We start from the raw sequence: 68,668 nt of genomic DNA, 5'->3' as shown, positions 1-68,668 counted from the left end.
TCCCACAGACCCCCCCTCTCCCCCACAGACCCTCCTCCCTCCCCCACAGACCCCCCCTCTCCCCGACAGACACCCCCTCTCTCCCCCACAGACCCCCCCTCTCTCCCCCACAGACCCCCCTCCTCCCCCCCCCCCTCCCCCTGGGATTAACGACACTTTCTGCCGATGAAGGTTCCTGATTGGAACAGTAAACGAATCCAGGTTTGGAAGCTACTCCCATTGGGCGAAGACCATTTAAGAATCAGTCCCGGCCGGAAGCCGGCCGAAGGTGAGAAACAAACTTCTGAATCGTTCGATCGGCAAACCCTGGAGATACGGAACCCGCAGGGAGTGCCCCATTGCCCACATACTCACTGATTTAACCATGGCGCGGCTCCTGGCCCCAGTGCCAGCTGGCAATGGTAAAGCGGGTGATGAGGGTGTTAGCAGGCGCTGGCCACCTCTTCCCCTGACAGGCTAGCAGAGCAAAACTGTCTCCCCGCCCCCAAACAGCCTGCCGTTTATACCCCAGGTCCCCTCCCTCCCTGAAAGCAGGCACGAGCGCCCAGGGGGTGGGTGTCTCAGGGCATGACGATACCTGACGCCAGCTCCCCCTGCGCGATGCCACTCACAGATACTGCTTATCGGCACGGGCAAACACAACGACAACACACCCACCTTCACCCACACACCACAAGGTCATCAGGAACCCTTTCACTGCCAGGCAGGGAGGGCCCAACACAATAACAGATACCCCGGGAGTGAGTTACAGACTGGAATGTAATCGAGGGGTTCGGGGTGTTTATATATAGAATAACAGATCCCCGGGAGTGAGATACAGGCTGGAATCTAATCGAGGGGTTCGGGGGGTTTATATATAGAATAACAGATACCCGGGAGTGAGTTACAGGCTGGAATCTAATCGAGGGGTTCGGGGGGTTTATATATAGAATAACAGATCCCCGGGAGTGAGATACAGGCTGGAATCTAATCGAGGGGTTCGGGGGGTTTATATATAGAATAACAGATACCCGGGAGTGAGTTACAGGCTGGAATCTAATCGAGGGGTTCGGGGGGTTTATATATAGAATAACAGATACCCGGGAGTGAGTTACAGGCTGGAATCTAATCGAGGGGTTCGGGGGGTTTATATATAGAATAACAGAGACCCGGGAGTGAGTTACAGACTGGAATCTAATCGAGGGGTTCGGGGGGTTTATATATAGAATAACAGATACCCGGGAGTGAGTTACAGACTGGAATCTAATCGAGGGGTTCGGGGGGTTTATATATAGAATAACAGATACCCAGGAGTGAGTTACAGGCTGGAATCTAATCGAGGGGTTCGGTGGGTTTATATATAGAATAACAGATACCCGGGAGTGAGTTACAGACTGGAATCTAATCGAGGGGTTCGGGGGGTTTATATATAGAATAACACATACCCGGGAGTGAGTTACAGGCTGGAATCTAATCGAGGGGTTCGGGGGGTTTATATATAGAATAACAGATACCCGGGAGTGAGTTACAGACTGGAATCTAATCGAGGGGTTCGGGGGGTTTATATATAGAATAACAGATCCCCGGGAGTGAGTTACAGACTGGAATCTAATCGAGGGGTTCGGGGGGTTTATATACAGAATAACAGATACCCGGGAGTGAGTTACAGGCTGGAATATAATCGAGGGGTTCGGGGGGGTTTATATATAGAATAACAGATACCCGGGAGTGAGTTACAGGCTGGAATCTAATCGAGGGGTTCGGGGGGTTTATATATAGAATAACAGATACCCGGGAGTGAGTTACAGGCTGGAATCTAATCGAGGGGTTTGGGGGGTTTATATATAGAATAACAGATACCCGGGAGTGAGTTACAGACTGGAATCTAATCGAGGGGTTCGGGGGGTTTATATATAGAATAACAGATACCCGGGAGTGAGTTACAGACTGGAATCTAATCGAGGGGTTCGGGGGGTTTATATATAGAATAACAGATCCCCGGGAGTGAGTTACAGACTGGAATCTAATCGAGGGGTTCAGGGGGTTTATATATAGAATAACAGATACCCGGGAGTGAGTTACAGGCTGGAATCTAATCGAGGGATTCGGAGGGTTTATATATAGAATAACAGATGCCCGGGAGTGAGTTACAGGCTGGAATCTAATCGAGGGGTTCGGGGGGTTTATATATAGAATAACAGATACCCGGGAGTGAGTTACAGACTGGAATCTAATTGAGGGGTTCGGGTGGTTTATATATAGAATAACAGATACCTGGGAGTGAGTTACAGGCTGGAATCTAGGCCTGGACGAAATGTATCCCAGGCTACTGTGTGAGGCAAAGGAGGAGATTGCGGGGGCTCTAACACATATATTCAGAACCTCTCTGGCCACTGGGGATGTGCCAGAGGACTGGAGAACCGCTAATGTAATACCATTATTCAAGAAGGGGAGTAGGGAAAAACCGGGGATCTGCAGGCCAGTGAGCCTAACATCAGTGGTAGGAAAATTATTGGAAAAAATTCTGAAGGACAAAATTAGTCTCCACTTGGAGAAGCAAGGATTAATCAGAGATAGTCAACATGGCTTTGTCAAGGGAAGATCATGTCTGACTAATTTGATTGAATTTTTTGAGGGGGTGACTAGGCGTGTGGATGAGGGTAACGCAGTGGATGTGGTATACATGGATTTCAGTAAGGCCTTCGATAAAGTCCCGCACAGGAGACTGGTCAAGAAGGTACGAGCCCATGGAATCCAGGGTGCCTTGGCACTTTGGATACAAAACTGGCTTAGTGGCAGAAGGCAGAGGGTGATGGTCGAAGGTTGTTTTTGTGACTGGAAGCCTGTGGCCAGTGGGGTACCACAGGGATCGGTGCTGGGTCCCTTGCTGTTTGTGGTCTACATTAACGACTTGGATATGAATGTAAAAGGTATGATCAGTAAGTTCGCTGATGATACAAAGATTGGTAGGGTGGTAAATAGCGAGGAGGATAGCCTCAGTCTGCAGGACGATATAGATGGGTTGGTCAGATGGGCGGAACAGTGGCAAATGGAATTTAACCCGGAAAAGTGCGAGGTGATGCACTTTGGAGGGACTAACAAGGCAAGGGAATACACAATGAATGGGAGGACCCGAGGCAAGACAGAGGGTCAGAGGGATCTTGGTGTGCAAGTTCACAGATCCCTGAAGGCGGCGGAACAGGTAGATAAGGTGGTAAAGAAGGCATATGGGATACTTGCCTTTATTAGCCGAGGCATAGAATATAAGAGCAAGGAGGTTATGATGGAGCTGTATAAAACACTGGTTAGGCCACAGCTGGAGTACTGTGTGCAGTTCTGGTCGCCACACTACAGGAAGGATGTGATCGCTTTGGAGAGGGTGCAGAGGAGATTCACCAGGATGTTACCAGGGCTGGAGCGCTTCAGCTATGAAGAGAGACTGGGAAGATTGGGTTTGTTTTCCTTGGAGCAGAGGAGGCTGAGGGGGGACATGATTGAGGTGTACAAAATTATGAGGGGCACAGATAGGATGGATACTAAGGAGCTTTTTCCCTTCGTTGAGGGTTCTATAACAAGGGGACATAGATTCAAGGTAAAAGGCGGGAGGTTTAGAGGGGATTTGAGAAAGAACTTTTTCACCCAGAGGGTGGTTGGAGTCTGGAACTCACTGCCTGAGAGGGTTGTGGAGGCAGGAACCCTCACAACATTCAGGAAGCATTTGGATGAGCACTTGAAATGCCATAGCATACAAGGCTACGGACCAAATGCTGGAATATGGGATTAGAGTAGACAGGGCTGATGGCCGGCGCGGACACGATGGGCCGAAGGGCCTCTATCCGTGCTGTATAACTCTATGACTCTATGACTCTAATCGAGGAGTTCGGGGGGTTTATATATAGAATAACAGATACCCGGGAGTGAGTTACAGGCTGGAATCTAATCGAGGGGTTCGGGGGGTTTATATATAGAATAACAGATACCCGGGAGTGAGTTACAGGCTGGAATCTAATCGAGGGGTTCGGGGGGTTTATATATAGAATAACAGATACCCGGGAGTGAGTTACAGGCTGGAATCTAATCGAGGGGTTCGGGGGGGTTTATATATCGAATAACAGATACCCGGGAGTGAGTTACAGACTGGAATCTAATCGAGGGGTTCGGGGGGTTTATATATAGAATAACAGATACCCGGGAGTGAGTTACAGACTGGAATCTAATCGAGGGGTTCGGGGGGTTTATATATAGAATAACAGATACCCGGGAGTGAGTTACAGACTGGAATCTAATCGAGGGGTTCGGGGGGGTTTATATATAGAATAACAGATACCCGGGAGTGAGTTACAGGCTGGAATCTAATCGAGGGGTTCGGGGGGTTTATATATAGAATAACAGATACCCGGGAGTGAGTTACAGACTGGAATCTAATCGAGGGGTTCGGGGGGTTTATATATAGAATAACAGATACCCGGGAGTGAGTTACAGACTGGAATCTAATCGAGGGGTTCGGGGGGTTTATATATTGAATAACAGATACCCGGGAGTGAGTTACAGACTGGAATCTAATCGAGGGGTTCGGGGGGTTTATATATAGAATAACAGATACCCGGGAGTGAGATACAGGCTGGAATCTAATCGAGGGGTTCGGGGGGTTTATATATAGAATAACAGATACCCGGGAGTGAATTACAGGCTGGAATCTAATCGAGGGGTTCGGGGGGTTTATATATAGAATAACAGATACCCGGGAGTGAGTTACAGACTGGAATCTAATCGAGGGGTTCGGGGGGTTTATATAACCCTCAGGTCGTGGAAGTTTCTCTAATCTCGTGTTAATTATTGAGAGCTCAGACTCCCTGAGGGGCCGTTTCTCCCCAAGGGCGATGTGTTAATCAGCTCTTTTTATCTCTCCTCGGAATGTGTTTTTGAGTCGGACGTCCAGTTGACGAAAGCATTCGGAATAAAGACACAGGGTTAATGAAATTTATAATCAGTGAATAAACATTCTGGCAGCATGAGGAACATTCCAGCTCAGAGTTGCAAAGATTGTTAAAACTCTCCATCCCCGGACTCTGCTCTGATCGTTTATCTCACATGGCTGGACGGTACATTTGGTCTCAGCAGCCCCAGAATTAGAGAGGGGGAAATCAGCCAGGGTTCCTGCTCCTGATCACTGTCCAGTGACCCCCGGGTTAGAGAGAGGGGGAAATCAGCCAGGGTTCCTGCTCCCGATCACTGTCCAGTGACCCCTGGGTTAGAGAGAGGGGAAATCAGCCAGGGTTCCTGCTCCCGATCACTGTCCAGTGACCCCTGGGTTAGAGAGAGGGGAAATCAGCCAGGGTTCCTGCTCCTGATCACTGTCCAGTGACCCCTGGGTTAGAGAGAGGGGGAAATCAGCCAGGGTTCCTGCTCCTGATCACTGTCCAGTGACCCCTGGGTTAGAGAGAGGGGGAAATCAGCCAGGATTCCTGCTCCTGATCACTGTCCAGTGACCCCTGGGTTAGAGGCCGTCACTGAGTCACAAAATGACCGAGAGACACCCAGTCAGGTGGACAATAACAACCTGCATTTATGGAGCGCCTTTAACAGACGAACATACGAATTACGAGCGGGAATAGGCCATTCGGCCCCTCGAGCCTGCTCTGCCATTTGATAAGATCATGGCTGATCTGATTGTGACCTCAACCCTACTTTCCTGTCTACCTACTATAGCCTTTGACTCCCTCGTTAATCAGGAATCTATCTAACTCAGCCTTAAAAATATTCACTGACCCTGCCTCCACCACTCTCTGGGGAAGGGAGTCCCACAGACTCACGACCCTCTGAGAGAAAAAATTTCTCCTCATCTCCGTCTTAAATGGGAGACCCCTTATTTTTAAACTGTGGCCCTGAGTTCTAGTCTCTCCCACAAGGGGAAACATCCTCTCAGCATCTACCCCTTCAAGTCCCCTCAGGATCTTATATGTTTCAATAAGATCACCTCTCATTCTTCTAAACTCCAGTGTACACAGGCCCAACTTGTCCAACCTTTCCTCATAAGATAATCCCCTCATCCCAGGAATCAGTCGAGTGAACCTTCTCTGAACCGCCTCCAAAGCAATTATGTCCTTTCTTAAATAAGGAGACCAAAACTGCACACAGTATTCGAGATGTGGTCTCACCAATGCCCTGTACAACTGGAGCAAAACATCTCGACTTTTATATTCCATTCCCCTTGCAATAAATGACAACATTCCATTTGCCTTCCTAATCACTTGCTGTACCTGCAGACTAACTTTTTGTGATTCATGTACTGGGACACCCAGATCCCTCTGTACCTCAGAGTTCTGCAATCCCTCTCCATTTAAATAATAAACTGCTTTTCTAGTCCTCCTGCCAAAGTGGACAAGTTCACATTTTCCCACATTATAATCCATCTGCCAAATTTTTGCCCATTCACTTAACCTGTCTATATCCCTTTACAGAAATGTAGTGAAACGTCCCCAAGGCGCTTCACAGGAGCGTAAATCAGACTGAAATTTGACACCGAGCCACCTAAGGAGATATTAGGACAGGTGACCAAAAGCTTGGTCAAAGAGGGAGGTTTTAAGGAGAGTCTTAAAGGAGGAGAGAGAGAGGCGGAGAGGTTTAGGGAGGGAATTCCAGAGCTTAGGGCCCAGGCAGCTGAAGGCACGGCCGCCAATGGTGGAGCGATGGGAATCGGGGGATGGACAACAGGCCAGAGTTGGAGGAGCGCAGAGATCCTGTGCTGAAGACTCTATTAAACTCTATTGCATCAGATAACGACTGCTCGGGAAAACCCATATTAAGCATTAAACCCGGTTTAGGAGGGAAACCCGTCACTAAGGAACCGTTAATATCTCCCTCTGTTCACTTCAAAGCAAAATCCCTTCAACCAAGGCTTAAGCTTGGTTAAAGAGGGAAACTCCGCAGGCAAAATGGACACCAGTCGTCAAGGTCTCGACTGTCCCATCTAAACATCCCGCTGCTTGTCAGGGACCTTGTGACCAACAGCTCTCGTACACCAATCCTGAACCTTTCAAGTCTTGCACTGTTTTGCCATCTCGCTGTGTCCTTTGGTTTCTCTGTATGATCTTATTTGTAAATAAACCCAAGCACTTAACCTGCACACCTTGGTCCGTCCTCATGTGTTAATTTTGAAGGGAATGCAGCACCCGTACCGCAAGTCGGGCGATTCACGCGATTACGGCTTGCCCGCTGAACCTGGCCTCGCTGACCCCCCCCGGAATATAAACGCACTGGTCAGTTCATCGGGAGACTCGCCCACTTGCAAATGAGCTCGAGACCAAGTGTCTGCGACGGACAGGAGGGGACACGACCGCGGCCCCTCGCTCCCTCCTCTCTCCACCCACCACGGTCAAGAAAAAACTCTCCCGTTTATATACAGCCCCTTTCACCACCTCAGGACGTCCCAAAGGGCTTTACAGCCAACGAGGTACTTTTTTTTTTGAAGTGTGGTCACTGTTGTAATGTAGGAAACGCGGCAGACAATTTGCGCACAGCAAGATCCCACAAACAGCAATGTGATAAATGACCAGATCATCTGTTTTTTTTAGTGATGTTGTTTGAGGGATAAATATCGGCCCCGGGACACCGGGGAGAACTCCCCCCGCTCTTACATCGAATTTACAGCACAGAAACAGGCCATTCGGCCCAACTGGTCTATCCCGGTGTTTATGCTCCACACGAGCCTCCTCCCTCCCTACTCCATCTCACCCTATCACCATATCCTTCTATTCCTTTCTCCCTCATGTGTTTATCCAGCTTCCCCTTAAATCCATCTACACTATTCACCTCAACCACTCCTTGTGGGAGCGAGTTCCACATTCTCACCACTCTCTGGGTAAAGAAGTTTCTCCTGAATTCCCTATTGGATTTATTAGTGACTATCTTATATTTATGGCCCCTAGTTCTGGTCTCCCCCACAAGTGGAAACATCTTCTCTACGTCTACCCTATCAAACCCCTTTCATAATTTTAAAGACCTCCATCAGGTCACCCCTCAGTCTTCTCTTTTCTTCGAAATAGTGGCCGTGGGATCTTTTACATCCCACCTGAGAGGGCAGACGGGGCCTCGGTTTTACGTCTCATCCGAAAGATGTCACCTCCGACAGTGCAGCGCTCCCTCAGTACTGACCCCCCGACAGCGCAGCACTCCCTCAGTACTGACCCTCCGACAGTGCGGCGCTCCCTCAGTACTGACCCTCCGACAGTGCAGCGCTCCCTCAGCACTGACCCTCCGACAGTGCAGCGCTCCCTCAGTACTGACCCTCCGACAGTGCAGCGCTCCCTCAGTACTGACCCTCCGACAGCGCAGCGCTCCCTCAGTACTGGCACTGGGAGTGTCAGCCTGAATTACGGGGCTCGAGTCTCTGGAGTGGGGGCTCGAACCCCCGTCCTTCTGACTCAGGAGTGTGTGAGAGAGAGAGAGAGAGAGCCACTGAACGACAACTGACACTCAGACACAGCAGCCAGGAACTGAGCAATTTTGAACCCCCACCTCTTGTTATGTCTGTGGAGGTCACTTGGGAGGAGGGGGGAACGAGGAATGAGAGGGCCGTGTAGCTGTCATGTGAATCGGCAAGGTGTGCGGGGCGATAGATAAGAGAAGCTTTTACCGCTCGAGGGACTGTTTGCTCTCCGATTGCTCTTGGTTTAATTCAACAATCAGGAACGTGAAGGAGATCTGATCAGATATTGGTCGTTATTTTATCGTGTAAGTTCCAATTTGCATTTGAGGGGGCAAATAATGTCAGCGGGGACTGGCAGAATCTGGGGTTTCAAGGTGACAGCAAAGTGTTTTAAGATGGAGTGATAACCGGGCTGTAGATAATTAAAGAGAAACAACCTCAGCCTTTACACAGAACCACACAAACTCTTTAACCCTCTCACCTCCCGATTAAGAGTCTCTCCTGAGGAGTGCTCTCTTACTGAGCTACTGGTCCACGGACACCAGTCTCCCTCCGCCAGCAATTCTCCGTGTGTGAGTCTAGTTAGCAGGTGTCTCTCTCTCTCTCCCTCTCTCGCCTCTGAGTCAGAAGGTCGTGGGTTCGAGCCCCCGCTCCAGAGATTTGAGCCCCATAATCCAGGCCGACACTCCCCCAGTGCCCAGTACTGAGGGAGTGCCGCACTGTCGGAGGGTCAGTACTGAGGGAGCGCCGCACTGTCGGAGGGTCAGTACTGAGGGAGCGCCGCACTGTCGGAGGGTCAGTACTGAGGGAGCGCTGCACTGTCGGAGGGTCAGTACTGAGGGAGCGCCGCACTGTCGGAGGGTCAGTACTGAGGGAGCGCCGCACTGTCGGAGGGTCAGTACTGAGGGAGCGCCGCACTGTCGGAGGTGCCGTCTTTCGAATGAGACATCAAACCGAGGCCCCGTCTGCCCCTCTCAGGTGGATGTAAAAGATCCCACAGCCACTATTTTGAAGAAGAGCAGGGGGAGTTCTCCCCGGTGTCCTGGGGCCAATATTTATCCCTCAACCAACATCACTAAAAAAAAACAGACGATCTGGTCATTTATCACTGTTTGTGGGATCTTGCTGTGCGGCCGCGTTTCCTACATTACAACAGTGATCACACTTCAAAGATACTTCATTGGCTGTAAAGCGCTTTGGGACGTCCTGAGGTGGTGAAAGGGTCGGTATAAATGCAAGATCTTTCTTTCTTTAGATAAAAGACTTTTAATCAGGTCTCAGTGGGGAGATGCCCCCGCCCAACGTGGTCCTGAGCCTTACAGACCAGGGAGGACCAAGGTACCGAACTCGGTCTGGGTTTGGGTTCACTGACCTCAGCCCTTGGCCTCGGAAACCCAGGGTTGGGTAGGGGAGAAACCAGCCCGGATCCCTGCTCCCGATCGCTATCCAGGGAACGCCACCAGAAAACGTGTTGGTCTTTGGATGTCGGGTAAGGGCGGGATAGGGCTGGTCTGCGATGCCCTCCACAGTCGAATACCCTGCCAACCCTCGGGGGCGGGGGGGGGAAGGAGTGAGGCATCGGAGGGCGGATGGGGACAGTGGAACCCGTTATCCAGTGAGAGTCAGTGACTTCTGCAGGAGAGGGGGGAAAACTTAGAAATTCATTGCATCTTCTGCAGGGCGCTGTCCCTCCTCCAGGGCGGCAGGTGGCGCTGTTTCTCCTCCAGGGCGGCGGGTGGCGCTGTCCCTCCTCCAGGGCGGCAGGTGGCGCTGTTTCTCCTCCAGGGCGGCGGGTGGCGCTGTCCCTCCTCCAGGGCGGCAGGTGGCGCTGTTTCTCCTCCAGGACGGTGGGTGGCGCTGTTTTCACCTCCAGGGCGGCAGGTGGCGCTGTTTCTCCTCCAGGGCGGCAGGTGGCGCTGTTTTCTCCTCCAGGGCGGCAGGTGGCGCTGTTTCTCCTCCAGGGCGGCGGGTGGCGCTGTTTTCACCTCCAGGGCGGCAGGTGGCGCTGTTTCACCTCCAGGGCGGCAGGTGGCGCTGTTTTCTCCTCCAGGGCGGCGGGTGGCGCTGTTTCACCTCCAGGGCGGCGGGTGGCGCTGTTTCACCTCCAGGGCGGCGGGTGGCGCTGTCTCTCCTCCAGGGCGGCAGGTGGCGCTGTTTTCTCCTCCAGGGCGGCGGGTGGCGCTGTTTCTCCTCCAGTGCGGCGGGTGGCGCTGTCCCTCTATATCACCAGCGGCCCCTCTTGCCCCTCGCGGCTGCATTGTTGTCGACGGTAGGGGGGGGGGACCGGGCGAGCGAAGCGACGATGGCGGCGACGACGGCGGGGCCGCGGAAAATGGGCGAGGAGAAGCTGAAGGAGATGGAGGCGGAGATGGCGCTGTGAGTGGGAGGGAGGGAGAGTGAGTGTGTGTGTGAGTGATCCGGGGAGGGGGGTGGCGGTTGTGGAGACGGACCGGGACCGGCCTAGGCCCCAAGCCCCGGTCTCAGGCCCGGCCCTCAGCCGCCGAGCGGCTGCTCTCCCCGCCCCTGCAGTACCGCCGGCGACCAGCGGGATCCAGGGCGCTGTCGGCGGCGGCTGGGAACCCTGGAGCCCGCAGCGCCGCCAGCGGCCGCCGTGTGCAACTACACCCTGGGGCACAGTGACCATTGGGATGTGGGAGAGGATCAGGAACAGGAGGCCATTCGGCCCCTCCAGTCTGTACTGCCATTCGATCAGATCATGGCTGATCTTCGACCTCAACTCCACTTTCCCGCCCGATCCCCATATCCCTTGATTCCCCAAGAGTCCAAAAATCTATCGACCTCAGTCTTGAATATACTCAACAACTGAGCATCCACAGCCCTCTGGGGTGGAGAATTCCAAAGATTCACAACCCTCTGAGTGAAGAAATTCCTCCTCATCTCAGTCTTGAATGGCCGACCCCTTATCCTGAGACTATGACCCCTAGTTCTAGACTCTCCAGCCGGGGGAAACAATCTCTCAGCATCTACCCTGTCAAGCCCTCTCAGAATCTTATATGTTTCAATGAGATCACCTCTCATTCTTCTAAACTCCAGAGAGTATCGGCCCATTCTACTCAATCTCTCCTCATAGGACAACCCTCTCATCCCAGGAATCAGTCTAGTGAACCTTCGTTGCACCGCCTCTAAGGCAAGAATATCCTTCCTTAGGTAAGGAGACCAAAACTGTACACAGTACTCCAGGTGAGGTCTCACCAAAGCCCTGTACAATTGTAGTAAGACTTCCTTACTCTTGTACTCCAACCCCCTTGCAATAAAGGCCAACATACCATTTGCCTTCCTCATTGCTTGCTGTACCTGCGTGCTAACTTTCTATGTTTCTTGTACAAGGACACGCAAATCCCTCTGAACACCAACATTTAATAGTTTCTCATCATTTAAAAAATATTCTGTTTTTCTAGTCTTCCTACCAAAGTGAATAACCTCACATTTCCCCACATTATACTCCATCTGCCCCCTTCTTGCCCACTCACTTAACCTGTCTATATCCCTCTGCAGACTCTTTGTGTCCTTACTTTCCCACCTAGCTTTATATCGTCAGCAAACTTGGATACATTACACTCGGTCCCTTCATCTAAGTCATTAATATAGATTGTAAATAGCTGAGGCCCAAGCACTGATCCTTGCGGCACCCCACTGGTTACAGCCTGCCAACCTGAAAATGGGAGAGTGCAATAGCACAGCAAGATCCCACAAATGAGCGGTTTAGTTTTTTTTTGTTGCAGGGAGGAATGTTGGCCTGGGCGGAGGGAAGGGGAAGTAGAAAGGAACCCCACTGCCACTTGCTCTCTGGTGTAGACACACGGCAGCAGACAATTTTGCGCACAGCAAGATCCCACTGCCTGAAAGGGCGGTGGAAGCAGATTCAATAATAACTTTCAAAAAAGGGAATTGGATAAATACTTGAAGGGGAAAATTTTTGCAGGGCCGTGGGGAAAAGTTGGGGTGGGAGGTGAAATGGGGACAAATTGGATAGCTCTTTCAAAGAGCCAGTACAGGCACGATGGGAGGAATGGCCTCCTGTACCATTCAGTGATCCCGAACGCGGCCTGAAGTGGGAATAAATTCAAAACTGATCTTGCGGTAACAATATTTCAGTGGGAATCTGCAGAAGAGTGGGAGCAGTTAGCCTTTCCCTTGTGATCAAATCCCTCCACGGCCTCCCCGCCCCTCCTCCCTATCTCTGTGACCTCCTCCAGCCCCTACGACCCTCCGAGATCTCTGCGCTCCTCCAATTCTGGCCTCTTGCCCATCCCCCGATTCCCATCGCTCCACCATTGGCGGCCGTGCCTTCAGCTGCCTGGGCCCTGAGCTCTGGAATTCCCTCCCTAAACCTCTCCGCCTCTCTCTCTCCTCCTTTAAGACGCTCCTTAAAACCTACCTCTTTGACCAAGCTTTTGGTCACCTGTCCTAATATCTCCTGATGTGGCTCGGTGTTAAGTATTGTCTGATTTACGCTCCTGTGAAGCGCCTTGGGACGTTTTAAGGCGCTGGATAAATGCTTAAATAAACAGACGCTTCACACACTCCCAGTTTGTGTAACGCCCGTCGATCTCTTTCACAGGTTCGAGCAGGAGGTGCTCGGGGCTCCCGTCTCGGCTCCAGCCGTCACCGCGGCAACCGAATCCCCGCCGGTGGCAATAAAACCAGTGCCCATCTCCCGTCCGATCATCGGGACCAACACCTATCGGCAGGTGAAGTGCGGGAGTGAAGGGAAGGGGGGGGTGGTTAAATTGTGTGGTGAGATACGGGGCGTCAGTCTGGAGTCTGCGATTGGTGCAGGAGCAACATTAGGGAGGGTAACAATAGCGTTGTATTCCTCTCCCCCTCCCCCTGCCAATTCCCCTCTAGTGTCGCCAGCTGTTCGACTGTGCAGGGCATCACAGCCATGCCCGATCCTGTCCTCGCCCGACAGGAACAGGAGGAGGCCATTCAGCCCCCTCGAGCCTGTTACACAGGAACAGGAGGAGGCCATTCAGCCCCCTCGAGCCTGTTACACAGGAACTGGAGAAGGCCATTCAGCCCCTCGAGCCTGTCACATAGCCATGATCTGTTGCCCCATTCAGTTAGATCATGGCTGATCTGTACCTCAACTCCATTTACCCGCCTTTGCTCCGTATCCCTCGATACCCTTATGCGACAAAAATCTATCGCTCTCGGTCCTGAAAACACCAATTGACCCCCATCCTCGACTGCCTTTCAGGGGAGAGAGTTCCAGATTCCCACTCCCCTTTGTGTGAGGAAGTGCTTCCCGACATCACCCCTGAACGGCCTGGCTCTGATTTTAAGGTTCTGCCCCCTTGTTCTGGACTCCTCCCACCAGAGGAAATAGTTTCTCTCTATCGACCCTATCGACAGACGCACTGTCCAAAGGGAGTCTCTGGGCAATGATCAGGGGCAGGAACCCTGGCTACTTTCTTCCCCCTCCCTAACCCAGGGGCGCTAAGGCCGATCAAAACCCCCACTCCCACCACACCGGGTGAGATCAGTAACTCAGCAATGACTGGCGGTGGGACCTGCCTTGTTTTAGTGACTCAAACCCACACCAGGGCTCTTCACCTCCCAACGTTAAGGAACCCAAGGCCCCAATTGGAACATAAGAGCGAAAGAAATAGGAGCAGGAGTCGGCCATTCGGCCCCTCGAGCCTGCTCCGCCATTCAATAAGATCGTGGCTGATCTTCGACCTCAACTCCACTTTCCTGCCCGATCCCCATATCCCTTGATTCCCCTAGAGTCCAAAAATACACACGAACATATGAATTAAGAGCAGGAGTAGGCCAGTCGGCCAATTTGATAAGATCATGGCTGACCTGATTGTGACCTCAACCCTACTTTCCTGTCTACCTACTATAACCTTTGACTCCCTTGTTAATCAGGAATCTATCGCTCTCAGTCTTGAATATACTCAACGACTGAGCATCCACAGCCCTCTGGGGTAGAGAATTCCAAAGATTCACAACCCTCTGAGTGGAGAAATTCCTCCTCATCTCAGTCCTAAATGGCCGACCCCTTATCCTGAGACTATGCCCCCAAGTTCTAGACTCTCCAGCCAGGGGAAACAGCCTCTCAGCATCTACCCTGTCAGAATCTTATATGTTTCAATGAGATCACCTCTCATTCTTCTAAACTCCATAAGACCATAAGAGATAGGAGCAGGAGTAGGCCATTCGGCCCCTCGAGCCTGCTCCGCCATTCAATGAGATCATGGCTGATCTGATTTTTACCTCAACTCCACTTTCCCGGCCTTTCCCCATATCGTTTGACTCCCTCGCTGATCAAAAATTTGTCTAACTCAGCCTTGAATGTATTCAATGACTCAGCCTTCACAGCTTTTTGGGGGAAAGAATTCCAAAGATTCACGACCCTCTGGGAGAAGAAATTCCTCCTCATTTCTGTTTTAAACGGGCGACCCCTTATTCTGAGACTATGCCCCCTAGTTTTAGATTCCCCCATGAGGGGTAACATCCTCTGAGCATCTACCCTATCGAGTCCCCTCAGAATCTTGTATGTTTCAATAAGATCTCCTCTCATTCTTCTAAACTCCAATGAGTACAGACCCAACCTGTTCAATCTTTCCTCATAAGACAACCCTTCCATACCCAGAATCAACCTAGTGAACCTTCTCTGAACTGCCTCCAATGCAAGTATGTCCTTCCTTAAATAAGGGCACCAGAACTGTACGCAGTACTCCAGGTGTGGTCTCACCAGCACCCTGTACAGTTGTAGGATGACTTCCCTGCTTTTATACTCCATCCCCCTAGAAATAAGGGCCAATATTCCGTTTGCCTTCCGGATTACCTGCTGCACCTGTATGTTGACTTTTTGTGTTTCATGTACGAGGATATCCAGATCCCTCTGTACTGCAGCATTTTGTAGTATTTCTCCATTCAAATAATATTTTGCTTTTTTATTTTTCCTCCCAAAGTGGACGACTTCACATTTTCCCACATTATATTCCATCTGCCAAATTTTTGCCCATTCGCTTAACCTGTCAATATCCCTTTGCAGACACTTTGTGTCCTCATTGCAACTTGCTTCTCCACCTATCTTTGTATCAGCAGCAAATTTGGCCACAAGACACTCTGTTCCTTCATCCAAGTCATTGATATATATTGTAAATAGTTGAGGCCCCAGCACTGATCCCTGCGGCACCCCACTAGTTACAGATTGCCATTTCGAAAATGACCCTTTTATCCCGACTCTTTGTTTTTTGTTAGTTAGCCAATCCTCTATCCATGCCAGTATATTACCCCCAACACCATGAGCTCTTATCTTGTGCAGTAATCTTTTATGTGGCACCTTATCGAATGCCTTTTGGAAATCCAAAAATACTGCATCCATTGGTTCCCCTTTATCCATCTGCCCGTTACTTCCTCAAAGAACTCTAATAAATTTGTCAGACATGATTTCCCCTTCATAAAACCATGTTGACTCTCCTTGATTGTATTATGAGTCTCCAAATGTCCTGCTACTACTTCCTTAATAATGGATTCTAGCATTTTCCCAATGACAGATGTTAGGCTAACTGGTCTACAGTTACCTGCTTTCTGTCTCACTCCCTTCTTGAATAGGGGTGTTACATTTGCGGTTTTCCAATCCGCTGGGACCTTTCCAGAATCGAGTGAATTCTGGAAGATTACAACCAATGCATCCACTATCTCTGTAGCCACTTCCTTTAAGACCCTCGGATGCAAGCCATCAGGTCCAGGGGACTTGTCAGCCTTTAGACCCATTAGTTTACCTAGTACTTTTTCTCTAGTGATAGTGATTGTTTTTAGTTCCTCCCTCCCCTTTGCCCCTTGATTTTCTACTATTATTGGTATGTTATCAGTGTCTTCTACTGTGAAGACAGATACAAAATATCTGTTCAATTCCTCTGCCATTTCCTTGTTTTCCATTATTATTTCCCCAGTCTCATCCTCTAAGGGACCAATGTTTACTTTAGCTACCCTCTTCCTTTTTATATACTTGTAGAAGCTTTTACTGTCAGTTTTTATATTTCTTGCTAGTTTACTCTCATAATTTATTTTCTCCCTCTTTATTATTCTTTTAGTCATCCTTTGCTGGTTTTTAAAGTTTTCCCAATCTTCGGGCTTACCAGTAATCTTTGCCATGTTGTATGCTTTTTCTTTTAACCTGATACCATCCTTGACTTCCTTAGTTAGCCATGGTTGGTTCACCCTTTTTGTGGAGTCTTTCCTCCTCACAGTGATATATTTTTGTTGCGAGTCATAAAATATCTTTTTAAATGTTTGCCAGTGTTTATCCACCATCACACCATCTAATCTGTTTACCCAGTCCACTTTAGCCAATTCCACCCTCATTCCTTTATAATTGCCCTTATTTAAGTTTAATACAGTAGTTTCAGACCCAAGATCCTCGCTCTCAAACTGGATGTGAAATTCTATCATGTTATGATCACTGCTTCCCAAGGGACCCTTTACTTTGAGATCATTAATTAATCCTGTTTCGTTACCCATTACCAGATCCAAAATGGCCTGTTCCCTGGTTGGTTCCCCGACGTATTGGTCTAAGAAACAGTCCCTAATACACTCGATGAACTCCTCCTCAGGGCTATTTTTGCCAATTTGATTTGTCCAATCTATGTGAAAGTTAAAATCGCCCATGATTATTGCATTACCTTTTTTACAAGCCCTCCTTATTTCCTGATTAATATTTTGCCCTACAGTGTAGCTACTGTTAGGGGGCCGAAATACTACTCCCACCAGTGATTTCTTTCCCTTGCTATTTCTTACCTCCACCCAAATTGATTCGACATTTTGATCTTCTGAGCCGAGATCATTTCTCACTATTATACCAATTTCATCCTTTATTAACAGAGCTACCCCACCACCTTTACCTTTTTTCCTGTCCTTCCGAAATGTTAAATAACCCTGAATATTTAGCTCCCAACCTTGGTCACCTTGCAACCACGTCTCTGTAATGGCCACGAGATCAGACCCATTTGTTTCTATTTGTGCCGTCAATTCATCTATCTTATTACGAATGCTGCGCGCATTCAGATAAAGAACCTTTAATTTTGTCTTTTTCCCATTCTTTCCTACCCCGGCCCCAGAGATACTCCAGAGAGTTTAGGCCCATTCTACTCAATCTGTCTTCATAGGACAACCCTCTCATCCCAGGAATCAATCTAGTGAGCCTTCGTACTCCAGGTGTGGTCTCACCAGAACCTTATAAAATAGCAGCAAGGCTTCCTTACTCTTGCACTCATCAGGACTTTTCCCGGTATCCTGGGCCTTAAACGCACTGGTACCAAGGAACAGATAGCTGGTGACCATTGGCGGCCGTGCCTTCAGTTGCCTGGGCCCTGAGCTCTGGAATTCCCTCCCTAAACCTCTCCGCCTCTCTCTCTCCTCCTTCAAGACGCTCCTTAAAACCTACCTCTTCGACCGAGCTTTTGGTCACCTGTCCGAATATCTCCTCATGTGGCTCGGTGTCAAGCTTTGTCTGATTTACGCTCCTGGGACATTTTAATACGTGAAAGGTGCTGTACAAATGGGAGTTGTTTTATTGACGTGTGGTGGGAGTGGGGAGGGAGTTGGAATCTTGCTGTGCGCCGAATGGCTGCCGCGTTTACCCACGTAGCGACAGTCACTGCCCCTTTTTTAAGCCGTCGGTGGGACGTGAGCTGTTGTGATGCTGAGAGAGAGAGAGGAGGGTGGATGCGAGAAACACTGTTCCGATTCTCTGGGACTGCGCCCCTTAATGCCGCGATGGATTATAACCGCGTGCTTCTCTCCTGCCCGCAGATCCAGCAGAGCCTGGAGGCACGTGCCGCAGCCACTGTGATGCCGCCAGTCGTAGGGCCTCCGTCGCCTTTCGTCGGACCAGGTTTGTCCTCCCAACTCTTGGCCATCCTCCGCTCCACCATCGGCGGCCGTGCCTTCAGCTGCCTGGGCCCTAAGCTCTGGAATTCCCTCCCTAAACCTCTCCGCCTCTCTCTCTCCTCCTTTAAGATGCTCCTTAAAATCTCCCTCTTTGACCGAGCCTTTGGTCACCTGTCCTAATATCTCCTTATGTGGCTCGGTGTCAAATTCTGTCTGATTTACGCTCCTGTGAAGCTCCTCGGGACGTTTTACTACCTTAAAGGCGCTGTAGAAATGGGAGTTGTTGTTGGTAGTTGATGCTGACTTCCGGGTGGATCAGACAGCGGAGATTTATTGACCCCTCCCCCCCACTATCCGGGGCAGGGAGGGGCAGGGAGGGGTGCGGAGGGGCAGGGAGGGGTGCGGAGACACTGGTCGTGTTTGCAAAGTTCTTTTGGGGGAGAAACACGGACGGGAATTTTTCACGGTTTAATGAAAAAAAGACAGGACGAATATTTCTGTCGCACCGACACATCCTCAGGACGTCCCAAAGCGCTTCGCAGACAATGAAGTACTTTTTTTTGAAGTGTGCTCACTGTTGTAATGTAGGAAACGCGGCAGCCGATTTGCGCACAGGAAGATCCCACAAACAGTGATGTGATAAATGACCAGATCATTTTTAGTGATGTCGGTTGAGGGATAAATATCGGCCCCAGGACACCGGGGAGAACTCCCCCCTGCTCTTCTTCAAAATAGTGGCCGTGGGATCTTTTACATTCACCTGAGAGGGGCACACGGGGACCTCGGTTTAACATGTCATCCGAAAGACGGCACCTCCGACAGTGCAGCGCTCCCTCAGTGCTGACCCTCCGACAGTGCGGCGCTCCCTCAGTACTGACCCTCCGACAGTGCGGCGCTCCCTCAGTGCTGACCCTCCGACAGTGCGGCGCTCCCTCAGTGCTGACCCTCCGACAGTGCGGCGCTCCCTCAGTGCTGACCCTCCGACAGTGCGGCGCTCCCTCAGTGCTGACCCTCCGACAGTGCGGCGCTCCCTCAGTGCTGACCCTCCGACAGTGCGGCGCTCCCTCAGTGCTGACCCTCCGACAGTGCGGCGCTCCCTCAGTGCTGACCCTCCGACAGTGCGGCGCGCCCTCAGTGCTGACCCTCCGACAGTGCGGCGCGCCCTCAGTGCTGACCCTCCGACAGTGCGGCGCTCCCTCAGTGCTGACCCTCCGACCGTGCGGCGCTCCCTCAGTGCTGACCCTCCGACAGTGCGGCGCTCCCTCAGTGCTGACCCTCCGACAGTGCGGCGCTCCCTCAGTACTGCCCCTCCGACAGTGCGGCGCTCCCTCAGTACTGCCCCTCCGACAGTGCGGCGCTCCCTCAGTACTGCCCCTCCGACAGTGCGGCGCTCCCTCAGTACTGCCCCTCCGACAGTGCGGCGCTCCCTCAGTACTGCCCCTCCGACAGTGCGGCGCTCCCTCAGTACTGCCCCTCCGACAGTGCGGCGCTCCCTCAGTACAGACCCTCCGACAGTGCGGCGCTCCCTCAGTGCTGACACTGGGGAGTGTCGGCCTGGATTATGGGGCTCGAGTCTCTGGAGTGGGGGCTCGAACCCACACCTTCTGACTCAGAGGCGAGAGGAAGAGAGAGACCCACTGAGCCAGGGCTGACAGTTGTTGCAGAGAGGAAGGGTGTGTGTTATATCTTCTATCGAGAGATCTAATCTTCATGCGAGTGTCACAGTCACAGGGCACAATGTGCCAAGGCAGCAATAGTGTCCCGCTCTGCTTTTAAATCACTTCCTTTCTCTCTCTCTCCACAGCAATGGCTCCCCCCAGACAAGCTCCCATTGTCCGGCCGGTGTTCGTTCCGCATGTATTGCAGAGACCGGGTGGGTAAACATTTCCCTGCGTCAATTCTCCGTGGTCATTGGAACCAGCATGTTATCAGGACAACAAATCGTCCTTCAGTGTGTGACGGTCTTAATACATCCCCTACAACTGCCAATCCCAGTGACAGACCTGTCCCCACCCGTACTGTACCCCAGTGTTATACAGTGACAGACCTGTCCCCACCAGTACTGTACCCCAGTGTTATACAGTGACAGGCCTGTCCCCACCATTATTGTACTCCAGTGTTATACATTCCCGGGTATCTGTTATATAAACCCCCCGAGCCCCTCAATTAGATTCCAGTCTGTAACTCACTCCCGGGTATCTGTTATTCTATATATAAACCCCCCGAACCCCTCGATTAGATTCCAGTCTGTAACTCACTCCCGGGTATCTGTTATTCTATATATAAACCCCCCGAACCCCTCGATTAGATTCCAGTCTGTAACTCACTCCCGGGTATCTGTTATTCTATATATAAACCCCCCCGAACCCCTCGATTAGATTCCAGTCTGTAACTCACTCCCGGGTATCTGTTATTCTATATATAAACCCCCCGAACCCCTCGATTAGATTCCAGCCTGTAACTCACTCCCGGGTATCTGTTATTCTATATATAAACCCCCCGAACCCCTCGATTAGATTCCAGTCTGTAACTCACTCCCGGGTATCTGTTATTCTATATATAAACCCCCCGAACCCCTCGATTAGATTCCAGTCTGTAACTCACTCCCTGGTATCTGTTATTCTATATATAAACCCTCCCGAACCCCTCGATTAGATTCCAGCCTGTAACTCACTCCCGGATATCTGTTATTCTATATATAAACCCCCCGAACCCCTCGATTAGATTCCAGCCTGTGACTCACTCCCGGGTATCTGTTATTCTATATATAAACCCCCCTGATAGAATGAAGTGATTGTGACGTTGCCTTGTGTGTGGGAGTGACGCCTCTTCTTGTCCCCTCTCTAGGTGGTCCCAGGATCCCTCCGATGAGACCCCCTCCTCCCCCGCCGTTGATGGGCCCTCCCATGCGCACCCCTCCACCACTGATGATGGGACACCCGATGGCCCCTCCACCTCCGATGGGACCGATGCATCCTGTGCGCTACTCCAATGTGAGTGTGTGGTCCTCGGCCGGACCCCGAGGAGGGGAGTCCAGGCCGGTGGGAGCCCCCTGTAGAAAGTAACAAGTATCGCAACAAACTGCACCTGTTGCAGTCTTCAGTTTTAGCACCAGTGTCCCCCCTGGACCCCGGGGAGTCTGGCGACCCCTGGGACCCCGGGGAGTCTGGCGACCCCGGGGAGTCTGGCGACCCCTGGGACCCCGGGGAGTCTGGCGACCCCTGGGACCCCGGGGAGTCTGGCGACCCCTGGGACCCCGGGGAGTCTGGCGACCCCTGGGACCCCGGGGAGTCTGGCGACCCCTGGGACCCCGGGGAGTCTGGCGACCCCTGGGACCCCGGGGAGTCTGGCGACCCCTGGGACCCCGGGGAGTCTGGCGACCCCTGGGGAGTCTGGCGACCCCTGGGACCCCGGGGAGTCTGGCCCCTCGTCCATTCAGCGTGTGCATCACACTCGTAGTTCAGGTGTGCTGCAGGGAGAGTTACTCGGGAGCCACAGGTAGGGTCGAGTCCGTATTGCCAGCAAAGAGTAGCTGAAAAGATCAGGCTGTTTTTTTTAAAAACAGGGTTCCTTGACTTATAAACAGGCCTAGAGTACAAAAGCAAGGAAGTTATACTAAACCCTTTATAAATCACCGGTTAGGCCTCAGCTGGAGTATTGTCTCCAATTCTGGGCACCGCACTTTAGGAAGGATGTCAAGGCCTTGGAGAGGGTGCGGAGGAGATTTACCAGAATGGGACCAGGGATGAGGGACTTCAGTTATGTGGAGAGACTGGAGAAGCTGGGATTGTTCTCCTCAGAGCAGAGAAGGTTAAGGGGAGATTTAATCGAGGGGTTCAAAATCATGAAGGGGTTTTGATAGAGTAAATAAGGAGAAACTGTTTCCAGTGGCAGGAGGGTCGGTAACCAGAGGACACGGATTTAAGGTAATTGGCAAAAGAACCAGAGGGGGAGATGAGGAGAATGTTTTTTTACGCAGCGAGTTGTTCTGATCTGGAATGCGCTGCCTGAAAGGACGGTGGAAGCAGATTCAATAATAACTTTCAAAAGGGGAATTGGATAAATACTTGAAGGGGAGAAATTTGCAGGGCTACAGGGGAAAGAGCAGAGGGGAGTGGGACTAATTGGATAGATCTTTCAAAGAGCCAGCACAGGCACAATGGGCCGAATGGCCTCATCCTGTGCTGTAAGATTCTATGATAATCAGGTGGAAGTAACTTGGATTTTAAACTGTAGACTGAAGAAGATTGAGGTAGATGGGGAGTTCCATCGTTTAAAGGGAAGAGTTTAGAGCAGCGAAAACACATTGAGTCTTACTTTTAACAAAGAAGAGTAGGACGGGGAATATCCTGCACTATTTATCCAGGGTCTCTCCGATGGGGAATATCCTGCGGTATTTATTGGCCAATGCTAATGGTTTCTCTCCTCCCACAGGTCAGCCACCTTCCTCCCTTAATGCCCGTACACCCGCCCGTGTTGCAGCCAGTACCCAAAGTGAACCTGACCATTATCCAGGCAGCACCCACAGTCTACCGTGCTCCGCCCATCAAACCCAAAGAGGTAAGTGCCAGTACGTGATTACCCAGTGCTTGTGTTGGTTTCACCGCTGCTCTGAATGGGTTCACGGTTAAAGCTCGATCCAGTTCTCTCCCTGTCCCCCCCGCCGCGGCCTCCCCCCTCGCCCCCGCCGCGGCCTCCCCCCTCGCCCCCGCCGCGGCCTCCCCCCTCGCCCCCGCCGCGGCCTCCCCCCTCGCCCCCGCCGCGGCCTCCCCCCTCGCCCCCCGCCGCGGCCTCCCCCCTCGCCCCCCGCCGCGGCCTCCCCCCTCGCCCCCCGCCGCGGCCTCCCCCCTCGCCCCCCGCCGCGGCCTCCCCCCTCGCCCCCGCCGCGGCCTCCCCCCTCGCCCCCCGCCGCGGCCTCCCCCCTCGCCCCCGCCGCGGCCTCCCCCCTCGCCCCCGCCGCGGCCTCCCCCCTCGCCCCCCGCCGCGGCCTCCCCCCTCGCCCCCGCCGCGGCCTCCCCCCGTGAAGGATTCACTGATCTCTCTTCCCCCTCTCCCTCCCCCCGTGACGGATGCACTGATCTCTCTTCCCCCTCTCCCTCCCCCCGTGACGGATGCACTGATCTCTCTCCCTCTGCCCGTGAGGGATGCACTGATCTCTCTCCCCCTCCCCGTGAGGGATGCACTGATCTCTCTCCCTCTCCCCGTGAGGGATGCACTGATCTCTCTCCCTCTCCCCGTGAGGGATGCACTGATCTCTCTCCCTCTCCCCGTGAGGGATGCACTGATCTCTCTCCCTCTCCCCGTGACGGATGCACTGATCTCTCTCCCCCTCCCCGTGAGGGATGCACTGATCTCTCTCCCTCTCCCCGTGACGGATGCACTGATCTCTCTCCCTCTCCCCGTGAGGGATGCACTGATCTCTCTCCCCCTCCCCGTGAGGGATGCACTGATCTCTCTCCCTCTCCCCGTGAGGGATGCACTGATCTCTCTCCCTCTCCCCGTGAGGGATGCACTGATCTCTCTCCCTCTCCCCGTGAGGGATGCACTGATCTCTCTCCCTCTCCCCGTGAGGGATGCACTGATCTCTCTCCCTCTCCCCGTGAGGGATGCACTGATCTCTCTCCCTCTCCCCGTGAGGGATGCACTGATCTCTCTCCCTCTCCCCGTGAGGGATGCACTGATCTCTCTCCCCCTCCCCGTGAGGGATGCACTGATCTCTCTCCCTCTCCCCGTGAGGGATGCACTGATCTCTCTCCCTCTCCCCGTGAGGGATGCACTGATCTCTCTCCCTCTCCCCGTGAGGGATGCACTGATCTCTCTCCCTCTCCCCGTGACGGATGCACTGATCTCTCTTCCTCTCCCCGTGAGGGATGCACTGATCTCTCTCCCTCTCCCCGTGACGGATGCACTGATCTCTCTCCCTCTCCCCGTGAGGGATGCACTGATCTCTCTCCCTCTCCCCGTGAGGGATGCACTGATCTCTCTCCCTCTCCCCGTGACGGATGCACTGATCTCTCTCCCTCTCCCCGTGAGGGATGCACTGATCTCTCTCCCTCTCCCCGTGACGGATGCACTGATCTCTCTCCCCTTCCTCTCTCCCTGTAGATCGAGGTCCCGGAACAGCACCTCCCGCCCCTGCTGGAGGAGAAGGACATGCTGCCATTGGACGACAGCCTGATCGGACCCAGCATGCCAGAGATCGAGCCTCCACACCTTGAGGTAAGATGGGGGAGTAACCCTGATCAGCGTATGGCACTGCGATGCTGGGGAGAGTGCAGTCCCAGCGGCAGGCTGAGGGGCGGGGGGTTGGGGAGATTTAAATTGGTGGGGGTGGGTGGGTAGCACAGTGCCCCTGGGTTAAAGAGAGGGGGAAATCAGACAGGGTTCCTGCTCCTGATCACTGTCCAGTGACCCCTGGGTTAAAGAGAGGGGGAAATCAGACAGGGTTCCTGCTCCTGATCACTGTCCAGTGACCCCTGGGTTAGAGAGAGGGGGAAATCAGCCAGGGTTCCTGCTCCTGATCACTGTCCAGTGACCCCTGGGTTAGAGAGAGGGGAAATCAGCCAGGGTTCCTGCTCCTGATCACTGTCCAGTGACCCCCTGGGTTAGAGAGAGGGGGAAATCAGCCAGGGTTCCTGTGATGCCCTACATAGTGCAATAGCCTGCACATGAATCCTTCAGGACACCCAAGCTCGATGCTTTATCCCAAACCAGGTCAACACCCCCTCCTGATCCAGTGTGACCTTCCCCACTCTTGCTCCAGCCTATCGGAAGTCGTGCCTGGGACATCCGCTATTTGGCTGAACGGCCTCCCAAATCCGCCTGTGTCTGAGAGAAGGCTCGGTCCGAGAGGGTGAAAGCTGCAGCTGACTCGCCCAACCCAGACCCACCTCACAGAGGAGAGACCTTTACCCCTGCCAAGTCAGTCATTGAGTTTTCAAGTTAGTGCAGGTCCTGATCTAAATGGATCTCTGACTCACACTGTTAGACCAAGGCTCTGATTTACTTGCTTTTTTCTCAGGTTGGGGAGGTAATAACAGAAGATAAAAAGAGAAACAAGCAGGAGAAGGCAAAACGATGCATTCGAACAGCAGCTGGGATTTCCTGGGAGGATCCAAGTCTGCTGGAATGGGAGCACGGTCAGTCTGTTCTTCTGTGCACAGCCTGACACCGTCCTATAGATCTCACTCACACCGTCCGATAGATCTCACACACACCGTCCGATAGATCTCACGCACACCGTCCGATAGATCTCACGCACACCGTCCGATAGATCTCACGCACACCGTCCGATAGATCTCACCCGCACCGTCCGATAGATCTCACGCACACCTTCCGATAGATCTCACGCACACCGTCCGATAGATCTCACCCACACCGTCCGATAGATCTCACCCACACCGTCCGATAGATCTCACGCACACCGTCCGATAGATCTCACCCACACCGTCCGATAGATCTCACGCACACCGTCCGATAGATCTCACGCACACCGTCCGATAGATCTCACGCACACCGTCCGATAGATCTCACTCACACCGTCCGATAGATCTCACTCACACCGTCCGATAGATCTCACGCACACCGTCCGATAGATCTCACTGACACCGTCCGATAGATCTCACCCACACCGTCCGATAGATCTCACCCACACCGTCCGATAGATCTCACACACCGTCCGATAGATCTCACACACCGTCCGATAGATCTCACGCACACCGTCCGATAGATCTCACCCGCACCGTCCGATAGATCTCACCCGCACCGTCCGATAGATCTCACCCGCACCGTCCGATAGATCTCACGCGCACCGTCCGATAGATCTCACGCGCACCGTCCGATAGATCTCACGCACCGTCCGATAGATCTCACGCACACCGTCCGATAGATCTCACGCGCACCGTCCGATAGATCTCACGCGCACCGTCCGATAGATCTCACGCACCGTCCGATAGATCTCACGCACACCGTCCGAAACATCTCACGCACACCGTCCGATAGATCTCACGCACACCGTCCGATAGATCTCTCGCACACCGTCCGATAGATCTCACTCACACCGTCCGATAGATCTCACTCACACCGTCCGATAGATCTCACGCACCGTCGGCCCCGTCTCTCTCGCACGCCCCATAGGAAAGAAATAGTTTACATTTCTACAGCGTCTTTCACCACCTCAGGACGTCCCAAAGCGCTTTACAGCCAATGAAGTACTTTTTTTTGAAGTGTAGTCGCTGCCGTAATGTAGAGAAACGCAGCTGCCAATTTGCGCACAGCAAGATCCCACAAACAGCAATGAGATAATGACCAGATGATCTGTTTTAATGGTGTTGGTTGGGAGGGAATATGTTAACAAAGCATGTAAAAGCATTGTGAAATAATCAGTTCTTCCGTTTCAGACGATTTCCGAATTTTCTGTGGCGATCTGGGCAACGAGGTGAACGACGACATCCTGGCTCGAGCGTTCGGCAAGTACCCGTCCTTCTTAAAGGCCAAAGTCATCCGTGACAAGAGGACGGGGAAGACCAAAGGCTACGGCTTCGTCAGCTTCAAGGACCCCAACGACTACGTCCGAGCGATGAGGGAGATGAACGGTGAGTCAGCACAAGCTTTCGGGTTCAAAACAACCCTGTCCAGCTCCTCCCTGCCCTGCGGGATATCGCTATCGAATAACCGGGGGGAGAGTTACAGGCTGGAATCTAATCGAGGGATTCGGGGGGTTTATATATAGAATAACAGATACCCGGGAGTGAGTTACAGGCTGGAATCTAATCGAGGGGTTCGGGGGGTTTATATATAGAATAACAGATACCCGGGAGTGAGTTACAGGCTGGAATCTAATCGAGGGGTTCGGGGGGTTTATATATAGAATAACAGATACCCGGGAGTGAGTTACAGACTGGAATCTAATCGAGTGGTTCGGGGGGTTTATATATAGAATAACAGATACCCGGGAGTGAGTTACAGGCTGGAATCTAATCGAGGAGTTCGGGGGGTTTATATATAGAATAACAGATACCCGGGAGTGAGTTACAAGCTGGAATCTAATCGAGTGGTTCGGGGGGTTTATATATAGAATAACAGATACCCGGGAGTGAGTTACAAGCTGGAATCTAATCGAGTGGTTCGGGGGGTTTATATATAGAATAACAGATACCCGGGAGTGAGTTACAAGCTGGAATCTAATCGAGGGGTTCGGGGGGTTTATATATAGAATAACAGATACCCGGGAGTGAGTTACAGACTGGAATCTAATCGAGTGGTTCGGGGGGTTTATATATAGAATAACAGATACCCGGGAGTGAGTTACAGACTGGAATCTAATCGAGTGGTTCGGGGGGTTTATAGATAGAATAACAGATACCCGGGAGTGAGTTACAGGCTGGAATCTAATCGAGGAGTTCGGGGGGTTTATATATAGAATAACAGATACCCGGGAGTGAGTTACAAGCTGGAATCTAATCGAGTGGTTCGGGGGGTTTATATATAGAATAACAGATACCCGGGAGTGAGTTACAAGCTGGAATCTAATCGAGTGGTTCGGGGGGTTTATATATAGAATAACAGATACCCGGGAGTGAGTTACAAGCTGGAATCTAATCGAGTGGTTCGGGGGGTTTATATATAGAATAACAGATACCCGGGAGTGAGTTACAAGCTGGAATCTAATCGAGTGGTTCGGGGGGTTTATATATAGAATAACAGACACCCGGGAGTGAGTTACAGACTGGAATCTAATCGAGGGGTTCGGGGGGTTTATATATAGAATAACAGATACCCGGGAGTGAGTTACAGACTGGAATCTAATCGAGGGGTTCGGGGGGGTTTATATATAGAATAACAGATACCCGGGAGTGAGTTACAGGCTGGAATCTAATCGAGGGGTTCGGGGGGGTTTATATATAGAATAACAGATACCCGGGAGTGAGTTACAGGCTGGAATCTAATCGAGGGGTTCGGGGGGTTTATATATAGAATAACAGATACCCGGGAGTGAGTTACAGGCTGGAATCTAATCGAGGGGTTCGGGGGGTTTATATATAGAATAACAGATACCCGGGAGTGAGTTACAGACTGGAATCTAATCGAGGGGTTCGGGGGGGGTGGTGTGCCCCTGTAAGATGCCAAGATTGGGCCCGTCGGCCGGGGACAGTGAGTTTGCGGGGCTGAGCACCAATATCAGGGCGGGGGGGTAGTGGGGGTCTCAGAAATGACACAGCGTTTAAACCCCAGGCCGGCTGCTGATCCCTGCTTGTCCCCCTTTTCTCCAGGGAAGTACGTGGGCAGTCGCCCCATCAAGTTACGGAAGAGCATGTGGAGAGACAGGAACATGGACGTGGTGCGGAAGAAACAGAAAGAGAAGAAAAAGTTGGGTCTGCGGTGAGCGATCGTCGTGGGGGGTGGGGGCGCAGGGGAATGTGGGGGGTCCCACCGGCGGGACGAGGAGCCCCCCCACCTCCCCCCTGCCCCCCGAACCTGCGGCCGCTCGGGCTGGTCACTTGGACACTGAGTCAGGGCTCACCAAGAGCCTGGGACTTACAGACAGCGTGTGAAGTTCTCTCTCACCTTCTCTCTGTCTTGTCTAAAAAGAAAATGTTCGTCCTTCGCTTTTTACAACTGGTTTTAGACGAGGAGCTCAACATTATACAGATCATCGATGGGACTCATCACTGGACTAACGAGAGGGGTCTAGGAGTGGGCACACTCCCCTAACAGTGCAGTGGACTCTTTCACACTCGCACACGCACTCACACTTACGCACGCACTCACACTCACGCACGCACTCACACTCATACTTGCACACGCACTGACACTCGCACTCGCACCATCCCCAACACTCATTTTGACTTGTACATCTCGCAATTTGTTGGATAGCAATATATTGTTTTTCTGTGAATTCCCAACCTCGCCTCTTTCTTTGCGTGTGGGCGGTTTGTTTCCCGGTGCGGTTTGGGAACGCCGGGCGTCCATGCGGAGTGGACTGGGCGCTGCGGTGGGTTCCCTCGCCGAGGGTGGCCGTGCAGGAGAATCTCTCTCGCAGCCAGCTGCGTGGCCCGAAGTCCGCTCGCTACCCCCCCCCCCCCCCCCCCACCGATTGGGGGTCCTCGGCAGAAAGCTGTGGGCAAATTGGCCCTCAGTCAAAGGGGGACAGACCGAGGAGCAGATCACTGAAGCTTACAGAGAATTACATCGAATGCACAGCACAGAAACAGGCCATTCGGCCCGACTGGTCTATCCCGGTGTTTATGCTCCACACGAGCCTCCTCCCTCCCTACTCCATCTCACCCTATCACCATATCCTTCTATTCCTTTCTCCCTCATGTGTTTATCCAGCTTCCCCTTAAATCCATCTACACTATTCACCTCAACTACTCCTTGTGGGAGCGAGTTCCACATTCTCACCACTCTCTGGGTAAAGAAGTTTCTCCTGAATTCCCTATTGGATTTATTAGTGACTATCTTATATTTATGGCCCCCGAGTTCTGGTCTCCCCCACAGGTGGAAACATTTTCTCTACGTCTACCCTATCAAACCCTTTCATAATCTTAAAGACCTCTATCAGGTCACCCCTCAGCCTTCTCTTTTCTAGAGAAAAGAGCCCCCAGCCTGTTCAGCCTTTCCTGATAGTTATAACCTCTCAGTTCTGGTGTCATCCTTGTAAACCTTTTTTGCACCGTCTCCAGTGCCTCTATATCCTTTTTTATAATATGGAGACCAGAACTGTGCACAGTGCTCCAAGTGTGGTCTAACCAAGGTATATGGAGAGCAGAACTGTGCACAGTGCTCCGAGTGTGATCTAACCAAGGTATATGGAGAGCAGAACTGTACACAGTGCTCCAAGTGGGGTCTAACCAAGGTTTGATACAAGTTTAACATAACTTGTCTGCTTTTTAATTCTATCCCTCTGGAAATGAACCCCAGTGCTTGATTTGCCTTTTTTTATGGCCTTATTAACCTGCATCACTACTTTCAGTGATTTGTGTATCTGTCCCCCCAGATCCCTCTGCTCCTGTACCCCATTTAGACTCCTATTATCTGAGCAGTGTGTGGCCTCCTTATTCTTCTTCCCAAAATGTACCACCTCACACGTCCCCGTACTGAAATTCATTTGCCGTTGACACGTCCATTCTGCAAGTTTACTAACGCCTCGTATTTTGTCGCCGTTTTCTCGGTATTGAGTACACCTCCTAATTTAACCCGCACCGGTGTGAAATGCGCAGCACCGATCCTTCTGCTGCCTCGCCACTTTGCCGTCCCATCCTGTGAACAATCAGCCAAGAGCCTGGGGCTACGCGGCTGGCCGGTTTCTCGCAGCTCGACTGGGCTCAGTCTGAAACCCAGCAGACGGCACCGACTTCTGAGAGAAAAAAAGGAGACTCTTGCTTTTTTGCAGCGCCTGTTGCCTTCCCTTCGAGGCCGCAGTCGTTCCGGTGAGAAATGGTTTGGGGAAATTGCGGGGACCTGCAGCACTGCAGTGCCACCACTGGAGGCCAATGGGGCGCGCTATATGCCCACTGGAGACCCACAATCTGCATTTATATAGCGCCTTTCACGGCCTCAGGACGTCCCTCAGCGCTTTGCAGCCGATGAAGTAGTCTCGGAGTACCGTCACCTTTGTATGTCCTTGTGTGCTCTTTCAAAGAGCTAGCACGGGCACGATGGGCCGAATGGCCACCTTCTGTGCTGTATGATTCTGTGACGGGGGTGAGATCAGCTGTGATATCCCCACAGTTCCCTGGCGATGATCATTGACCCCCCCCCCCCCCCCCGCCCCGAGTGGGGTATCGGGACAGTGCGGAGGAGGTTTTCCTGCTTATCGACCTATCTGGTGATCAGTGAGGTTACTGCCCGTCTGTCTGGAACTGTCTGTCCCTAACATTCTGTCTGTGTACTCAGTAATCAGTTGCCAGGCAAGTAACTCACAGTGCACAAGAACACAGGCACACTGTCTGTTTACAGGTGGACGGAGTCTGTCCATGTCTGGGTTCTGAGATAGACAGATAACCAACTGCAGTGATGAACCGAGCAAAAAAATCAACATATTTATAACAGAATACAAACTGAAGAGGCATAGGCTGGTCGAACTGTGCGGTGCAGCAACTATTTCAAAAACAAGTACAGCACGGGTTAGATACAGAGTAAATCTCCCTCTACACTGTCCCATCAAACACTCCCAGGGCAGGTACAGGGTTAGATACAGAGTAAAGCTCCCTCTACACTGTCCCATCAAACACTCCCAGGGGCAGGTACAGGGTTAGATACAGAGTAAAGCTCCCTCTACACTGTCCCATCAAACACTCCCAGGGCAGGTACAGGGTTAGATACAGAGTAAAGCTCCCTCTACACTGTCCCATCAAACACTCCCAGGGCAGGTACAGGGTTAGATACAGAGTAAAGCTCCCTCTACACTGTCCCATCAAACACTCCCAGGGCAGGTACAGGGTTAGATACAGAGTAAAGCTCCCTCTGCACTGTCCCATCAAACACTCCCAAGGCAGGTACAGGGTTAGATACAGAGTAAAGCTCCCTCGACACAGTCCCATCAAACACTCCCAGGGCAAGTACAGCATAGGCAGATGGGGGCCTTGGATTAACGTCTCATCTGAAAGACGGCATCTCCGACAGTGCTCAATACTGACATTGGGGAGTGTCGGATTATGGGGCTCAAATCTCTGGAGTGGGGGCTGGAACCCACGACCTTCTGCCTCAGGCGACTGTTACCCACTGAGTGATGGCCGACACCTCGGACAGGTGATTTACAGACTCTCATCACTGCAAGAAAAAAGTTAGTATGCAGGTGCAGCAGGTGATCAAGAAGGCCAACGGAATGTTGGCTTTTATTGCTCGGGGGATAGAATATAAAAACAGGGAGGTATTGCTGCAGTTATATAAGGTATTGGTGAGACCGCACCTGGAATACTGCATACAGTTTTGGTGTCCATACTTAAGAAAAGACACACTTGCTCTCGAGGCAGTACAAAGAAGGTTCACTCGGTTAATCCCGGGGATGAGGGGGCGGACATATGAGGAGAGGTTGAGTAGATTGGGACTCTACTCATTGGAGTTCAGAAGAATGAGAGGCGATCTTATTGAAACATATAAGATTGTGAAGGGGCTTGATCGGGTGGATGCGGTAAGGATGTTCCCAAGGATGGGTGAAACTAGAACTAGGGGGCATAATCTTAGAATAAGGGGCTGCTCTTTCAAAACTGAGATGAGGAGAAACTTCTTCACTCAGAGGGTAGTAGGTCTGTGGAATTTGCTGCCCCAGGAATCTGTGGAAGCTACATCATTAAATAAATTTAAAACAGAAATAGACAGTTTCCCAGAAGTAAAGGGAATTAGGGGTTACGGGGAGCGGGCAGGAAATTGGACATGAATTTAAATTTGAGGTTAGGATCAGATCAGCCATGATCTTATTGAATGGCGGAGCAGGCTCGAGGGGCCGATTGGCCTACTCCTGCTCCTATTTCTTATGTTCTTATGACCCGTAACAGACTAACGAGAAGAAGTTCACACCAGCAGGTCTCAGTCTGGTTTCAATGTATTTATTTTTTCTCTGAGGGCGTTTTCCCACCTGTTCTGTCCTGGAGTACCGTAACCCCGTTAGACCCCTCGGAAGCAGTGACCAGTGTCCAAGCAGCCCTTCTGGTGGGTGTCTGTCGCCCCTCCCCTGGGCAGCGGTAACGTCCGCTTCAGTTGTGCGTGTACTGGAGCGCGAGAATCGTGACCAGTATCGTGTAGCCTGTGACACCGATCGCCGTGCCCGCCATGTTCAAAACCAGCGCCGTCTTTGATCGTCGTTTGGCCAAATATGTCTTCCCCAGGGAATTCATATCACGCGTCTGGAGGAGAAATAACACAGACACTGACTCTCACCGGGGTACGGGTCCCGCAGACACCGACTCTCACTGGGGTACGGGTCCCACACACACCGACTCTCACTGGGGTACGGGTCCCACAGACACCGACTCTCACTGGGGTACGGGTCCCACAGACACCGACTCTCACTGGGGTACGGGTCCCGCAGACACCGACTCTCACTGGGGTACGGGTCCCACACACACCGACTCTCACTGGGGTACGGGTCCCACACACACCGACTCTCACTGGGGTACGGGTCCCACAGACACCGACTCTCACTGGGGTACGGGTCCCGCACACACCGACTCTCACTGGGGTACGGGTCCCACAGACACCGACTCTCACTGGGGTACGGGTCCCACAGACACCGACTCTCACTGGGGTACGGGTCCCACACACACCGACTCTCACTGGGGTACGGGTCCCACAGACACCGACTCTCACTGGGGTACGGGTCCCACAGTGCCGCTGGGTTAGGGCCGGCACAGATCCAGGATGAGCTCCTGCCTGATCACTACCCAGTGACTCACGCACAGATAATCGGACAGTGGAACCATCGGGGCTAGTCTGTGATGCCCCCCACGGTCAGCCAGCCAACTGACACTCGTTGCCTCGGCTCACGGGTGAATAGTGGCAACTCGCCTGAAATTGGGAACGAAGCCTGTGGAACCCGTACCCCAGTGAGCTTTGGAGCCCCCAGGAGAGGTGGGGTTCGACTGGAGAATAAGAGCAGAGAACACAGGAACTGGAGGAGGCCATTCAGCCCCTCGAGCCTTCTCCACCATTCAATCAGATCGTGTACCTCCACTCCATCTACCCGCCTTGGTTCTGTAACCCTTAATCCCCTCACCCAACAAAAATCGATCAATCTCAGTTTTGAAATTTCCAATTGACCCCCGGCCTCAACAGCTTTTTGGGGGAGAGAGTTCCAGATTCCCACTCCCCTTTGTGTGAAGAAGTGCTTCCCGACATCACCCCTGAACGGCCTGGCTCTAATTTTAAGGCTCTGCCCCCTTGTTCTGGACTCCCCCCACCAGAGGAAATAGTTTCTCTCTATCGACCCTATCGAATCCTTTAATCATCTCAAACCCCTCGATTAGATCACCCCTTAATCTTCTAAACTCGAGGGAATACAAGCCCAGTCTGTGCAACCTGTCCTCGTAATTTAACCCTTTTAGCCCCGGTATCATTCTGGTGAATCTGCGCTGCACCCCCTCCAAGGCCAATATATCCTTCCTGAGGTGCGGTGCCCAGAACTGAACCCATTCTCTCCAGATGGGGATCTGACCAGAGCTCTATATAAACAGTTAACGTAACTTCCTCCCCTTTTGTATTCCAGCCCTCTTGAGATAAAGGCCAACATTCCATTAGCCTGTTAAAATTATTTTTTGTACCTGTCTACTGGCTTTTAGTGATTTCTGTACTTGGACCCCAAAATCTCTCTGCTCCTCCACAGTTCTGTCGGGAAGCAGATTCAATTATAACTTTCAAAAGGGGAATTGGATAAATACTCGAAGGGGGAAAAATTTGCAGGGCTGTGGGGAAAGAGCAGGGGGGGAGTGGGACTAATTGGATAGATCTTTGCAAGAGCCGGCACAGGCACGATGGGCCGAATGGCCTCCTTTTGTGCTGCATCATCTTGCGAATACTAGCCCAGTTGGTGCGACCTGTCCTGGTGATTTAACCGTCCAAACCCCGGTATGGAGAGGGGAGAGAAGTCTTCGGAGACTTACCCGGACGGAGTAGAGCAAGGCCGCAATCCCCACGGGCAGGCAGCAGCACAGCAGGTTGCAGATGGAGAAGAGCAGATAATCGGGGACCGGGCGAGAGTCGGGCCGCAGACTCGACTGGCCCGAGCCCTCCTCCCCCCGGACGGGCCCTCCCGCCAGAGCAGGACGGTCGCGGTTCCAGAGGGGCCGGCTGGCAGGGTCTGGGCCGGGAGGGCCGCCGTCGGCTTTCTGGTCCGTGCCCAGCGAGTGGCCGAGTTCCACCTGCTCGAGGGACACCATCAGGAGGGGGCAGCGAGAGACTGATCGATATAACCCTCAGGGCAAGACTGGCTCCGATTGTCCACGTCCCCGTCTCTCCCATCTGATTGTTTCCTGGTTGCTCTCCCTCACGTCAGGTGTACAAAACAACCTGCACTTTAACCCGTGTTACTCAATCTCTCCTATCAGCAGTGGAATTAGTTATACCCACTGTCTCGTCAAAAACTCCCAGGGCAGGTACAGCAGGGGTTAGATACAGAGTAAAGCTCCCTCTGCACTGTCCCATCAAACACTCCCAGGGCAGGGACAGGGTTTGATACAGAGTAAAGCTCCCTCCACACTGTCCCATCAAACACTCCCAGGGCAGGTACAGCACGGGTTAGATACAGAGTAAAGCTCCCTCTACACTGTCCCATCAAACACTCCCAGGGCAGGTACAGGGTTAGATACAGAGTAAAGCTCCCTCGACACTGTCCCATCAAATGTTCCCAGGGCCAGTCAGGAGTTCCAGGATTTTGACCCAGCGACGATGAAGGAACGACGATATATTGCCAAGTCCGGATGGTGTGTGACTCGCCGCAGAATACCCAGCCTCTGACCTGCTCTCGTAACCACAGCATGTAATCATAAAAATATGAAAGGCTTGCATTACATAGTGTCTTTCACCACCTCAGGATGTCCCAAAGTGCTTAACAGCCAATGAAGTATTTTTGAAGTGTAGTCACAGTGAGTCTCTCTCTCTCTCTCGCCTCTGAGTCAGAAGGTCGTGGGTTCGAGCCCACACTCCAGAGACTTGAACCCCATAATCCAGGCGAACACTTCCAGTGTCAGTGCTGAGGGAGCGCCGCACTGTCGGAGGGTCAGTACTGAGGGAGCGCCGCACTGTCGGAGGGTCAGTACTGAGGGAGCGCCGCACTGTCGGAGGGTCAGTACTGAGGGAGCGCTGCACTGTCGGAGGGTCAGTACTGAGGGAGCGCCGCACTGTCGGAGGGGCAGTACTGAGGGAGCGCCGCACTGTCGGAGGGTCAGTACTGAGGGAACGCCGCACTGTCGGAGGGTCAGTACTGAGGGAGCGCCGCACTGTCGGAGGGGCAGTACTGAGGGAGCGCCGCACTGTCGGAGGGTCAGTACTGAGGGAGCGCCGCACTGTCGGAGGGTCAGTACTGAAGGAGTGCCGCACTGTCGGAGGGTCAGTACTGAGGGAGCGCTGCACTGTCGGGGGGTCAGTACTGAGGGAGCGCTGCACTGTCGGAGGGTCAGTACTGAGTGAGCGCCGCACTGTCGGAGGGTTGGTACTGAGGGAGTGCCGCACTGTCGGAGGGTCAGTACTGAGGGAGCGCCACACTGTCGGAGGGTCAGTACTGAGGGAGCGCCGCACTGTCGGAGGGTCAGTACTGAGGGAGTGCCGCACTGTCGGAGGGTCAGTACTGAGGGAGCGCCGCACTGTCGGAGGTGCCATCTTTCGGATGAGACGTTAAACCGAGGCCCCGTCTGCCCCTCTCAGGTGGGATGTAAAAGATCCCACGGCCACTATTTTGAAGAAGAGCAGGGGGGAGTTCTCCCCGGTGTCCTGGGGCCGATATTTATCCCTCGACCGACATCACTAAAAAAAAACAGATGATCTGGTCATTTATCACATTGCTGTTTGTGGGATCTTGCTGTGCGCAAATTGGCTGCTGCGTTTCCCACATTACAACAGTGAGCACACTTCAAACAAGTACTTCATTGGCTGTGAAGACCTTTGGGACATCCTGAAATGCGCGATGGAAATGGGAGTTCTTTCCTCTCAGCTGGTTTCTCGATGCTGGTTTCGAAGATATTTTTCTTTTTCTGCCCCCTCCCCTCTCTCCTCCGTTGTGTTTGGGGTTGGAGGGGCGGGAGGGTGGAGCGAGGAAGGGGGCCGAGAGGCTGTTAAACCAGTGCCATGATCAGCCGGGCGATCCAGACAAAGTGAACGATGACTCCAATCAGTACGGCTCCAATGTTGAGCTGTCGGGAAATCATCAGGTGTCTCTTGGCGACGGCGGTCGCCCCAGCTCGGTTCGCAGACCATGTCTGGAAAGGAAAGAGAGAGAGAGAGTGGGAGTGAGAGGGGGGGTCGGACTGAGGCTTTCAACAGTAATCTGCTCCCCCTCCCCTTCTCCCCCTCCCCTTCTCCCGCTCCCACTCCCCTTCTCCCGCTCCCTCCCCTTCTCCCGTTCCCTCTCCTCCTTCTCCCGCTCCCTCCCCTTCTCCCGCTCCCCCTCCCCTTCTCCCGCTCCCTCTCCCCTTCTCCCGCTCCCTCTCCCCTTCTCCCGCTCCCTCTCCCCTTCTCCCGCTCCCCCTCCCCTTCTCCCGCTCCCTCTCCCCTTCTCCCGCTCCCCCTCCCCTTCTCCCGCTCCCTCCCCTTCTCCCGCTCCCCTCTCCCCTTCTCCCGCTCCCCCTCCCCTTCTCCCACTCCCCCTCCCCTTCTCCCGCTCCCTCTCCCCTTCTCCCGTTCCCCCTCCCCTTCTCCCGCTCCCCCTCCCCTTCTCCCGCTCCCTCTCCCCTTCTCCCGCTCCACCTCCCCTTCTCCCGCACCCCCTCCCCTTCTCCCGCTCCCCCTCCCCTTCTCCCGCTCCCTCTCCCCTTCTCCCGCACCCCCTCCCCTTCTCCCGCTCCACCTCCCCTTCTCCCCCTCCCCTTCTCCCGCTCCCCCTCCCCTTCTCCCGCACCCCCTCCCCTTCTCCCGCTCCACCTCCCCTTCTCCCGCTCCCCCTCCCCTTCTCCCGCTCCCTCTCCCCTTCTCCCGCTCCCACTCCCCTTCTCCCGCTCCCTCTCCCCTTCTCCCGCTCCACCTCCCCTTCTCCCGCTCCCACTCCCCTTCTCCCGCTCCCCCTCCCCTTCTCCCCCTCCCCTTCTCCCGCTCCCCCTCCCCTTCTCCCCCTCCCCTTCTCCCGCTCCCTCTCCCCTTCTCCCGCTCCCTCTCCCCTTCTCCCGCTCCCTCTCCCCTTCTCCCGCTCCCTCTCCCCTTCTCCCGCTCCACCTCCCCTTCTCCCCCTCCCCTTCTCCCGCTCCCTCTCCCCTTCTCCCGCTCCCTCTCCCCTTCTCCCGCTCCACCTCCCCTTCTCCCCCTCCCCTTCTCCCGCTCCCTCTCCCCTTCTCCCGCTCCCTCTCCCCTTCTCCCGCTCCACCTCCCCTTCTCCCCCTCCCCTTCTCCCACTCCCTCCCCCTTCTCCCGCTCCCCCTCCCCTTCTCCCGCTCCCCCTCCCCTTCTCCCGCTCCCTCTCCTCCTTCTCCCGCTCCCTCTCCTCCTTCTCCCGCTCCCTCTCCCCTTCTCCCGCTCCCTCTCCCCTTCTCCCGCTCCCTCTCCCCTTCTCCCGCTCCCCCTCCCCTTCTCCCGCTCCCTCTCCCCTTCTCCCGCTCCCCCTCCCCTTCTCCCGCTCCCTCCCCTTCTCCCGCTCCCCTCTCCCCTTCTCCCGCTCCCCCTCCCCTTCTCCCGCTCCCTCTCCCCTTCTCCCGCTCCCCCTCCCCTTCTCCCGCTCCCCCTCCCCTTCTCCCGCTCCACCTCCCCTTCTCCCGCTCCCTCTCCCCTTCTCCCGCTCCCTCTCCCCTTCTCCCGCTCCCTCTCCCCTTCTCCCGCTCCCCCTCCCCTTCTCCCGCTCCCTCTCCCCTTCTCCCGCTCCCCCTCCCCTTCTCCCGCTCCCCCTCCCCTTCTCCCGCTCCCTCTCCCCTTCTCCCGCTCCCTCCCCTTCTCCCGCTCCCTCTCCCCTTCTCCCGCTCCCCCTCCCCTTCTCCCGCTCCCCCTCCCCTTCTCCCGCTCCCTCTCCCCTTCTCCCGCTCCCTCCCCTTCTCCCGCTCCCCTCTCCCCTTCTCCCGCTCCCCCTCCCCTTCTCCCGCTCCCTCTCCCCTTCTCCCGCTCCCTCTCCCCTTCTCCCGCTCCCCCTCCCCTTCTCCCGCTCCCTCTCCCCTTCTCCCGCTCCCTCCCCTTCTCCCGCTCCCCTCTCCCCTTCTCCCGCTCCCCCTCCCCTTCTCCCGCTCCCTCTCCCCTTCTCCCGCTCCCCCTCCCCTTCTCCCGCTCCCCCTCCCCTTCTCCCGCTCCCCCTCCCCTTCTCCCGTTCCCTCTCCCCTTCTCCCGCTCCGCCTCCCCTTCTCCCCCACCCCTTCTCCCTCTCCCCTTCTCCCGCTCCCTCCTCCGTCTCCCGCTCCCCCTCCCCTTCTCCCGCTCCCCCTCCCCTTCTCCCGTTCCCTCTCCCCTTCTCCCGCTCCCCCTCCCCTTCTCCCCCACCCCTTCTCCCTCTCCTCCTTCTCCCGCTCCCTCTCCCCTTCTCCCGCTCCACCTCCCCTTCTCCCCCACCCCTTCTCCCCCACCCCTTCTCCCGCTCCCTCTCCCCTTCTCCCGCTCCACCTCCCCTTCTCCCCCACCCCTTCTCCCCCACCCCTTCTCCCCCACCCCTTCTCCCGCTCCCCCTCCCCTTCTCCCGCTCCACCTCCCCGTCTCCCGCTCCCTCTCCCCTTCTCCCACTCCTCCCTCCCCCTTCTCCCGCTCCCCCACCCCTTCTCCCACTCCTCCCTCCCCCTTCTCCCGCTCCCTCCTCTTCTCCCGCTCCCTCCCCTTCTCCCGCTCCCTCCCCCTTCTCCCGCTCCCTCTCCCCTTCTCCCGCTCCCTCTCCCCTTCTCCCACTCCTCCCTCCCCCTTCTCCCGCTCCCCCACCCCTTCTCCCACTCCTCTCTCCCCCTTCTCCCGCTCTTTCCCCCGTTCTCCCGCTCCCTCCCCCTTCTCCCGTTCCCTCTCCCCTTCTCCCGCTCCCTCCCCCTTCTCCCGCTCCCTCCCCCTTCTCCCGCTCCCTCCCCCTTCTCCCGCTCCCTCCCCCTTCTCCCGCTCCCTCCCCCTTCTCTCGCTCCCCTTCCCCCTTCTCCTGCTCCCCTTCCCCCTTCTCCCGCTCCCTCTCCCCCTTCTCCCACTCCTCCCTCCCCCTTCTCCCTCTCCCTTTCCTCCTTCTCCCGCTCCCTCCCCCTTCCCCCCCTCCCCCTCTCCCGCTCCTCTTCCACCCCCCCCCCCCCTCTCTTGCTCATCTTTGAACAGCTCGATGCCGCTCGTTCTCCCCATCCAGAGGGGCTGTAGGGACCCCCACATGTCCCGACTGATCAGTGCTTCCCAAGGCGGGGAGGGGTCGAGGGTTGTGGGAGGGGAGGGGAGGGTTCGGAGTGTTGGCCACATGGATTGAGACAAGGGTGCCTGGGAGTCTGAGCCTGTGCATGAAGGTGTGTGTGCGTGTGTGTTTGGGTTTGTATATGACTGCGCGTGTGTGTATATGCATGTACGAGTGTGTGTATATGCATTTGTGTGTTTTTATGCATGTGTGTATGAGTATGTGTATATCTATGTGCGTATGAGCGTGTGTATATGAGTGCGTGTGTATGAGTTTGTGTTTTTATGAGTGAGTGTGTATATGAGTTTGTGTATATGAGTTTGCGTGTGTATGAGTGTTTGTGTATATGAGTTTGTGTTTGTATATGAGTTTGCGTGTGTATGAGTGTTTGTGTATATGAGTTTGTGTTTGTATATGAGTTTGCGTGTGTATGAGTGTTGTGTATATGAGTTTGTGTACACGTTTGTGTGTGTTTGGCCGCAAAATCTGACTGGGGAAAGGGCGATTTAGGGCCGATAGCTACAAGGTGTTCACACAGAGAGAGCGAGCGATCGATACGAGGAATGGGCTCAGGGTCGGGGGAAGTGGGGGCAGGAAGCCTGGAAAGGGTTAACAGTTGGTTGCTGTGATGGGGTGGGGGCGTGTGGTGTCGTTCCGAGCGAAAATGATCAGAGGGTCTGAATAACCCCCCCACTTAAACCTATCTCTCCTGTGTGTGCGTCCCTCTCTCTCCCTCTGTTCTGTAATTGTGCGTCTCCTATACGGTGTTTCTCGCACAACCAGAGTCTCACTCAGAAGGAGTCACTGGATACGATTCAGGAGCAGCAACCCTGGCTTAACTTTTCCTCCCATACCCGGGGAAGCAAACGTGGCCTCAGCGCCCAGCCAGGTGGAGATCAGTTAATTCAACACAGCTGCTGATGGAAGCAGGGACATTCCCGCTCCGTGTCTCCCGGTCCCACCCCGGGCGGTGATCTACCGCTCCGTGTCTCTCGGTCCCACACCGGGCGGTGATCTCCCGCTCCGTGTCTCTCAGTCCCACACCGGGCGGTGATCTCCCGCTCCGTGTCTCTCGGTCCCACACCGGGCGGTGATCTCCCGCTCCGTGTCTCTCGGTCGCACACCGGGCGGTGATCTCCCGCTCCGTGTCTCTCAGTCCCACACCGGGCGGTGATCTCCCGCTCCGTGTCTCTCAGTCCCACACCGGGCGGTGATCTCCCGCTCCGTGTCTCTCGGTCCCACACCGGGCGGTGATCTCCCGCTCCGTGTCTCTCGGTCGCACACCGGGCGGTGATCTCCCGCTCCGTGTCTCTCAGTCCCACACCGGGCGGTGATCTCCCGCTCCGTGTCTCTCAGTCCCACACCGGGCAGTGATCTCCCGCTCCGTGTCTCTCGGTCCCACACCGGGCGGTGATCTCCCGCTCCGTGGGACACAGTCCCACACCGGGCGGTGATCCCCGCTCTGTGTCTCTCAGTCCCACACCGGGCGGTGATCTCCCGCTCCGTGTCTCTCAGTCCCACACCGGGCGGTGATCTCCCGCTCCGTGTCTCTCAGTCCCACACCGGGCAGTGATCTCCCGCTCCGTGTCTCTCGGTCCCACACCGGGCGGTGATCTCCCGCTCCGTGGGACACAGTCCCACACCGGGCGGTGATCCCCGCTCCGTGTCTCTCGGTCCCACACCGGGCGGTGATCTCCCTCTCCGTGTCTCTCAGTCCCACACCGGGCGGTGATCTCCCGCTCCGTGTCTCTCAGTCCCACACCGGGCGGTGATCTCCCGCTCCGTGTCTCTCAGTCCCACACCGGGCGGTGATCTCCCGCTCCCCTGAATCTCACCTTTATCGAGTACACCAGTGCAGCAAACCCAAGCGGGAGGAAGCAAAACATCACGGTGAAGATGGAACAGCCAAGGTAATCGGGAACGATCTGCGCCGCTGGTGAGGGTTCGGAGACCACCTGAAGCTGAACGATCGAGGCGTCGCAGGCACCCCTGGGGTCCGGGGCGCAGTCCCCCGACTCTCCGCTCCCCTGGTGCGGGCAGCCATCTGCGTCCGGCTGGCCCATGGGGACGTCACTCCTGGCGGACTCTTCCCCGGGCAGGCGGTTCGAGCCAGCGAGCGTCAGCTCCCGGGCACTGACCTCCGTCTCGTTCATGCCCCCCCGTCCTGCCCCAAGCCTCCAGGAGCCTGGACGGTGTCTTGTATAACCTGCACTGTTTCTACCTGTCGCTGAACCTCATTGCAATGGAGAGAGAAGGACTCGGTGAGCAGCAGTGCAGATATACCTGTGTACACAGCGGCTGATCGAGAAGCCAGACACAGGGAACCCATTGTCAGCTGGATGCTGCGTAAAGACACAACAGCTCCCTTTGTTCCACTCTCGCTGAGCCAGATAGAGTTTCGAGACCCAGTTTAAAGGGCAGGCCTCCGTTGTTAAACCAGAAAATGCTGTAGTCTGAGAGAAAAACAATTACTCATTCACGACGTCATCAGCTGTAGGTGTATCTCACTGTTAAACTATTCCTACTCCCGCACTGACTCTCACTGGGGTACGGGTCCTACACACACCAACTCTCACTGGGGTACGGGTCCTACACACACCGACTCTCACTGGGGTACGGGTCCCACACACACCGACTCTCATTGGGGTACGGGTCCCACACACACCGACTCTCACTGGGGTACGGGTCCCACAGACACCGACTCTCACTGGGGTACGGGTCCCACAGACACCGACTCTCACTGGGGTACGGGTCCCACAGACACCGACTCTCACTGGGGTACGGGTCCCACAGACACTGACTCTCACTGGGGTACGGGTCCCACACACACCGACTCTCACTGGGGTACGGGTCCCACACACACCGACTCTCACTGGGGTACGGGTCCCACAGACACCAACTCTCACTGGGGTACGGGTCCCACAGACACTGACTCTCACTGGGGTACGGGTCCCACACACACCGACTCTCACTGGGGTACGGGTCTCACACACACCGACTCTCACTGGGGTACGGGTCCCACACACACCGACTCTCACTGGGGTACGGGTCCCACACACACTGACTCTCACTGGGGTACGGGTCCCACACACACCGACTCTCACTGGGGTACGGGTCCCACAGACGCTGTTACTTCTCTCCACTGCATATATCAATGATTTGTTTATTGGACTGGACAGAGTGGTTTCGAAATTTGCGGGTGATCCCAAAATGGGAGGTGCAATTCATTGCTCAGAAATTGAATTGAAACTGCAAAGAGATATTGATAAGATGGGGGAATAGTTTAAAAAGTGTCCGATTGCATTCAATATCAGTAAAGTGTAAGGCTTACAAAAGTAACAGCAGTAATTTACACTGAGAACGGGAGAAGGCTCGATTCTGGGGAAGAGCAGAGGGATTTGAGGGGGAGAGCTTCGCAGGATATTAAAGGCAGCAACGCCCAGTTAATAGGGTCTTTAAAAAGGCTAATGGAATGGAATTCCAGGTTTTACCACAAGAAAGACTTGCATTTCCACAGCCCCTTTCACAACCTCAGGACGTCCCAAAGCGCTTTACAGCCAATTAAGTACTTTTTTTTTGAAGTGCGGTCACTGTTGTAATGTAGGAAACGCGGCAGCCAATTTGCGCACAGCAAGATCCCACAAACAGTGACCAGATCATCTGTTCTTTTACTGATGTTGGTTGAGGGACAAATATTGGCCCCAGGACACGGGGGAGAACTCCCCCTGCTCTTCTCCGAAATACTGAGTGGGATCTTTTACGTCCACCCGAGAAGGCAAACAGGGGCCTCAGTTTAACGTCTCATCCGAAAGGCGGCACCTCCGACAGTGCAGCGCTCCCTCAGTACTGACCCTCCGACAGTGCAGCGCTCCCTCAGTACTGACCCTCCGACAGTGCAGCGCTCCCTCAGTACTGACCCTCCGACAGTGCGGCGCTCCCTCAGTACTGACCCTCCGACAGTGCGGCGCTCCCTCAGTACTGACCCTCCGACAGTGCGGCGCTCCCTCAGTACTGACCCTCAGACAGTGCAGCGCTCCCTCAGTACTGACCCTCCGACAGTGCGGCGCTCCCTCAGTACTGACCCTCCGACAGTGCGGCGCTCCCTCAGTACTGACCCTCCGACAGTGCGGCGCACCCTCAGTACTGACCCTCCGACAGTGCGGCGCTCCCTCAGTACTGACCCTCCGACAGTGCGGCGCTCCCTCAGTACTGACCCTCCGACAGTGCGGCGCTCCCTCAGTACTGACCCTCCGACAGTGCGGCGCTCCCTCAGTACTGACCCTCCGACAGTGCAGCGCACCCTCAGTACTGACCCTCCGACAGTGCGGCGCTCCCTCAGTACTGACCCTCCGACAGTGCAGCGCTCCCTCAGTACTGACCCTCCGACAGTGCAGCGCACCCTCAGTACTGACCCTCCGACAGTGCGGCGCTCCCTCAGTACTGACCCTCCGACAGTGCGGCGCTCCCTCAGTACTGACCCTCTGACAGTGCGGCGCTCCCTCAGTACTGACCCTCCGACAGTGCGACGCTCCCTCAGTACTGACCCTCCGACAGTGCAGCGCTCCCTCAGTACTGACCCTCCGACATTGCAGCGCTCCCTCAGTACTGACCCTCCGACAGTGCGGCGCTCCCTCAGTACTGACCCTCTGACAGTGCAGCGCTCCCTAAGTACAGGGGAGTGTCGGCCTGGATTATGGGGCTCGAGTCTCTGGAATGGGGGCTCAAACCCACGATCTTCTGACTGAGAGGTGAGAGAGAGACCCACTGAGTCACGGCTGGCGCAGAGGGGATATAGACTATAAAAGCCAAGAGATGACGATAAGCCAATATAAAACCTTGATAAACCTCGGTTAGCGTACAGTGAGCAGTATTGGGTTCCACACTATATGTAGGATATTAGGGTTTTTGAGAGGGTACAGGGCAGATTTTGTAGGCTGCTGCCTGGTAAGAGGGTAGATGCTGAGAGGCTGTTTCCCCCGGCTGGAGAGTCTAGAACTAGGGGGCATAGTCTCAGGATAAGAGGTCGGCCATTCAAGACTGAGATGAGGAGGAATTTCTTCACTCAGAGGGTTGTGAATCTTTGGAATTCTCTACCCCAGAGGGCAGTGGATGCTCAGTCGTTGAGTTTCTTCAAGACTGAGAGCGATGGATTTTTGGACACTAAGGGAATCAAGGGATATGGGGATCGGGCGGGAAAGTGGAGGTGAGGTTGGAGATATATCGGCCGTTCCTTCATCGTCGCTGGGTCAAAATCCTGGAACTCCCTTCCTAACAGCACTGTGGGAGAACCTTCACCACACGGACTGCAGTGGCTCACCACCACCTTCTCAAGGGGCAATAAGGGATGGGCAATAAATGCCGGCCTCGCCAGCGACGCCCACATCCCATGAACGAATAAAAAAAAACTCAGAGCGAGCTGTGGGTCTGTGGGATACATTTCCAGGGTTCATTGATTGACGCAGAGACAAGGCCAACATTCAAGATTAGATTGGCTCGGTGGATGTAGCAAAAGGGGATGAAGGGATTTGAGACGAGGGAGGGTAAACATGATGAGAACTATTTGCTCGTGTGGAGGGTAAATGCCAACACAGACCGGATGGGCCGAATGGCCGCATTCAAGTCGCGATGAAGCTATTCGACGCTCTGCGAGTGTTTTAATGCCCTTTAGTACAAACGGTGTTTAGAAACGGATAACAATTTTTAAAAAACAGTTACAAGGTCAACGAGCAACAAACTAATACAGCAAAATAATACAAGTCCGAGACACCAGTCTCCGATGCCCAGATTCCAGATCTTGGGAGGCTGCAGACGGTCGGAAGCTTTGACATTCCATCCGTGAGATACAGAAGGTACGGGAATGAGCCTCCAGTGCTTCAGATTTAAAATCTAGAGTCAGCGCCTTCGGGACAGAGGGAGAGGGTGGAAATGCACAGATACGAGGCCATCCGTTCATCCTGAGACCTTTGGGAGGATCCCCCTCCTCGTGAAATATATTAAATTTATAAAGAAGTTTATTCAGTTCTCCATCTCTTGTCGACGTTCTGGGTAACGCTGAGAAACCCCCCCCCTCGACGGGCGAGATGCCAATCGCGAAGTCAAGTGGAGGAACGAGTGCAGGGAGCGTCGAGTCTCACGCCTGACGTCACTACAAACGGAAACAGGCTCCCGGTCGATCGCCAGTCCCCACTTCAGCTTTCAGATCTCTTCGCCTCGTTTGAACCCAACCGCTGCAGAGAGGGGGGCCGTCCGGGGGCCCCACTCGGAGGCCGAGCCCCTCCCCGCTCTCCGCTCCCTCAAATGCGCCAGGTACGCAGTTAAGAAGACGGCCATTATCAACGCAGCGGGAAGGATGGTGTAGAGTAGATACTGCCTGTCTCTCCGTGAGCTCAGTGTAACGGCGCAGGGACCTGTCAAAAGGGAACAAGGAGAGGTCACAAGAACATAAGAAATAGGAGCAGGAGTGGGCCATTCGGCCCCTCGAGCCTGCTCCGCCATTCGATCAGATCGAGGCTGATCTTCGACCTCAACTCCACTTTCCCGCCCGATCCCCATATCCCTTGATTCCCCGAGAGTCCAAAAATCTATCGAGCTCAGTCTTGAATAAACTCAACGACTGAGCATCCACAGCCCTCTGGGGTAGAGAATTCCAAAGATTCACGACTCTCTGAGTGAAGAAATTCCTCCTCATCTCAGTCTTGAATGGCCGACCCCTTATCCTGAGACTATGTCCCGAGTTCTAGACTCTCCAGCCAGGGGAAACAGCCTCTCAGCATCTACCCTGTCAAACCCTCTAAGAATGTTAAAAGTTTCAATGAGATCACCTCTCATTCTTCTAAACTCCAGAGAGTATCGGCCCATTCTACTCAATCTCTCCTCGTAGGACAACCCTCTCATCCCAGGAATCAATCTAGTGAACCTTCGTTGTGCCCACCGACTGTACCCCTGCAGCCTTTACCCTGTGTGCCTCTCTCACCAAGTCCGTAACTGGTGACTCTCGAGCTGGTGTCGGCCGTGACTCAGTGGGTCTCTCTCTCTCTCTCTCTCTTGCCTCTGAGTCAGAAGGTCGTGGGTTCGAGCCCCCACTCCAGAGACTCGAGCCCCATAATCCAAGCCGACACTCCCCCAGCGCCAACGAACGGGCAGCCGAGTGCCCGGGGAACGTTCCAGAACAGGCAGGGTCTGCCCCGACCGTACGCTGTGACATTTTTTTTTTAGTTGAGACCGAGGGCTGTGAATTTGATTGTGGGGCAAGTGTCACCTGATCTGCGATCAACGGGAAATCATCAGACTCTGGCCCAGAGCTAGTCTCAGATGTTGCATCTGTGGTTTCCCTCCGTTCTCTTGCTGCTCTCAAGTGGAACTGGCATCATAGAAACAAAAATAAAAGCTCAGAGTATGGCTCCCGCCTCCCCCCCCCGGGTTTAAGGTGCGTCTTAAACGCGCAAACCTGAGTCACAAAGGGAATTACGTCCTCCTGAAGCATTTCCAGTCAAAAAGAAAGATCTTGCATTTATATAGAGCCTTTCACATCCTCAGGACGTCCCAAAGCGCTTTATGGCCAATGACGTACTTTTTGAAGTGCGGTCACTGTTGTAATGTAGGAAACGCGGCAGCCAATTTGCGCACAGCAAGATCCCACAGACAGCAATGTGATTACTGACCCAGATCATCTGGTTTTTTTTTTAGTGATGTTGGTTGAGGGATAAATATCGGCCCCAGGACATGGGGGGAACCCTGGATTCTATAGTTAGGGGGAACAGACAGGCGTTTCTGCGGCCACAGATGTGATTCCAGGATGGTATGTTGCCTCCTTGGTGCCAGGGTCAAGGACGTCACTGAGCGGCTGCAGAACATTCTTGGGGGGGGGGGGGTGGGGGTCGGAGGGTGAACAGCCAGAGGTCGTGGTCCGTATCGGTACCAATGACGTAGGTAGAAAGAGGGATGAGGTCCTGCAGGCAGATTTTAAGGAGCTAAGAAAGGAATTAATAAGTAGGACCTCAAACCATAGAAAAGATACAGCACAGAAGGGGCCATTCGGCCCATCGTGTCCGCACCGGCTCGAAGAACAACCAGGTGCCCATTCTAATCCCACCTTCCAGCACCCGGTCCGTAGCCCTGCAGCTTACAGCACTTTAGGTGCAGGTCCAGGTACTTTTTAAAAGAGTTGAGGGTCCCTGCCTCTACCACCAATTCGACCTCAAAGGTAGTAACCTCCGGATTACTCCCGGTGCCACGCGCTAGCGAGTATAGAAATAGGAGGATAGAGCAGATGAATGCGTGGCTGGAGAGATGGTGCAGGAGGGAGGGCTTTAGATTCCTGGGGGAGGTGGGACCTGTACAGGCCGGACGGGTTGCACCTCAGCAGGGCCGGGACCAATGTCCTCGTGGGGAGGTTTGCTAGCGCTGTTGGGGAGGGTTTAAACTAGCTTGGCAGGAGGATGGGAACCTGAGCGTAGATTCCGAAGGGAGAGAAGCAGAGCTGGTAATGGAAGGCAGGAAATTAGTGAGTGAGTTTGGAAGGCAGAGGAAATGAAGGTTAGAAACTAGACAACAAAGGAGTTTGGCAGTGCTTAATGGTGGAGACCTGATTGGAAGGAGTCTAGTGAATAAGGCAGATGAGCTGAGAGCACAGACAGACACGTGGCAGTACGATATCGTAACTATTACAGAAACATGGCTTAAAGAGGGGCAGGAATGGCAGCTCAACGTCCCTGGTTACAGGGTTTTCAGACGAGATAGAGAGGGGGATATAAAAGGAGAGGGGGGTGGCAATATTGGTTAAAGGAACAATTACAGCTGTGAGGAGGGATGATATGTTGGAAGGATCATCAAATGAGGCCATATGGGTTGAGCTAAAGAACAAAAAAGGGGCAGTCACACTGCTGGGAGTGTACTATAGACCCCCAAACAGTCAGAGGGAGACAGAAGAGCAAATATGTAGGTAAATTTCTGAGAAGTGCAAAAACAATAGGACAGTAATAGGGGATTTCAACTACCCGAATATTAACTGGGACACAAACAGTGTGAAGGGTATAGAGGGCGCAGAATTCTTAAATTATATTCAGCAGAACTTTTTTAGCCAGTACGGAGCAAGCCCAACAAGAGGGGGGGCAGTTCTGGATTTAGTTTCAGGGAATGAAGCTGGGCAGGTGGAAGGAGAATCAGTGGGAGAGCATTTTGGTGGGAGTGATCATAATTCAGTGAGATTTAGCATAGTTATGGAAAAGGACAAAGATAGAACAGGAGTAAAAGTTCTTAATTGAGGAAAGGGCAATTTTACTAAGCTGAGAAGTGATTTAGCAAAAGTGGACTGGAAACAGCTACTCGAAGGTAAATCAGTGTCAGAGCAGTGGGAGAGATTCAAGGGGGAGATTCAAGGAGTGCAGAGTAAACATGTTCCCACAAAGAGAAAGGGTGGGACTGCCAAATCTAGAGCACACAGGGTAAGATAAGGCGAAAAAGGGAAGCTTAAGTCAGAGACCGAGAGCTCGATACTGCAGAAAGTCCAGAGGAGTATAGAAAGTGCAGGGGGGGAAATTAAACAGGAAATTAGGAAAGCAAAGAGAGGGCATGAAAAAATACTGGCAAGTAAAATCAAGGAAAACCCAAGGATGTTTTATAAATACATTAAGAGCAAGAGGATAACTAAGGAAAGAGTAGGGCCGATTAGAGATCAAAAAGGGAAACTATGTGTGGAGGCGGAGGATGTGGGGATGGTTTTTAATGAATATTTTGCATCTGTCTTCACAAAGGAGAGGGGCGATGCAGAGATTGTAGTTAAGGAGGAGGAGTGTGAAATATTCGATGGGATGAACATAGAGAGAGAGAAAGTATTAAGGGGATTAGCATCTTTGAAAGTAGATAATCGCCAGGCCCGGATTAAAAGAGAAGCAAGGGAGACTCTGACCATCATTTTCCAATCCTCACTGGATACAGGCGCGGTGCTGGAGGATTGGAGGACGGCTAACATTGTACCATTGTTTAAAAAGGGAGCGAGGGATAGACCGAGTAATTACAGGCCAGTCAGTCTAACCTCGGTGGTGGGCAAATTATTGGAATCAGTTCTGAGGGACAGGATAAACCATCACTTAGAAAGGCACGGATTAATCAAGGACAGTCAGCACGGATTTGTTAAGGGAAGGTCGTGTCTGACTAACTTGATTGAATTTTTTGAGGAGGTAACAAGGAGGGTCGATGAGGGTAGTGCGTTTGACGTAGACTAAATGGATTTTAGCAAGGCTTTTGACAAGGTCCCACATGGCAGACTGGTCAGGAAAGTACAAGCCCATGGGATCCAAGGGAAAGTGGCAAGTTGGATCCAAAATTGGCTCAGTGGCAGGAAGCAAATGGTAATGGTCGACGGGTGTTTTTGTGACTGGAAGGCTGTTTCCAGTGGGGTTCCACAGGGCTCAGTACGAGGTCCCTTGCTTTTTGTGGTGTATATTAATAATGTACGGGGCAAGATTAAGAAGTTTGCAGAAGATGCAAAAATTGGCCATGTGGTTGATAGTGAGGAGGAAAGCTGTAGACTGCAGGAAGATATCAACGGACTGGTCAGGTGGGCAGAAAAGTGGCAAATGGAATTCAATCCTGAGAAGTGTGAGGTAATGCATTTGGGGAGGGCAAACAAGGCAAGGCTGTACACAATAAATGGGAGGATACTGAGAGGTGTAGAGGAAGTGAGGGACCTTGGAGTGCATGTCCACAGATCCCTGAAGGTAGCAGGACAGGTAGATAAGGTGGTTAAAAAGGCATACGGGATACTTTCCTTTATTATCAGAGGCATAGAATATAAGATCAGGGAGATTATTCTGGAACTGTATAAAACACTAGTTAGGTCACAGCTTGAGTACTGCGTACAGTTCTGGTCACCACATTACAGGAAGGATGTGATTGCACTAGAGAGGGTGCAGAGGAGATTTACGAGGATGTTGCCGGGACTGGAGAATTTTAGCTATGGGGAAAGATTGGATAGGCTGGGGTTGTTTTCTTTGGAACAGAGGAGGCTGAGGGGAGATTTAATTGAGGTGTATAAAATTATGAGGGGCCTAGATAGAGTGGATAGGGAGGACCTATTTCCATTAGCAGAGAGGTCAATAACCAGGGGGCATAGATTTAAAGTAATGGGTAGAAGGATTAGAGGGGAGCTGAGGAGACATTTTTTCCCCCAGAGGGTGGTGGGGGTCTGGAACTCACTGCCTGAGAGGGTGGGAGAGGCAGAAACCCTCAACTCATTTAAAAAGTACCTGGATGTGCACCTGAAGAGCCGTAACCCACAGGGCTACGGACCAAGTGCTGGAAAGTGGGATTAGGCTGGTGGCTCATTTTTGACTGGCGCGGACATGATGGGCCGAATGGCCTCCTTCTGTGCCATAAATTTTCTATGATTCTAACTCCCCCCTGCTCTTCTTCGAAATAGTGAACTTGGGATCTTTTATGTCCCAACTGAGAGGGGCAGACGGGGGCCTCGGTTTAACATCTCATCCGAAAGACGGCCCCTCCGACAGAGCAGCGCTCCCTCAGCACTGACCCTCCGACAGCGCGGCGCTCCCTCAGTACTGACCCTCCGACAGTGCGGCACTCCCTCAGTACTGACCCTCCGACAGTGCGGCGCTCCCTCAGTACTGACCCTCCGACAGCGCGGCGCTCCCTCAGTACTGACCCTCCGACAGTGCGGCGCTCCCTCAGTACCGACCCTCCGACAGTGCGGCGCTCCCTCAGTACTGACCCTCCGACAGTGCGGCGCTCCCTCAGTACTGACCCTCCGACAGCGCGGCGCTCCCTCAGTACTGACCCTCCGACAGTGCGGCGCTCCCTCAGTACCGACCCTCCGACAGTGCGGCTCTCCCTCAGTACTGACCCTCCGACAGTGCGGCGCTCCCTCAGTACCGACCCTCCGACAGTGCGGCGCTCCCTCAGAACTGACCCTCCGACAGTGCGGCGCTCCCTCAGTACTGACCCTGGGAGTTTCAGCGTACTGACTTCATTCTGGATCAGCTGTCACATTGCCCCAAAACCCCAATCTCAGTGACACAGGGTAGCAGAAACGGCCACCGTGTCATCAGAACCTGGGCCCCCTTTTAATCTGCGCCAATGAACGTAAAAGAATGGAAAATAACAGGGGCAAACTTACCCACAATGGCAAATGTCCTCGTAATCTGTTGATTCAACAGACGGTTCGTCAGAACAAACGTAAAGTTGCTCCCTGCCCGCTCCAGGATGAGCAGACGGCTGCTGATGGAGTAAAGCCCCTCAGGACCGGCCCTGATTTCCGTCTGGGCTCTGTCTGTGACGTTGACTCCTGTACCGTTCTGCCACTCCACCTCCGCCTTCGGGTAACCGCCGTCTGTGTGGACGCGGAGGAGCCCGCGGCTCGAGCAGTTACGCAGGTCGAAGGTGAGCCGTGGCTCCCTGTACGGCGCTGGAATGGTCAAGCAGAGAACGGTGATTCTGTACAGTCGTTTCTCACGTGGACTTCGAACCCATTTCATCAGGACCTCCCACTCCTCCCAACATCTGTACAACACACAGGCATCTACATGTCTGTGCTGGCTACTAAACTAATCCCACTGCCCCTTTCTCCCCCTCTCTCTCTGTCTCCCTCTCTCTCTCTCTCTGTCTCCCTCTCTCTCTCTCTCTGCCTCTCTCTCTCTGTCTCCCTCTCTCTCTCTCTCTGTCTCCCTCTCTCTCTCTCTCTGCCTCTCTCTCTCTGTCTCCCTCTCTCTCTCTCTCTGCCTCTCTCCCTCTGTCTCCCTCTCTCTCTCTCCCCCCTCTCTCTCTGTCTCCCTCTCTCTCTCTCTCTGCCTCTCTCTCTCTGTCTCCCTCTCTATCTCTGTCTCTCTCTCTCTCTCTGCCTCTCTCTCTCTGTCTCCCTCTCTCTCTCTGTCTCCCTCTCTCTCTCTGCCTCTCTCCCTCTGTCTCCCTCTCTCTCTCTCTCTCTGTCTCCCTCTCTCTCTGTCTCCCTCTCTCTCTCTCTCTGCCTCTCTATCTCTGTCTCTCTCTGACTCTCCCTCGATCTCTCTCTTTCTCTGTCTGTCTCTCTCGGTCTCTCTCTCTGTCTCGCTCCCTCTGTCTCTCTCTCTCTGTCTCTCTCTCTGTTTCTCTCTGTCTCTCTTTCTCTCTCTTTGCCTCTCTTTCTCTCTCTGTCTCTCTTTCTCTCTCTCTCTCTGTCTCTCTCTCTGTCTCTGCCTCTCTGTCTCTGCCTCTCTCTCTGTTTCTCTCTGTCTCTCTTTCTCTCTCTCTCTGCCTCTCTCTCTCTCTGTCTTTCTCTGTCTCTGTCTCTCTCTGCCTCTCTCTCTGTCTCTCTCTGCCTCTCTCTTTCTCTCTCTGTCTCTCTCTGCCTCGCTCTCTGTCACTAATTTTCCTCTCCCAGAGACAGAGATTCTGCTGGACAGCAAGCAGTTGGGATGTTAGGATGGGCCTCAGCACCTCTGGGCTGAGGAGCAGACAATGGACCAGATCACGGCCCAGGGACCCCTGCCGGAAAGTGTGTGAGCTCAGAGTCGGGGCTGGCAGTGATGCCCACCACAGTCGAATATCTGGTCCAAACTCTAGAATCGCCAATTGCAGTGGACAGCACAGAACCTGTACCCCAGCAAGAGGCAGGTCCTTCGAAGGAGGGAAGGAGAGTGCAGTTAATTTACTACATGCACATGTGCACATATGTGTTTGTATATATGTGTGTGTTTGTATGTGTCTTTGTACATGTATGTGTGTTTATATGTGTGTGTTTGTAAATGTGTGTTTGTAAACGTGTGTCTTTGTAAACATGTGTTTGTAATTGTGCGTGTTTGAACGTGTGTGTGCGTGTACATGTATGTAGGTTTGTACACGTGTGTGCAAGTCTAGTGCATAATGAGGTGGATAGTTATTTAACAAAAGAAAGATCTTGCATTTCTACAGCGTCTTTCACCACCTCAGGACGTCCCAAAATGCTTTACAGCCAATGAAGTACTTTTTTTTGAAGTGCGGTCACTGTTGTAATGTGGGAAACGCGGCCAATTTGCGCACAGCAAGATCCCACAAACAGCAATGTGATAAATGACCAGATCATCTGTTTTTTTTAGTGATGTTGGTTGAGGGATAAATATCGGCCCCAGGACACCGGGGAGAACTCCCCCCTGCTCTTCTTCAAAATAGTGGCCGTGGGATCTTTTACATCCACCTGAGAGGGCAGACGGGGCCTTGGTTTAACGTCTCATTCGAAAGACGGCACCTCCGACAGTGCAGCGCTCCCTCAGTACTGACCCTCCGACAGTGCAGCGCTCCCTCAGTACTGACCCTCCGACAGTGCGGCGCTCCCTCAGTACTGACCCTCCGACAGTGCGGCGCTCCCTCAGCACTGACCCTCCGACAGTGCGGCGCTCCCTCAGTACTGACCCTCCGACAGTGCGGCGCTCCCTCAGTACTGACCCTCCGACAGTGCGGCGCTCCCTCAGCACTGACCCTCCGACAGTGCGGCGCTCCCTCAGTACTGACCCTCTGACAGTGCAGCACTCCCTCAGTACTGGCACTGGGGAGTGTCGGCCTGGGATTATGGGGCTCGAGTCTCAGGAGTGGGGGCTCGAACCCACGGCCTACTGACTCCGAGGCGAGAGAGAGAGAGACCCACTGAGTCATAGCTGATAGCTAATTTACACCGTACCTGCTACGTGCATGTGTGCATCTATGTGTTTGTACATGTGTGTAAGTCCGTGCTTGCTGACACACACATTGGTTCCCGGTCCAGCAATACCTCAATTTTAAAATTCTCATCCTCGTGTTCAAATCCCTCCTCGCCCCCCTCCCTATCTCTGTAACCTCCTCCAGCCGCCTACGACCCTCCGAGATCTCTGCGCTCCTCCAATTCTGGCCTCTTGTCCATCCCCCCGATTTCCATCGCTCCACCATTGGCGGCCGTGCCTTCAGCTGCCTGGGCCCTGAGCTCTGGAATTCCCTCCCTAAACCTCTCCGCCTCTCTCTCTCCTCCTTTAAGACGCTCCTTAAAACCTACCTCTTTGACCAAGCTTTTGGTCACCTGTCCTAATATCTCCTTATGTGGCTCGGTGTCAAGCTTATGCGCCTTGGGGACGTCTTACGATGTAAAAGGTGCCGTACAAACGCAAGCAGTTGTTGGATATTCACGCCTTACCCGCTACGGTCACCTGTACGAGCCGCTTGCTGCTTCCCGTCTCGCTGCTGGCGCTGCACATATATGTGGCCTCATCACTCAGCCGCACGTCCCGCAGTTGGAGAGAGGCGTTACCGGCCAGCAGTCCCTCCGGGAAGAGCCGGGTCCTGTTGAGGTAGAGTGGGTCCTGCTTGCTCAGCTGGTCCTGCTGGTAATAGTAACTATGCACCACCCTGTCGGAACCCACCAGCTGCCAAGTGATCACCAGCCGGGGCAGGGAGATGCTGGGGACCGGGTTGAAAGTGCACGGCAGGGTGAGGTCACGGCCAAACAGGGCGATGATCGGAGAAACTGCAAACGATCCTGGGACGCAAACAAAACAAAAACACGTTCTGACGTTTTATTACAGAGGGAGCTTTACTCTGTATCTAACCCTGTACCTGCCCTGGGAGTGTTTGATGGGACAGTGTAGAGGGAGCTTTACTCTGTATCTAACCCTGTACCTGCCCTGGGAGTGTTTGATGGGACAGTGTAGAGGGAGCTTTACTCTGTATCTAACCCTGTACCTATCCCTGGGAGTGTTTGATGGGACAGTGTAGAGGGAGCTTTACTCTGTATCTAACCCTGTACCTATCCCTGGGAGTGTTTGACGGGACAGTGTAGAGGGAGCTTTACTCTGTATCTAACCCGTGCTGTACCTGCCCTGGGAGTGTTTGACGGGACAGTGTAGAGGGAGCTTTACTCTGTATCTAACCCTGTACCTGCCCTGGGAGTGTTTGATGGGACAGTGTAGAGGGAGCTTTACTCTGTATCTAACCCTGTACCTATCCCTGGGAGTGTTTGATGATTGGTCATCACTTACTCACAAAGGAGGGGAAATTGTCTGTCCCTGTTGAAATCCGTCCCCATTTTAAACGCTGCCTGTCTCTGTACGATGATTATGTATTTGAGCATTAACCACAGAGGAAGTAATGGGAGACAGCACTCACCGCGGAAGAGCAGATGTTGCACGGTGAGGAGACAGGAGAGGCTCGGGATGGTCCTTTCCATGGTGAAGGCTCCTGAAAGGAAGATCAGAACTGTCAGTAACGGAGCAGGAAACGGTCAGCAGTCCTGTACTGGCCTCCAATTCTGGCCTCTTGTCCATCCTCCGATTTCCATCGCTCCACCATTGGCGGCCGTGCCTTCAGCTGCCTGGGCCCTGAGCTCTGGAATTCCCTCCCTAAACCTCTCCGCCTCTCTCTCTCCTTTAAGACTCTCCTTAAAACCTACCTCTTTGACCAAGCTTTTGGTCACCTGTCCTAATATTTCCCGATGTGGCTCTCATTCCCCACTCAGTCTCTTATACCCTCTATAAGGACCCCTCTCATTCCCCACTCAGTCCCTTATACCCTCTATAAGGACCCCTCTCATTCCCCACTCAGTCCCTTATACCCTCTATAAGGACCCCTCTCATTCCCCACTCAGTCTCTATACCCCTCTATAAGGACCCCTCTCATTCCCCACTCAGTCCCTTATACCCCTCTATAAGGACCCCTCCCATTCCCCACTCAGTCCCTTATACCCCTCTATAAGGACCCCTCCCATTCCCCACTCAGTCCCTTATACCCCTCTATAAGGACCCCTCCCATTCCCCACTCAGTCCCTTATACCCCTCAATAAGGACCCCTCTCATTCCCCACTCAGTCCCTTATACCCCTCTATAAGGACCCCTCTCATTCCCCACTCAGTCCCTTATACCCTCTATAAGGACCCCTCTCATTCCCCACTCAGTCCCTTATACCCCTCTATAAGGACCCCTCTCATTCCCCACTCAGTCCCTTATACCCCTCTATAAGGACCCCTCTCATTCCCCACTCAGTCTCTATACCCTCTATAAGGGACCCCTCTCATTCCCCACTCAGTCCCTTATACCCCTCTATAAGGACCCCTCTCATTCCCCACTCAGTCTCTATACCCCTCTATAAGGACCCCTCTCATTCCCCACTCAGTCCCTTATACCCTCTATAAGGACCCCTCTCATTCCCCACTCAGTCCCTTATACCCCTCTATAAGGACCCCTCCCATTCCCCACTCAGTCCCTTATACCCCTCTATAAGGACCCCTCATTCCCCACTCAGTCCCTTATACCCTCTATAAGGACCCCTCTCATTCCCCACTCAGTCCCTTATACCCTCTATAAGGACCCCTCTCATTCCCCACTCAGTCCCTTATACCCTCTATAAGGACCCCTCTCATTCCCCACTCAGTCCCTTATACCCCTCTATAAGGACCCCTCTCATTCCCCACTCAGTCCCTTATACCCCTCTATAAGGGACCCCTCTCATTCCCCACTCAGTCCCTTATACCCCTCTATAAGGACCCCTCTCATTCCCCACTCAGTCCCTTATACCCCTCTATATTTGAGCCCCACCTACTTGTATCTGTGCGATTCTAGCAATCCATCAATCTGTTCAGTTCCATTCTAATCTGATGTCGCTGTTTCTCTAACCAAGAAATCAGTGGTTATACGAGAGACTTGTACAGTTAGCAGAAGCTGACTATCACACGGTCTCATGTTCTATTCCACCAACCCACAAAGCTTGGCCCCGTTAGACGTCCTCTTTCTGCACAACTGCAGGAGGTCAGTGCTGACGTCACTTGTCTCCAAGCTTTTTAAACAAAAACAACCCGGTAATAACATTAAAGCTTTTTTTTCTGGTTAAAAAGTGACACTGTTCTGGGTAAAAATTAATGGCATTTCAAGAAGGTATCGTCAGCTAAAGTAATTTTGCCCAATAGCAAAAACATTCCCAGGGCAAGACTGGAAAAATTTATACTCTTACAAAGATAGAGGTAGAGGTAGAGACAGAGACCGAGATAGAGAGATAGAGAGACAGACAGAGACCGAGAGAGAGAGAGACAGACTGAGACCGAGAGAGAGAGATAGAGAGACAGACAGAGACCGAGAGAGATAGAGAGACAGACTGAGACCGAGAGAGAGAGATAGAGAGATAGAGAGACCGAGAGAGATAGAGAGACAGACTGAGACCGAGAGATAGAGAGACAGACAGAGACCGAGAGATAGAGACACAGACAGAGACCGAGAGAGATAGAGAGACAGACAGAGACCGAGAGAGATAGAGAGACAGAGACAGAGACTGAGAGAGAGAGAGAGTTAGAGAGACAGATAGACAGACAGAGACCGAGAGAGATAGAGATAGAGAGACAGAGACCGAGAGAGAGAGATAGAGAGACAGAGAGAGATAGACAGAGACCGAGAGAGATAGAGACAGAGAGACAGAGACCGAGAGAGAGACAGAGAGACAGACAGAGACCGAGAGAGATAGAGATAGACAGAGACCGAGAGATCGAAAGATAGAGATAGAGAGACAGACAGAGACCGAGAGAGATAGAGATAGACAAGAGACCGAGAGATCGAAAGATAGAGATAGAGAGACAGACAGAGACCGAGAGATAGAGACAGACAGAGACTGAGTGAGAGATAGATAGAGATAGACAGAGACTGAGAGAGAGAGATAGAGAGACAGACAGAGACCGAGAGAGAGAGATAGAGATAGACAGAGACCGAGAGAGAGATAGATAGAGATAGACAGAGACTGAGAGAGAGAGATAGAGAGACAGAGATAGACAGAGACCAAGAGAGAGAGAGAGATAGAGAGACAGAGAGAGATAGACAGAGACCGAGAGAGATAGAGATAGAGAGACAGAGACCGAGAGAGATAGGTGGATAGAGACCGAGAGAAAGAGAGATAGACAGAGACCAAGAGAGATAGACAGAGACCGAGAGAGATAGAGATAGACAGGGACCGAGAGAGAGAGAGATGGATAGAGATAGACAGAGACCGAGAGAGATAGACAGAGACCGAGAGAGAGAGATAGATAGACAGAGGTAGACAGAGACCAAGAGAGAGATAGAGATAGACAGAGACCGAGAGAGATAGAGAGACAGAGACCAAGAGAGAGAAAGAGATAGACAGAGACCGAGAGAGAGAGAGAGAAAGATAGACAGAGAGAGGGATAGAGATGGACAGAGACCGAGAGAGAGAGATAGAGACAGAGATAGAGAGAGATAGAGACAGAGAGAGACAAAGATAGAAACAGAGATAGGGTCAGATAGACATAGGGGAACACAGAAAGAGAGAGAGGGATTGAAAGTAACAGAGAGTGAAGAAGAGAACACCGGGGAGAACTCCTCCCTACTTTTCTTCGAAGTAGTGGCCATGGGATCTTTTACATCCACTTGAGAGGGGCAGACGGGGCCTCGGTTTAATGTCTCATTTGAATAACGGCACCTCCGACAGTGCAGCGCTCCCTCAGTACTGACCCTCCGACAGTGCAGCGCTCCCTCAGTACTGACCCTCCGACAGTGCGGCGCTCCCTCAGTACTGACCCTCCGACAGTGCGGCGCTCCCTCAGTACTGACCCTCCGACAGGGCAGCGCTCCCTCAGTACTGACCCTCCGACAGTGCGGCGCTCCCTCAGTACCGACCCTCCGACAGTGCGGCGCTCCCTCAGTACTGACCCTCCGACAGTGCAGCGCTGCCTCAGTACTGACCCTCCGACAGTGCAGCGCTCCCTCAGTACTGACCCTCCGACAGTGCAGCGCTGCCTCAGTACTGACCCTCCGACAGTGCAGCGCTCCCTCAGTACTGACCCTCCGACAGTGCAGCGCTCCCTCAGCACTGACCCTCCGACAGTGCAGCGCTCCCTCAGCACTGACCCTCCGACAGTGCAGCGCTCCCTCAGTACTGACCCTCCGACAGTGCGGCGCTCCCTCAGTACCGACCCTCTGACAGTGCGGCGCTCCCTCAGTACTGACCCTCCGACAGTGCAGCTCTCCCTCAGTACTGACCCTCCGACAGTGCGGCGCTCCCTCAGTACTGACCCTCTGACAGTGCGGCGCTCCCTCAGTACTGACCCTCCGACAGTGCGGCGCTCCCTCAGTACCGACCCTCCGACAGTGCAGCGCTCCCTCAGTACTGACCCTCCGACAGTGCAACGCTCCCTCAGTACTGACCCTCCGACAGTGCGGCGCTCCCTCAGTACTGACCCTCCGACAGTGCGGCGCTCCCTCAGTACTGACCCTCCGACAGTGCGGCACTCCCTCAGTACTGACCCTCCGACAGTGAATCATAGAGAGGTTACAGCACAGAAGGAGGCCATTCGGCCCATCGAGTCCGTGCCGGCTCTCTGCAAGAGCAATCCAGCTGGTCCCACTCCCCCGCCCTTTCCCCGTAGCCCTGCAAATTTTTCCCTTTCAAGCACTTATCCAGTTCCCTTTTGAAGGCCATGATTGAATCTGCCTCCACCACCCCCTTGGGCAGAGCATTCCAGATCCTAACCACTCGCTGTGTGAAAAAGTTTTTCCTCAACCCCAGCTTCTCCAGTCTCCCCACGTAACTGAAGTCCCTCACCCCTGGGACCATTCTGGTAAATCTCCTCTGCACCCTCTCCAAGGCCTTCACATCCTTCCTAAAGTGCGGTGCCCAGAACTGGACACAATACTCCAGTTGTGGCCGAACCAGTGTTTTACGAAGGTTCATCATAACCTCATCGAAACAAATAACTCTCCTGTAATGTTGCTCAGGAGTGCTGCGGGGCCTGCTTTGTGATCCCTCCCTCGCCCCACTGCTGCCGAAATTCAACAACATTTTTCCCACTGCCGTAATACAGCAGATTTACTGAAATAATTTTCACAGGACTCACAAGGTCAAACTGTGACACAGTATTTGCCTAAAATACAAATGCTTTTACATATTTGTTCATTCTTCCCAAATTCCTCCCAAAACATTCTTTCTCAGTTATTAATACGATTACAAAATAAATATTTTCTCCCCTTACTTCCCGTGTTGGATTGTAACAATAGCTGGAAGGTTTCTCCCACTCAAATCCCCAGTCAACAGGATCTATGAGCAGGTCTTTGAGTGTTCAGCGTGCTCTGGGTCTGACTGACCACAGCGTTTGTCTTCAGCAGCAAAATGCCCCAGAACCGTCCTCTTCTGGGCCTGGGGTGGACGTCTGACAGCACGGCGCTCCCTCAGTACTGACCCTCCGACAGTGCGGCGCTCCCTCAGTACTGACCCTCCGACAGTGCGGCGCTCCCTCAGTACTGAACCTCCGACAGTGCGGCGCTCCCTCAGTACTGACCCTCCGACAGTGCGGCGCTCCCTCAGTACTGACCCTCCGACAGTGCGGCGCTCCCTCAGTACCGACCCTCCGACAGTGCGGCACTCCCTCAGTACCGACCCTCCGACAGTGCGGCGCTCCCTCAGTACTGACCCTCCGACAGTGCGGCACTCCCTCAGTACCGACCCTCCGACAGTGCGGCACTCCCTCAGTACCGACCCTCCGACAGTGCGGCGCTCCCTCAGTACCGACCCTCCGACAGTGCGGCGCTCCCTCAGTACCGACCCTCCGACAGTGCGGCGCTCCCTCAGTACCGACCCTCCGACAGTGCGGCGCTCCCTCAGTACTGACCCTCCGACAGTGCGGCGCTCCCTCAGTACTGACCCTCCGACAGTGCGGCGCTCCCTCAGTACTGACCCTCCGACAGTGCGGCGCTCCCTCAGTACTGACCCTCTGACAGTGCGGCGCTCCCTCAGTACTGACCCTCCGACAGTGCGGCGCTCCCTCAGTACTGACCCTCCGACAGTGCGGCGCTCCCTCAGTATTGGCACTGGGGGAGTGTCGGCCTGGATTATGGGGCTCGAATCTCTGGAGTGGGGGCTCGAACCCACGACCTTCTGACTCCGAGGCGCGAGAGAGAGAGAGAGAGAGAGTGAATCAGGGCTGACAGCCTTGGTTCTGAACAAAATGCGATTCAGCACAGTTTGTTTGAAAGTCTTTGTCTTCCTGTTTTGATCCCAACTTTCCGAACTCAAGATTGCCGACTCATCAAATTGAATCACACACAAGGAACCTTTTGATCAAGAAGGCATTTACAGACAGAAATGAAACACAATTAAATCTTCTGACCACATCCAAACTGTATAAAGACCAGTTCTTGCAGATGCTCTGTTTAAATGATTGTACTGATAGTGGCTCCCCACATCTGGGAAACTTTGCAGGCTTGTTTTTTTTGTGTTGATAACCTTGGGACAATTGGCAAACAGGCACCAAGACAATCTCTCCTTGTTTATAAAATTTCCACATCTTTCACTGCCTTTGGGAGGGAGGAGCGGTCCTTTTGAAATCAGTGCCAGGGACAGGAGGAGGCCATTCAGCCCCTCGAGCCTGTTCCGCCATTCAATCAGATCGCGACTGATCTGTAACTTAACTCCATTTACCCGCCTTGGTTCCGTAACCTTAATCCCCTCACCCAACAAAAATCTACCTCCGTTTGAAATTTCCAATTGACCCCCAGCCTCAACAGCTTTTTGGGGGAGAGAGTTCCAGATTCCCACTCCCCTTTGCATGAAGAAGTGCTTCCTGACATCACCCCTGAACGGGTCCCACAGACACCGACTCTCCCTGGGGTACGGGTCCCACACACACCGACTCTCCCTGGGGTACGGGTCCCACACACACCGACTCTCACTGGGGTACGGGTCCCACAGACACCGACTCTCACTGGGGTACGGGTCTCACAGACACCGACTCTCACTGGGGTACGGGTCCCACACACACCGACTCTCACTGGGGTACGGGTCCTACACACACCGACTCTCACTGGGGTACGGGTCCCACACACACCGACTCTCACTGGGGTACGGGTCCCACACACACCGACTCTCACTGGGGTACGGGTCCCACACACCGACTCTCACTGGGGTACGGGTCCCACAGACACCGACTCTCACTGGGGTACGGGTCCCACAGACACCGACTCTCACTGGTTAACCCCCAGCAACTCCATTTCAGTCCATAATGGGCATTGGCTGAGCACAAGACTGTCTATAATTTGGCACCAACTTGCAATGTTGATGAGACAGGCCTAATGATGGTAGGTTTAGCAAATGGGAAGAATATCCACACTAGAGCTTTACTCTGTATCTAACCCTGTACCTGCCCTGGGAGTGTTTGATGGGACAGTGCAGAGGGAGCTTTACTCTGTATCTAACCCTGTACCTGCCCTGGGAGTGTTTGATGGGACAGTGTAGAGGGAGCTTTACTCTGTATCTAACCCTGTACCTGCCCTGGGAGTGTTTGATGGGACAGTGTCGAGGGAGCTTTACTCTGTATCTAACCCTGTACCTGCCCTGGGAGTGTTTGATGGGACAGTGACGAGCCCTCGTTCCTTCTTACCTCTCTGAGCACTGAATGAAGTTTGTGGAATTCCAATGATGAAATGCACCATTGGTCAGGATGTTGAACCTCTCTGAACCATCCCCTCAACACAGTCATTGTTTCGCCCGAATTCTGCCTCTTGGTGAGTGATTCTGAGCAATGTCTGAAGCAGTGCATTAACTGTGCAATTTATCACACAATCCCTCTGACCTCATCTTTCCTGTTGACTTATTTGATTGAAAGGGAGGGAGTTCCCGCAGGGCGATGTGTCAGTGTGTAATTTGTTTGATGTTTCTAATTGTTGTTCAGATGATTAATCACTTCCATATCTGCTAAACCCTGAACAGTCACATACCACACTTCAAAATTCATTTTGTCACAAACTTGTCTCTCTATCAAATCTATAATCTGCTCGGTGCTCCTCTCTTGTTCTCCCTAATTTCAAAATCTCCGCACCTGACACACTCTTCCTCCTTCCCTGCAGAGCTCTCTCTCTCTCACTCGCCTCTGAGTCAGAAGGTCATGGGTTCGAGCCCCCACTCCAGAGACTTGAGCCCCATAATCCAGGCCGACACTCCCCGGTGCCCAGTACTGAGGGAGCGCCGCACTGTCGGAGGGTCAGTACTGAGGGAACGCCGCACTGTCGGAGGGTCAGTACTGAGGGAGCACTGCACTGTCGGAGGGTCAGTACTGAGGGAGCACTGCACTATCGGAGGGTCAGTACTGAGGGAGCGCCGCACAGTCGGAGGGTCAGTACTGAGGGAGCGTCGCGCTGTCGGAGGGTCAGTACTGAGGGAGCGTCGCGCTGTCGGAGGGTCAGTACTGAGGGAGCGCCGCATTGTCGGAGGGTTAGTACTGAGGGAGCGTCGCGCTGTCGGAGGGTCAGTACTGAGGGAGCGCCGCACTGTCGGAGGGTCAGTACTGAGGGAGCGCCGCACTGTCGGAGGGTCAGTACTGAGGGAGCGCCGCACTGTCGGAGGGTCAGTACTGAGGGAGCGCCGCACTGTCGGAGGGTCAGTACTGAGGGAGCGCCGCACTGTCGGAGGGTCAGTACTGAGGGAGTGCTGCACTGTCGGAGGGTCAGTACTGAGGGAGCGCCGCACTGTCGGAGGGTCAGTACTGAGGGAGCGCCGCACTGTCGGAGGGTCAGTACTGAGGGAGCGCCGCACTGTCGGAGGGTCAGTACTGAGGGAGCGCCGCACTGTCGGAGGGTCAGTACTGAGGGAGCGCCGCACTGTCGGAGGGCCAGTACTGAGGGAGTGCTGCACTGTCGGAGGGTCAGTACTGAGGGAGCGCCGCACTGTCGGAGGGTCAGTACTGAGGGAGCGCCGCACTGTCGGAGGGTCAGTACTGAGGGAGCGCCGCACTGTCGGAGGGTCAGTACTGAGGGAGCGCCGCACTGTCGGAGGGTCAGTACTGAGGGAGCGCCGCACTGTCGGAGGGTCAGTACTGAGGGAGTGCTGCACTGTCGGAGGGTCAGTACTGAGGGAGCGCCGCACTGTCGGAGGGTCAGTACTGAGGGAGCGCCGCACTGTCGGAGGGTCAGTACTGAGGGAGCGCCGCACTGTCGGAGGGTCAGTACTGAGGGAGCGCCGCACTGTCGGAGGGTCAGTACTGAGGGAGCGCCGCACTGTCGGAGGGCCAGTACTGAGGGAGTGCTGCACTGTCGGAGGTGCCGTCTTTCGGATGAAACGTTAAACCGAGGCCCCGTCTGCCCTCTCGAGTGGCCACTACTTCTTTATATTTTTATAGGCAACTCTTTACATGCAAGATTTCCACTCTAAATGGTCACATAGTTTCACTGTTAAGGGTACTTAAAAGTGTGACCAAAAATCGTGACAGCCCTACAACCCTCCCTATCTCTGTAACCTCCTCCAACCCTCCGAGATCTCTGCGCTCCTCCAATTCTGGCCTCTTGCCCATCCCCCGATTTCCATCGCTCCACCATTGGCGGCCGTGCCTTCAGCTGCCTGGGTCCTTAGCTCTGGAATTCCCTCCCTAAACCTCTCCGTCTCTCTCTCTCCTTTAAGACGCTCCTTAAAACCTACCTCTTTGACCAAGCTTTTGGTCACCTGTCCTAATATCTCCTTATGTGGCTCGGTGTCAAATTACATAAGAACATAAGAAATAGGAGCAGGAGTAGGCCAATCGGCCCCTCGAGCCTGCTCCGCCATTCAATAAGATCATGGCTGATCTGATCCTAACCTCAAATCTAAATTCCTGTCCAATTTCCTGCCCGCTCCCCGTAACCCCTAATTCCCTTTACTTCTAGGAAACTGTCTATTTCTGTTTAAAATTTATTTCATGATGTAGCTTCCACAGCTTCCTGGGGCAGCAAATTCCACAGACCTACTACCCTCTGAGTGAAGAAGTTTCTCCTCAGCTCAGTTTTGAAAGAGCAGCCCCTTATTCTAAGATTATGCCCCCTAGTTCTAGTTTCACCCATCCTTGGGAACATCCTTACCGCATCCACCCGATCAAGCCCCTTCACAATCTTATATGTTTCAATAAGATCGCCTCTCATTCTTCTGAACTCCAATGAGTGGAGTCCCAATCTACTCAACCTCTCCTCATATGTCCACCCCCTCATCCCCGGGATTAGCCGAGTGAACCTTCTTTGTACTGCCTCGAGAACAAGTATGTCTTTTCTTAAGTATGGACACCAAAACTGTATGCAGTATTCCAGGTGCGGTCTCACCAATACCTTATATAACTGCAGCAATACCTCCCTGTTTTTATATTCTATCCCCCGAGCAATAAAAGCCAACATTCCGTTGGCCTTCTTGATCACCTGCTGCACCTGCATACTAACTTTTTGATTTTCTTGCACTAGGACCCCCAGATCCCTTTGTACTGCAGTACTTTCCAGTTTCTCGCCATTAAGATAATATCTTGCTCTCTGATTTTTCCTGCCAAAGTGCATAACCTCACATTTTCCAATATTGTATTGCATCTGCCAAATCTCCGCCCACTCACCCAGCCTGTCTATATCCCCTTGTAGGATTTTTATGTCCTCCTCACTCTCTACTTTCCCTCCCATCTTTGTATCATCTGCAAACTTTGATATGTTGCACTCGGTCCCCTCCTCCAAATCGTTAATATAGATTGTAAAGAGTTGGGGACCCAGCACCGACCCCTGCGGAACACCACTGGCTACTGGTTGCCAGTCCGAGAATGAACCATTTATCCCAACTCTCTGCTTCCTGTTAGATAACCAATCCTCCACCCATGCCAGAATATTACCCCCAATCCAGTGATTCTTTATCTTGAGCAATAATCTTTTATGTGGCACCTTGTCGAATGCCTTCTGGAAGTCTAAATACACTACGTCCACTGGTTCTCCTTTATCCACCCTGTACGTTATGTCCTCAAAGAACTCAAGCAAATTTGTCAGACATGACTTCCCCTTCGTAAAGCCATGCTGACTTTGTCCTATTAAATTATGTTTATCCAAATGTTCCGCTACTGTCTCCTTAATAATAGACTCCAAAATTTTACCCACCACAGATGTTAGGCTAACTGGTCTATAATTTCCAGCCTTCTGCCTACTACCCTTTTTAAATAAGGGTGTTACATTAGCAATTTTCCAATCTGCCGGGACCTTTGCCGAGTCCAGAGTATTTTGGAAAATTATTACCAAAATTCTGTCTGATTTACGCTCCTGTGAAGTGCCTTGGGATGTTTTACTGCGTTAAAAGCGCTATATAAATGCAATTTGTTGTTGCTGTGACTGTTAACAAAAGTGTGTGCGTGTATGTATGTGTGTTCGTGAGTGTGTGTGTTGGTGTGTGTTAGTGAGTGTGTGTTCGTGTGTGTTAGTGAGTGTGTGTTCGTGTGTGTTAGTGAGTGTGTGTTTGTGTGTGTTAGTGAGTGTGTGTTCGTGTGTGTTAGTGAGTGTGTGTTAATGAGTGTGTGTGTTAGTGAGTGTGTGATGGTGTGTGTGTTAGTGAGTTTGTTAGTGAGTGTGTGTTTGTGAGCATGTTAGTGAGTGTGTGTTAGTGGGTGTGTTAGTTAGTGTGTGTCAGTGAGTGTGTGTTAGTGAGGGTGTGTTAGTGAGTGTGTGTGTGTTAGTGAGAGTGTGTTGGTGTGTGTGATAGTGAGTGTGTGTTAGTGGGTGTGTTAGTGAGTGTGTGTTAGTGAGTGTGTGTTAGTGAGTGTGTGTTAGTGAGTGTGTGCTAGTGAGTGTGAGGGTGATCGGGTGAGGTCAGGATGGGATCAATCACTGAAGGGTGAAATTTGCAGGGCTGTGGGGGAAGAGCAGAGGGGAGTGGGACTAATTGGAGAGCTCTTTCAAAGAGCCGGCAGAGACACGATGGGCCGAATGGCCTCCTCCTGTGCTGTACCTACTATGATACTAGGATACCGGTGGCAGGCATTACGTGGTCAGATCGCTATCACCTTAACCAAAACAGACAGCGGTCCTTTGATTTACCGCAGACAGCTGTCGCCAACATCTGGACAATGAACATCTGGTGAAATCGAAGCAAAGGAAAAGAATCAGAGCCTCTCTCCAGAGTCTAACCACCTCCCCCTGACATTCAACGGCATTACCATCGCCGAATCCCCCACCATCAACATCCTGGGGGTCACCATTGAACAGAAACTTAACTGGACCAGCCATATAAATGCTGTGGCTACAAGAGCAGGTCAGAGGCTGGGTATTCTGCGGCGAGTGACTCACCTCCTGACTCCCCAAAGCCTTTCCACCATCTACAAGGCACAAGTCAGGAGTATGATGGAATACTCTCCACTTGCCTGGATGAGTGCAGCTCCAACAACACTCAAGAAGCTCGACACCATCCAAGATAAAGCAGCCCGCTTGATTGGCACCCCATCCACCACCCTAAACATTCACTCCCTTCACCACCGGCGCACTGTGGCTGCAGTGTGTATCATCCACAGGATGCACTGCAGCAACTCGCCAAGGCTTCTTCAACAGCACCTCCCAAACCCGCGACCTCTACCACCTAGAAGGACAAGAGCAGCAGGCACATGGGAACAACACGACCTGCACGTTCCCCTCCAAGTCACACACCATCCCGACTTGGAAATATATCGGCCGTTCCTTCATCGTCACTGGGTCAAAATCCTG

At 53.3% G+C, this 68,668-nt stretch overlaps 3 protein-coding genes across 11 annotated transcripts in view; 1 reads left to right on the top strand and 2 right to left on the bottom strand.

Moving 5' to 3' along the window:
• The first annotated feature begins 10,659 nt into the window (after positions 1–10,659).
• rbm42 (RNA binding motif protein 42) lies at positions 10,660–29,171 on the top strand. The gene is made up of 10 exons (XM_067975400.1): positions 10,660–10,783; positions 12,990–13,119; positions 18,197–18,278; positions 20,079–20,147; positions 21,122–21,267; positions 22,709–22,834; positions 24,380–24,493; positions 25,296–25,413; positions 26,674–26,868; positions 28,546–29,171. Exons 1-10 carry the CDS (start codon positions 10,710–10,712, stop codon positions 28,656–28,658), a joined length of 1,167 nt encoding a protein of 388 aa, XP_067831501.1. The 5' UTR covers positions 10,660–10,709; the 3' UTR covers positions 28,659–29,171.
• A 3,632-nt stretch (positions 29,172–32,803) lies between these two features.
• LOC137306098 (dispanin subfamily A member 2b-like) lies at positions 32,804–35,685 on the bottom strand. Its single transcript, XM_067975161.1, has 2 exons — positions 34,873–35,685; positions 32,804–33,120 (listed from the first exon to the last, which is right to left on the bottom strand). The coding sequence occupies exons 1-2, from the start codon at positions 35,146–35,148 to the stop codon at positions 32,971–32,973; spliced, it is 426 nt and encodes a 141-aa protein (XP_067831262.1). The 5' UTR covers positions 35,149–35,685; the 3' UTR covers positions 32,804–32,970.
• A 10,200-nt stretch (positions 35,686–45,885) lies between these two features.
• Positions 45,886–68,668, bottom strand: part of LOC137306247 (CD276 antigen-like) — a 24,269-nt gene continuing 1,486 nt past the window's right edge. For 2 of the 9 annotated variants that reach the window (XM_067975394.1, XM_067975395.1), the window contains exons 2-5: positions 56,337–56,408; positions 55,369–55,710; positions 52,372–52,659; positions 45,886–46,645 (exon numbers count right to left, since the gene is read on the bottom strand). In XM_067975394.1, the coding sequence (XP_067831495.1) occupies positions 46,434–46,645; positions 52,372–52,659; positions 55,369–55,710; positions 56,337–56,397 (903 nt within the window). In that variant the 5' untranslated portion in view covers positions 56,398–56,408 and the 3' untranslated portion in view covers positions 45,886–46,433. The other 7 variants (XM_067975397.1, XM_067975392.1, XM_067975396.1 and 4 more) reach the window with 7 other exon arrangements.

This window comes from Heptranchias perlo, chromosome 42 (genome assembly GCF_035084215.1).
Source record: "Heptranchias perlo isolate sHepPer1 chromosome 42, sHepPer1.hap1, whole genome shotgun sequence".
NCBI classification, from domain to species: Eukaryota; Metazoa; Chordata; class Chondrichthyes; order Hexanchiformes; family Hexanchidae; genus Heptranchias; species Heptranchias perlo.
The sequence above is the reverse complement of the archived record's forward strand: the minus strand, read 5'-3'. Positions and strand labels throughout refer to the sequence as shown.

Coding starts and splice junctions, on each gene's coding strand:
- rbm42 (XM_067975400.1), top strand. CDS start 10,710: ATGGCGGCGACGACGGCGGGGCCGCGGAAAATGGGCGAGGAGAAGCTG. Junction 10,784..12,989: donor ATGGAGGCGGAGATGGCGCT/GTGAGTGGGAGG, acceptor TCTCTTTCACAG/GTTCGAGCAGGAGGTGCTCG. Junction 13,120..18,196: donor GGACCAACACCTATCGGCAG/GTGAAGTGCGGG, acceptor TCCTGCCCGCAG/ATCCAGCAGAGCCTGGAGGC.
- LOC137306098 (XM_067975161.1), bottom strand. CDS start 35,148: ATGGTGTCCCTCGAGCAGGTGGAACTCGGCCACTCGCTGGGCACGGAC. Junction 33,121..34,872: donor CCTTGCTCTACTCCGTCCGG/GTAAGTCTCCGA, acceptor TTTCTCCTCCAG/ACGCGTGATATGAATTCCCT.